This window comes from Motacilla alba, chromosome 2 (genome assembly GCF_015832195.1).
Source record: "Motacilla alba alba isolate MOTALB_02 chromosome 2, Motacilla_alba_V1.0_pri, whole genome shotgun sequence".
NCBI lineage: Eukaryota > Metazoa > Chordata > Aves > Passeriformes > Motacillidae > Motacilla > Motacilla alba.
In genome coordinates, this window is record NC_052017.1 from 128091689 (window position 1) to 128163777 (window position 72089).

At 42.1% G+C, this 72089-nt stretch overlaps 1 protein-coding gene across 1 annotated transcript; it reads right to left on the reverse strand.

Moving 5' to 3' along the window:
- Positions 1–32066: 32066 nt before the first annotated feature.
- CDH17 (cadherin 17) lies at positions 32067–57958 on the reverse strand. The gene is made up of 18 exons (XM_038130055.1): positions 57715–57958; positions 55014–55083; positions 52204–52302; positions 51385–51522; positions 49656–49794; positions 48266–48424; positions 47402–47601; positions 44921–45052; positions 44156–44306; positions 43233–43448; positions 41898–41974; positions 40421–40612; positions 38962–39206; positions 37066–37196; positions 35939–36175; positions 33916–34032; positions 33693–33809; positions 32067–32909 (listed from the first exon to the last, which is right to left on the reverse strand). The coding sequence occupies exons 2-18, from the start codon at positions 55056–55058 to the stop codon at positions 32803–32805; spliced, it is 2502 nt and encodes an 833-aa protein (XP_037985983.1). The 5' UTR covers positions 55059–55083; positions 57715–57958; the 3' UTR covers positions 32067–32802.
- Between the last annotated feature and the right edge of the window lie 14131 nt (positions 57959–72089).

Consider the following 72089-nt stretch of genomic DNA (forward strand, 5'->3'; position numbering starts at 1 on the left):
GACTGAGCTGACGCTCAGCTCCAGTAAGCCAAGGGCACATGAAATTCACATGTGGGTCGTATTGCTACAATCCTTGAGAGCCTGAGGAGAAGAAAGGGGGCGACTCAACCAGATCTCTGACAGGAGGTTTGTTCATTCCAGTTAGATTTAGTACTGATGTCTACCAGTGTTGTGGTTTCCATCTGTAAGTGTGTCCCAACCCTGGAATACATTTGGTATTGTCAAGTTTTAATGTCAAATTAACTTGCCTGAAGTTGAAGCCAGGCTCTTGTGGTATCTAAGCAACTGTTCCAAAACAGTGGTTAACAGGAGGCTGGGATGTGCAGAGCTGGAGGCAGGGAGCGCCGGCAGCTGCACAGCCACTGTCTCTCCCTGTTCAGAGCAAGGTCGTTCATACACGTGCACCTGAGGGGCTGTATGACCATCTTTGGGCTGGAGTCTGCATCCTGCTCACTGCGAGGCTTTTTTCTCCCAGCTTCCTGTAACAGCCTTTTCATGACAAAGCACGTTTGGAAAACGGTGCTTTCACATACGACAAGCCACCGAATGCAGGATCAGAAGCTATAAACCAGAGGCAAGTTTTTCCACCCACACACAATTCCTTTGCCCTTTTGCCTGGAACCTTTCCTGATCCTGTTTTCCCTTCAGTTGAACCAGAAGAGCCAGAAAATACCTATGAACTGTCTCTGACCTTGAAAAGTCCCCTTTTACCCTGTTGATTTGGCAGCAGACACAGGATGTTAATGGATGTTTCTGCTGTTCTTTTCAGGGGTGATCAGACTGCCTGTGTTTCAGTTTCCAACCAAGTCTCTGAAGAGTAGAGCTGTTTTAAGGGGAAACAAAAGCCCTTGATGACCAGTTAAAAGATAAAGATGAAATTTGCAGAGAGTAACGTGGGATGCCAAGGGCAGGTGACCTTCTCTGTACATATTACCTGTGTGGCAAACCCAGTGTGCAACATCCCTGTCAGTCACTTGGGTTTCCCCAGGTTGCAAATCCTCCCTCTTTTCCTGGCAGGTTCTCGCTCATGACTTACCTTGCTGACTCACCTTGAAAGCCTTCTTGCTCCCTAAAATGCATGCATGGATGTATTTTTTAATTTAATCTACACTACATTAAATTAGAAATGGGGCTCTGATGTGCAGGGAAGGGCAGAGGAAGCACCAGCTAGACCTCAGCTTGCAGCTGCAGGAGCTCAGAGTGGTTAGTTCAAGTAGTTTGCCTTCACAAATCATACGCAAAAGTGTATACAGTTGCAAAATGTCATGATATTGTTGAATGCATACCATGACACCTCATCTGGGTTCATAAGCAATTCAGACCTCACAATAAATGGAGGGAATGGCTTACATCAATAAAATCATTCAGGATCATTTAGGAAGAGAACAGCACTGAAAGCTACAGGCTATTTTGCTCTCTGCCTAGCCCACAGTGACTCTCAAATAAGAATATTGAACTGAACTAGATTGACTTGTGTCCTGTACTCTGCTCAGCAGACTGCTCTCCTGACTGGCATTTAAATGGAAATATCACTATCCTGCAGCATGGCACAAAGGCTAACACGGCCACGTGCCTGCCGACAGCTCAGTTCAGGTGACTCACCTGGATGATGTGTCAGTGAGCACCAAAATGCAGACACCCCCAGCAGTAATTCCCAAAGATGTGTTTCACTCAGGATTATCAGGGCCACAGAAAATGAACCATAAAGGATTCATAAGGGCCTCATGTTCAGGGAGGACAGTGCCTGCAGAGCCACGTGGCTGCCTCTCCATTGCAGGGTCAACAATCCTGCAGAACTGTCCCTGAAGAACAAATAGTTGAGGATAATGTGTTTCTCCAGTACACGCAGTCCCAGCATGGGGGCTGAGCACAAAAAGAGGAGGTAGTTGAAGGACACTACCACCCCAATCTGAAGAATTACTGTGCCTAACTACGTGACTAAGTACCACTTTTTCTTCCAGATACAAGAGATCAGATTTGGTTTTGGATCTGATTCATCCAAAATAGCTGACAAGGGCAGTAAATCCTGGATTTGTTTTTTTCTGATTTATTTCCAATGCTGCTGAGTAATTCCCTTTTATAGAGCTGTGTTGTTGAGATACATGTCTCACTCTTAATTTCCACTTCCTTTTACTTCTCTAACTATTTTCTTGCAGAAGATATAAGTGGAAAAGTAAAGTAGATGGGGACATGGCACACAGGCAGAGGTTCACTACAAAACCCTCCCCTACTTGCTGTAACTGAAGATATATGAAAGAAAAGACAGATACAAAGCTGGGTTTTACACAGTGTTCTCAAGTGTTGTTGAACTCCCACTTGTTACAGTTTTGACTGCATTCTTTCTCCTGCTCTGAGTTTAAACAATTTTCGGTGGGAGTCCTTCACAGTGGATACTTCTAAGCTGGCACTGATTTTGCATCTCTTATATTCTAGTCTCCTATTCATGGGAAAAAAACATGTCCTCAAAGAGATGTTTGGGCTGATCTGGAAATCTCTAATTTTAACATAAATTAGTATCATATTTACATCTCCTCTTCTGTATTCTTTTCAGGATTTTTTGTCTGGGGTGTGAGTCTTTTCAGCCCCAACCTATGCAGGCCTGAAGTGAGAGGCTAGCTCCAGGGAAATGCTAATGCTTGCAACCCTCAGCCCTTGCTTTTAAAACTGAAACTTTGATAATCAGCTTTAAGTGATCTTTCTGCATGTCAGTCTCTTAAGACATTTGCTTTGGTGATCTTGGTTATTACTTTCGGGGCTGTAGCATTATTGTAACTTGGTTTATCTGAAATTGGCATGACACAAGCCAGCCTGACAGCCTGACATTGCCAGTGGGACAGGGATTGCAACTCAGCCACCAGAAAGCAAAGTTCTGTTGCCTGAGGCTGTCTGTAATATGATAATTGCATTACCACATGTTGGTGACTAAAAATCAAGAAGAGAACGATGGGGCAATGCAAACCCCTGCATTTGGGAGGGTCTCTGTGTCCAGCCTCTTCCCAAACCCCCAGATCACTGGCAATGTTTTTTTTCACAGTGTAAATGCCCTGAGGCCATTTTTCAAATGATTCTATAGTTCCAAATGGAATGGTGATATTTTGGGAGCTGAACCCCCATGAAAACACTCAGGAAAGTATCTTTAATCCATTAGTTACTACTTTTTTGTTAGTGCCAGTGTCATCCTTAATTATCCTGAACTTCTACTTTTGGTGCCTCTTTAGTTTTGCCCTGTCAAATAATCAGATATACATGGTCTATAGCTCTGAGCACTGAAATAATTAATAACTGATAATTTTCATCCTTTCCTTAGAGAACAAAGTGTTGTGCTAAGAACAATAACTTAAGACAGTAACCAAAACTTCATAGAAAACGTGGGACACGAGAGAAAAAAGCAAAAACCTACCAAGCACTGAGACTGAGCCCATGCTTGCTGAGGATGGGTGCCTCCCAGAAATATAAACCCCCATACCTCCCCACCCAGTCTTTTCACATGATGTTAGAAAAGGTCTAATAAAACATTCCTGTTGTAGTTAATCATTCCTTCAAGCTCTCCCAGCCAAGCTGAGTTGCACTTCATGAGGTCAGCACACTCCTTGTACTCACAGCCAACGTTCCCTTTTTTTATTGGTACATCAACAGCACAGTTTACTCCAGTAACACAGCAGCGTCAGGGCCTCATTTTCCATGGCATGAAACTGCTCCCACTTCACCTGCTAGCAAACACAGCCCTGGCTTTTTTTGAAGTAGACAGGCTGTTCCTATCTTGTATGCCTTGACTTTGTCTTAAAAGTTTCTCCTGACAAAATACAGGCCAATTTGTGAGTTATTACCCAGTCCCCCAAAGTAGCTTAATGTCTTTCCCACGGTGAAGAAGGTAATTTAGAAAAAATGTTCTCAAAGCCAGCTCGGTTGCAACTGAGTTATTATCTACAGCCCTTATTACTGGCTTGTCGTATGTGGGCACTGTAAAGCTAACAGCAAACTGGGAGGCATGAGTTTAAAATATGTCAGTATTGTCAGTGTCTTACGAGTTCTAAAATATCAGGAGGCTTTTGAAGGTTTTGGGACTTTCTCAGGCTGTCAGAAATACGCTAATTAAGAAATCCAAAGGAATTGCAGAATCAGAGAAGCCCCCAAGGTGAGGGGGGCAATCCTCTCTTTCCAGCTGTCTGTGATGGGAAGAAACCAAAAGCAAGAAAGTGTATGAAGGCTGAAAAAAAATAAATAGGCAGAACAGTTCCACATTTAACAGGCATAAAAAAAGCTGTGGGCTCTAAATGGCCCTGGAAATCTTAGGAGATAGGAGAGATTTGATCCTGGTCTCTGCAAAGCCCCAGATCAGCTAAGGAGGAGCCTTGCTAATAACTAGGGTCTGTAAATGCATTTCCCTGTTTAATGTGCTTCTTTTGCAACAGTGCTTGCAATTGCAATGACTAAAACATCATTCTTAGCCTGTTGATGTACAGTAAGAAGTGCTAATTTCTTCTGATTTTCATCCAGCATTAAAAGCACTTCCAAAGAAATGTGACACACAGTAATATTCCTGGAGATGATGTACCCCAAATGCCATTTTTAGTATCAGTCGCAAAGACAGACACATTTGGGGCTCCCCTGCGAGATGCTTTCACCTAAAACTGTGCTTGTGAACTGAATAATCAGGTGCTTAGTGAAGGAGGGAAGAGAAATCTTCCTCACTGGTCATCACCATTCCTTCTTCTGCTACTAGGGAAAGGCAGCTGCACAGCAACCAAAAACTTTGCAAAGATGATAAAAGCATTGGCCAATAAAGGTGACCAAATTATTGACAATTAAAAAGTAGGATCTGTGGGGAAATCTGAAATCAAAGAGATTCCTAATCAGGCAGAAGACTGCCTGAGAGAGACTCAGAGATGATTTATCTCCCCCAAAAGAGAAAGATTTTCTGTTTCTATGGGGCAAATCAGGATGGATTTAAGAGCATGGAAAGTATGCAGGTCCTGCAAAAAGGCAAGGAAAGTTACCTTGGTGCAGCCTTGCTTTCATGTCTTCCTCCAAACTTAGCAATGGAATACCAGAAGCCAATAAATATTTGAAGGTCAAAGCAAGTACTCTTTCATTTCCAGAAAACATAGAATTAACAAGAACATCACAGCAACTTTTTTCCTAAACTAAGCAAGCAGTGTTGAGTGTTTTTCACGTGTTAGATAATGAATCTTGAAATAAAGGATAATTCACAGACTACTTTTCTGAGAAACCAGTGGGAGGATGGTTGGTTGTTTATTTTAAAATTCTTTGTATGGGTTACATATATCTCCCTCAGTTTCTGCCTGGAGGGAAGCTGAGAGCAGAATATTCTATTGCAAATTCTTCTGGAACTGTATTTTCAGCATTAGCTGTTTAAGGGAAAATACTGCAAAATGGAGGCAAAATATAGCAATATGTTAAATCAGTGGTTACATAATTTTTTTAGCTGTCTTTTTATCCCAACATGCAAGACAACATGTCAGGAATTCTTCTAGCTTGAAAGGGCTTAGGCTGAATCTTATAATTTTAGGCTGAGAGCGTCTCACTGGTAAGCATAGAAGTCCCCTGGGTCTTCCCAAGGTGTGTGAAGTGCAGTTAAATTTACATTTCCTAGGGTGCTTGAAGTGGAGAAAGAAAAAAGTGGTGATCAGTTTTGAGGGGGAGAGCAGCCAGACACAGGGGTGGCTCTGGGAGGAGCTGATCCTGTTCTGGCATGGTTGATAAAGAGCTGGGGCTGAAGGGCATTGAGGAGCTGGGCCCTGCCTAGCTGAGTGGCTGCAGGTATTGGGTGCATCATCTCCAGGAATATTACTGTGTGTCACATTTCTTTGGAAGTGCTTTTAATGCTGGATGAAAATCAGAAGAAATTAGCACTTCTTACTGTACATCAACAGGCTAAGAATGATGTTTTAGTCATTGCAATTGCAAGCACTGTTGCAAAAGAAAAATACCAAGTAAGAAAACGCAAAGGACACATTCTCAGACTGCTTTCCTGTACTCACCCAGAGTGTTTTCCCTCTCTGCTACCATCTCCTTTTCTCCCCTGTGGGATTCACATTCTCTGAACCTGAGAGAAGCAGAGAAAAAAATGACCAAAACAATTCTTATCTCAGTTGCTGTGCCTGTGTTGTGCCAAAGTGGAATGCATTGTGGAAGATTGTTTACCTGAAGGGAATTGGTAATTGGATTCTGGTGTGAGTGTTTTGATTCACTGACCAGTTGAATCCCTGTGTGTGTGTCAGGACTGTCAGCTGACAGTCACGAGATGCTGTGCAGTTGAGTTGAGTTGAGTGCTTGTGCAGATTCAGTTTGGACGTAGTGTAATATAGTATAGAATAATATAGTATAACAAAGCAATTAATTAGCCTTCTGATAAGATGGTGTCCTCCTCATCATTCCTCTCCCTTGTCAGGGTTGCCCTGCTTTTGCTATCTTCCCCTGCATCCAGTTTGCCTGTCCCTGGGAGCAGACCCTAACCACACCATCTCCCAGTGTCCCTGGTGGGGATTCCAGGGTGCAGGGCATGCACCCAGCTGTACAACAGCTCGGCACAACCTGGTCCTGACCAATCTACGTGTCTAGCCAGAGCCAACATCTCAGCCAATGACAGATGGAAAATAGCATGAGCTGGACAGAGAGCTGTGCTTTAAAGTGGTGTTAAATAAATGTCCAAAGTGGTGCCTGCATGACTGCCCCCTTCAAGCTCCGTTCAAATTGGTTGTGTGTTGACAGTGGCGGGTCACTAGTTTCCATTGAGATTTCATTGTTGATCAGTGAATGTACAGACTAGCCTCAGGGTAATTTCTTCTCCTTATTTAATCAAATGGAAACTTTCAATCCATTTTTGTGTTCACAGAACAGCCACTGCAGTTTATTTAAGTAGGTTAAATATAAACCAACACCAAAAAACAGCCCAGCAGCATAACAATGCACTCCCTTTTATTTCTTGATAATGATTTGATATAATTTCCAATAATTTATATTATCTTCATTTTCCTTGGTCTTGTGACTTCTCAGAAGCAGTTCCTATAGTGCCCATTGGCATGTGGTTGTGTGCACAAAGCTCTCTGATTTACAGGCTTTGACTTGGTGCTGGGGCTTCAAGGGCAGCAGCTCAGCAATTGCAGCTCCAGCCCAGGAAGAAAAAAGTGACACTATCCTCTCCATGTTAAAATCAGGAGTAAAGCTCTCCATGGATTTAAATGGAGCACAATGTGGACAGTTTTATTTTTTCACTAAATATAGGCAGCACATTCTGTCCTCCAGATGTACAGAAATAGGAAAGAAGAAGATGTAGGTTTTATACAGTGGGATTCACTTGAACACAGTGTGATGGAAGGAGGGTGGAGGTGGCTTTTCCAAAGGCACTGGGGAGCTCCATGTGGGTCACAGCTGTAGTGAGCATCCCATAGGAGCACGGGTCAGGGACACCATGATGGCATAAGGCATTTACAGAAATTGACTGGCTGGTGCTGTGGATGATACTGGGATGCAGGTCCAGCAGGGTCAGGCAGATCTGCACTACATGCAGCTGGAAGGTTGGAAAAATTCCTCTTCACAGGAGAAGTTTGGGTTGGGGATTTTGTTTTGATTTGTTGTTTTCTCATTTTCACATTCCTTGTAACAGCTATACACATGGAAAATCAAAAGTAGGAAGTGAGGGAGCAGGAGGGATGTCATTTACTTGAGGAGGTCTGGAGAAGATTCCTGTCAGCACCTGACATGGCTTGGCTCCTTGAGTTCTGTAAAACAGAAGAGATGGGGGTAAACTCTTCCCAGCTAGTGAACACTGAGCCATTGCAGAATTAAAAGAAAGTCAAACAGCTCTCAGGAAGATGTGATTGTTTGATAAACAAGAACATTTTATGGTAATCTCTGTGTTTACAAACACAAGGATGGATCAAATGTCTGCTCTTGGAAATTTTTTTAGCAGAAATTTCCTTTAAAGCCTAGCAGTTAGAAAATGCTGGTGCTAAAAATAACTTATAAAAGGGCTATATCCATCCATGATCTTTCTCTCACAAAATTTAGTACTTTGCAAATATTGCTGGTTTTTAGATCACTCTATTTTTGGCAAGGTAATCTAAATTCCTTCATATCAGATCATAGCACCTGTGAATTTCAAAAAACACTTAACTTCTGGCACATCTGGGAAAGATTCCAAATGTAATGTCTGATGCTGAAAACTCAAAGGTACCAAAACTGAAGAGGATGTCAAAGACATCTACTTCAGTGGCTTTGGTGACAATAGTGTACATACACAAATGGATATATGTTGACATTTATGACATTATCCTTGTAGACACCATTTTAATTAGCAAAATGTCAGTAACAAATGTAAGAAAAATTTACAAAGCCATCATTGAAATATATCGACAGAATTCGATGTTACATCTTTAATCTGTGATTATTTTCATATACTTTGCAGATCAAATTATAACCAAGAAGGTAGAATTTTAAAATCTATCCCGATTGCTTGGAAAAAGTATTTTTCCAAGTACATTTCAGACATCTTGGCTATGAGAGGTTGCATGCTGCTTAGTGTTTTTCATTATTTAAGAAAAATGCAGACAGATGAAAGACAGGACCAAAAGGCCAAGAAATATTCCTCTAACTACCATGGTCCACATCCCATAGTCTCATTTCACTGAAAATTCTCATTATCTTCAGTTCTGCAGTAGAAATTTTCATGGAATTCGAGGGAATTCTGCCTACTAGGACTATGTAAAAGCCAAGCCATCTCTGTAGTGCTTGCCTGCTTTGTTTGCATTATGTGTTTTGGAAAGTTATTGGTATTGATCTGAAAGACCTTTATGAAAGTTGCCACTGTAACCAGATATTGAGTCCAGCTCTGAATCTGTGGCGCACAACAGCGTATAACAATTAAAACTGAATATCCTCAAAGAATTAACAGATTTGTGTAGCACATTAGGAAAGTCCATTTATACAGAAAAACGCTGAACAAGACTAGACATACTGATCTTCTCAGATTTGACACAGCACTTTTTTTTTAGAAAAAAGCTATTTTGGATTACCCTGCCCTTCCACAATATTTTCTACTGCTAAGGTATTTGTTGTTAGTTCCAATGTTTTGCAATGAGGATTCTGTGTATACTTTTAACAGTTTTGTTGTTAATTTGCCATTGAAACAACAAATTATGTCATTAAACAACTACATCACAGTTTATAATATGCTAATTTTAATACCTAATGTAGGAACAAGTTTAGGAGTTAAGTCTAAGTCTTGCTAGAGAGCTCCAAAATAAGATTAATGGGATGAGTAAGATAAATGCTAATTCCAAAATTGCAAATTGCAAGCTTTGATGCAGCTGATGACTCAAGAACATTACCACTCATTTTAATGTTGCATGTCAGCAAAAATAATTACTTTTCCAAATATTGAAACCTCAGAAAAATACTGCCCATTTGAAAAAGGACCTACTATATCAGAAGACTGATATCTATGTTTCCTATCTATGTTTCCATGGTAACATTGCTACTGTGTAGAGACATGAGTATTCCCTGTTTGAGTAAGGTTGCCTGGTGTTAACAGTGAGCAGGTAACGTGCCATCACATGCTGTGTTCCTCTCCACACCAGATGTTCAATCACCATTATTTAAATAAGATTTTAATGATAAAAACAAAAAAAAAATATGATCTCTAAGCTACTTCTTATAACTGGTGTGGTGTTGGTGAGATGCTGATTTTAGGAAGATTGCAAAGACAAGGATGAGGTTGATGGCAACAAGATCCAGTCATCATTCTTTTTTGGCCCATCTGGGTACTGTTGTGCCTCCAACTTTGCCTGTACTGTAAATTACTTGAACAAGATTAATTTCTAAGGGTTGAAGAAAAACTGGTTTCCCATCCTTATTTATTCTTTGGTGTGTCTTTCTACAGGCATGCTGGTTTTGATGGCGGCAGGGATTTTCAGCTGTAGACATCTGTATTGTGAAGATGTAGATTCAAGATGCCACAGCTGAGCTCACTAATTCTTCTGCACAGTGATCAGAGGTCAACACCTTCTGTTCAACACCAGTCCCAGCTGTAGGAGAAGCAATGATAGGGCAAATGTGCTATTATTGTCACCAACATTCAGCTAACCATCACTTTCCTAAAATCATTTGAAACTTAGCCACAAATTGCTTGGATATGTACAACAGAGAAATATAGTGAAGAGGGTGAGAGAGAAACATACTGTTCTTCATCCTACTCACACAGCTTTCTCCACTTCCTTGCTACCTAATGTAGTAGGGAGAGCTCAGCATTTCATGGCTGCTCCTACCTCCTCCTCACAGCCCTCCAGACTCCTTAGCTCTTACAGCCTGAAAGCATGATGCTGACAGAGGTATACCTGCTCCTGCTTGTCATTTCTCTCTAGTGTAACCAAACTTTTTAAATGAGATTGGCTGATTGATAAAGTGAGGCACTATGAATTATGGTAGACACCACAAAAGCTAGTCAATAACATTCAACCAGTATGCCATTATATGTTGGTGTTTCCTTTATGACCAAGAAGATCTGAATGACAGAAAACTTCTCCTTTGAAGAAGCCATTGTTTCCTTATTGTCCTTTGTGAAAAGATGAGAAGAACACACTAGTTTGATTGGCAAAATAACAAAATCAGATGGAATGTACTTACCTGTGCCTGCTTTTTCAATAAACTTCTGGCTGTTGTTTTTTCCACACATTAGGTAGTATGGAGATGACTTTTCTTCCTGTGAGGTTCTTTTCTTCATGGGAGGTAGTGACCTCTTTTGCTGCTGTTCACCAAAGTATAGGTTTTGTGGGGTGTTTTTCAATGCCACAGCTCAACGTGTGTTTGATGGCCTTTAGTGACTTAAGAGAAAGGGTCTCTTTGCTCAACACATGGCCAAATCTGCATGGCTGAGCAATGTCAAAATCCAGAGCTTTGGATTCTGACCTGGCTCCGCTGTGCAGTTTCATTTACAGCAGTGTCCCTGAGCTGTAGGTGAGGAAACCCAGAACTGGAGTCTGTAGCTGTGTTTACCTCATCACAAGGAAAAATAAAGCAACATTACAAACAGATCTGTGATAAGTACATGTAGCAAAAACCCCCACCAAATCAGAAAATAAGTCTCCCTAGCAAAGAGCAATCTTATCTATGAAATGAAGCAACAGTCAAACACGTGCATGCATCGTGGCACAGAGTTAACTTGGTGAAGCTCCAAGAGTTTATGCACAAACACTTACAGTAATGTATTCCCAAAATGTTAACAAGGATTTTGTTTGCACTTTTCACCTCGGCCACTTTTCATCTTGGCCACAGCATGTCCCCAGGAGGAAGGGAGCATGGCCATGTGCCAGAGGCACTGGGGAGGCACTGAGAGCAGGCACGTGGGAGGGCAGCTGCTCAGAGAAGGGTGCTGGCCTGGGATCCCCTACCAGACCCTGAGAAAGGAGTTGGTAAATGAAGACACTACAATGGGGAGAAGCAAGCAAAGAGTCATTGCAAGAGTGTTTTTGCCACAGGCAGAAGCTTACGTCCTTTCCACTGACTCCTCTCCAGGATGGGAGCTCAGTGTGACCTGAGCTGGGCAGAGTAAAGGGGAGTGGTGGGAGAAGTCCCAGACATGAGGCACAAGGGAGTTGTGTATGATTTGCTGTGGGATGAGGCATGACTTGTGCCAAGAGGGCCCAGTGACACATGGGAATGGAGCACCCCCAGGAAAGAATCCTTCACACAGCAAACTGGCCATAGGGCTGAATGCATTTAGAGATTTCTTTCCTATAGTTTTGGGCTTTACAAGACTCCATAAACTAGTTCGTATTTCAGAGCCATGGTATTTGACTCTGAGATAGAAGATAAAGTCCTTCACTAGCCTGACTGCCCTACTGGTCTTTCCTTGGAGCACACAGTGGTACAAAGTCCTAAAGAGTGAAAAAGGTCATTATACTCTTTGACTTTTCTAGCTTGCCTTGGGATTGCTCAGGACTTCAACTCAAACAGAATGAAAGGTCTGGTATCTGGTTATGGGATTCAGCAGGATACACCAATTCCCACAACTAATATCTTCTGCTGTCTGAGACACAGAAAAGGAGGAGCTCTCTGCTTTCTACAGCCCTATCATGGTACCAGAGAGCCAGGGGAGCAAACTCCCTTGTTCCTCTTCCACCACAGTCTGGTACAGGGATAGGCATGACTTTCACCCATAATTAATAAAGCAGTGGCTGAACCATAAAATTTATCTCAACAACCTTAACTGCTCCTTCTGAAATAGATAGAATTATCAATCATGTTATGGTAAAACAGGTACAGCAGCACTCCCAGGCACATCTCGGGCAGCATTGCAACAGGCTCTGTAAAAACATGAAGAACTTAGGCATTGCCTGACCCACAAGCTCCTATTTTAAGTAGCCCTGAAGAGGTAGAAAGAAAAGCAGAGGGACACAGATGAAGGGATTTATTTTCCCTGGCTTGTAGTGATCTAAGGTTCAATGCCCTACTAACAGAGTTCCCCTTTTTAAATAATGACTGTCTCCATCTCTGTGGGTGCCCTCTCCCTCCTGGGAGCTCCCCCACCTCAGGGGGCCTCCTGCTCAGAGCCCCAGCAGGCGTGCCAAGGTTACATTCAAAGGGAGGGTGGAAACCTAAGGTAGATACATTAGCTGACCAATAAAGACACTTCAGGGATAGAAATTTAGGGAATGGACATTTGGGATAGCATATGGGGTAGCACTTGAGGGGCTGATCCCTGGCCTCTGACTAATCACTCGACGACCTGGACCGAAAGTTCTAGATAGAGAGGGTGGGATGCTGAGTGACTGACAGAGAGCCAGGGCGGGGATTTGGGGATGATCTCGACAAAGGAGAGGGAATACACAGGTAGAGGGAGGGGATACAATCTGTAGTAAACCATTTGGAAAAAATAAGGGGATACAAAACCAAAACTATTACAAAGTATTACAAAGTATAAAAATACACTACAACAAATGACTAACATGCAGGAAGATGCTTCTCACGTGTTTTTTCAAGCAACAAATCGCAACAAATTAAGCTTGACATGCTAGTATGTGCATGCAAAGCCTCAATTAAATTCCAAACCACATTTTGTTTACAATATTCTTTACATACACAATTTTCTTAGGGTTTTGGTTTTTTCTATTAAAAATCAGTCACACTCAAAATATTTATTTTCTCTTTAGTGGAAAATTGTGAAGTCACAACCCTGTGTGAAGATCAGCAAGCAAATCTCTCTAACCTGCCATGCCCTGTGAACAGAGGCCATGGTGCTGCCAGAAGGTTGCACTGTTATGCAGAAGATTTTGCAAGAAGAAAGGTCTCTGCATCAGTCCCAAGAAGCCCAGACCTGGTAGATGACGTAGGATGTTGCAGTCAGTGGAGAAGGAACTGGGAAATGCATTTTTTCACATGTATGTCACACTCACAGAAACCAGTACTCAACGTATACAGCTTCAATGTATATCCCTGATGGCTGGGGTAACTTAGGATGGCTGGTACAGCACAGCTCACAATGGGCCTTGCTGCCCTTTAATTCTTCTGAGAGACCCTATGGGCCAGAGGGAGGTAGATGTACTGTACCAACATATACAGCCATCTGTGTTATTCCCTGGGAGCAGAGCATTGACACAAATGCCCTTAGTGCCAATATCAGTGTCTGTATTTGGGCGTCAGTGAAGTTTTCTGTCCCACTGGCTATTTTCTATTTAGCTTTACAACATGACAGTTCTGGCCAGGCCCTTGTTCCCACTGTTATTTTTGCACCAGCTGCATGTTGAAAATTACTCCTTACTATTACACTGAGCCAAAGAAATTCACAGCTGATATAAGAAGTTCCATGAGTAAAAAACAAACTAGAAAGACAGTAGAAACTGTGGTGTGGTATCATAAAAGACTCACACCAGGGAATGAGTTTGTAATCCCAGCAGTAATTTCCCTTTGGAGCTCCTTTGGAGAGCATTTTCCACTGTACACACTGCACACACTGTGGACAGATACAATTTCAGCCTCATTGCAACTTCTGGGGAAGGTCCTTGATGATTTTGGTGACCCTCAGGTTCCTTGCTCCTTTTGGGCTTGGTATGGTTGGACAATGCATGGATACCTGCACGTGCTTTTCATTTCAGAGTGTCCCCTGGAGATTTTTGTATGGCGAATGCTTAGAGCACAGCGCCTCTGAGAGACAGCCAGCTCCTGATTTGAGGGCAGCTGCTGAACTGATGTACATTGCAGTGCAGCTTGGGGACAGAGTACCCAGGAGAAATCAACCAAAAAAAGGCCAGGAAACTTTAAACTTGACATTGGACAAACAGAAATTGGCCTGATAAACTTTTCACAGCTATCTCACTATTTCAGAAGGATGAAAAGCAAGTCAGTGATGACAGGACATGAGCTGGACAAATAAAAGAGGCCTGTTTCAGTGGAGCTCATGTATGAAATGCTGGCTGGTGTCCAGAAAGTGCTATGCTGGACACGGCCATGCTGGACACCTGATGCTGTCCCAAGCATAGATCAGTATTAGTGCTTTTCTGTGGGAATCACATTCTAAATATGAAAAGAAAATGAGGACAAGACAAAATATGAATTAATTTACTCCACTCAAGGCTGGATTTTTGTAATGACATGAGCAGGATGTTATAAACCAGAAATGATCTGACGATGCTCAGCAATGATTCATTTGTTCAGCAGAGATTACAAACAAAAGAGACCTTTGGCTTTGCTGCTGTTGCTGGCCAGTGCCAGGATAAACTGATGAGCATGTCCATTGACACAAAGAAAAGAAACAGGTCAAGAGAAGGATTTGCAGAACAGGCTGTTTGCCTTCCCCTACTGAATACTCCCCGCCAGCAGTTCTGGGTGCAAAAATCCCCTGTGAGCTTTACCTCTGTGCTGTACTGCTGCTGTGTCATTGCAACCCACACACTGTTCAGACTGGAAATCAGGTGCAGATACTAAAGCCCGGTTTTGTCTGCTGAGGGCTCCCTGTCAGTCTCTAAAACCTCAAGCTCTGTCTCCTCTGGCTCCCTGGTGTTGATGTTGTTCCTTGTATGGATGATGTTTATGCCCTATCTGGAGGTAGAGGAATGCCACCTCTGAAACAGCCCCCTTTTAAGTCCTAACAACTTCTCCTCCTTGCCCTGCTTTGGGGATAGTTAAGGAAAACTACTGACTCCTTCCCATTGTGCAGGTGCCCAGCTCTTCTTGGAGGTGGCCATCAGTGACAAAAAAAGACATTACTCATTCTAATTGGGTTGTAGCATCGCCAAGGCACAGACCAGGGACACATCCAGGGCATGTGACCCTGGGAGCTCTGGTAGGAATGGTATCTCTGGTGCTTGGAGAAGAGACAGCACTGACACAAAGGAGCGCCTGTGGTGTGACACTGATCCTTGAGTGGTGACACTGCTTGTCACGATATGGTGTTTTATGAAGCTTTGCTTTCTTCAGACAGGCTTTCTTCTTTTCCAGTGTGTCTTGGGTTTCTCTTCAAAACATGGACTCAAGGACAAATGCTACAATAAACATGCCAATTATAAGGGATAAATATTGAAAAGCTTTAAAGATTTCTTTTGGCAGAGAAAGCACCTGCTATATTTAAACTATTAGAGGGATAAGAGACCCTTCTGCTCACATTGTTAAATAGAACCACGAGTTGATTGCTGAACAGCTCTTTTGGTTTCAAGCAGCTACAGACCCATAAATATTTCTGCCAAGACTTGTCATCTCCACAGCAGTTCCCGCTGCTGTCCGGCCATACCAGCAGCAGTTCCACAAAGGTTTGCAAGGGCAGTGTTTGTGCCGTCCAGCCAAGCTCAGGCAAGGAGCTGCGTGGCAGCATTGTTCTTTCCACTCGGTGAGATTTGCAGAGCAGCCACTGCAGAGCAGCCGTCTTGTTGGGCCAGTCACCCATCATCCACCTCATGCTGGAGCTGGGGCAGTTCATGGGATGGCTCACTGGCTGAGCTGTGTCTGAGCTGGTGAGACATCCCACCCCAATCCTGACCTCCCTCTTAATGTCATCACAATCTGAAGCCAAATAGCAGCTGAGCTCCAAGTGTTGTTTAGCTGTGTTTAACTTTTCCACAACAGACAGTTTAAAACAAGCTTCTGCTTTCAATGCAGAGTTAAAGATCATTCAAGAGTCACATGGGGACACTCAGTGGGCATAGTGCCCCCCCCAACCCCTCAGCTCCTCGGGCTGAATGCAGTTCTGCACTATGGATGATTTTTCCACTGCATTTACTGGAATGACCCTGTCCTCCACCACTGCCCAAGCTCTCTGTTAATAAATCTTTCTAGACCCAGCACCAGTGCTGCCAGAGCTGTGAAGCCACCTGTCTTGGGATGATGTGAAATTAATGATGCACTTAGAGCACTAGAAACTTAGACCTACTCTGTGCAATTCCTCTTTTCCTGACCTACTGGTGTACACAGCTTACAACTACCCACCTTGGCTGTTCCTCCCCAGAAATCCTCCTCAGTGCAGAAGCCATTTAAAAAATTGCTCAACCCACCTTAGGCCTGCACTGCTAGTGTTGTTTGTATACAGTATTCCTTTGTCAATCAGCAATTGTTCAGAATTACTCAGCTCTGAGGCAGCTAAGGGAGGGAACAGGACAGTGAAGCACAACAAAGCATGCTGTGTTTATTGGGGACCAGAGCCTGCCTGCTCCAGCTGGGCTACTCCCACTGGCCACAGCGAGGGTGTGAGGATGGGGTCTCTGTTTGAGCCTGCCCCAGTGCACTAGTCCTGCAGAGAGAGAGGTGGCAGCTGCCCTGAAAACCTGCATGCTGCAGGGTCTGGTGGAGAAAGGGTTAATGTGAAAAAGCAGAGCAATGCACAAGCTCTAAATTCTTTCTGCTCCTTTTTCTAGTGGCAGAGCGTTTTTGGCAGGGGGGTAACTAATCAAGACTGGAAAAAGATATTGGGAATAAAGAAAAGGATGTGAATGGCCACATAAGAACTAGCAAATTTTTTGCCAATGGAAGACTGGTTTTTTCAGTTAAACAATATCATTCATGTTAAAACTGAAAGTTTCCATAGAAACATGAGTATGTTGGAAGCATTTTATTTTGGAAAAGGAAAACCTCCAGAAGCCTCTCAGGAAGATGAAATATTTCAATTGGTTTTGTTTTTTGGTTTTTGGGGTTTTTGTATTTTTTTCTTTTGATTTTTTTGGCTAGTTTCGTTTCGTTGTTTTTTGTTTGTTTTTTTTTAATTCAACAGTCAATTTTAAAAATGCAGTGTTTTCTGCAATGCTACTTCAGGATAATATTTTTCAAAATATTTGAGGTTTTTCTTAGTAAAAATGAAAAAGTCAATGTGAAATATTCTTATGGACAGAAAATGGTGGGTTTTCAGGATTTTAATTCACTTTGTGAGAATTTCATGGTGCTCTGTTTCAATTAGCTAAAGAAATTCCCCAAAACAAATATTCTGAATATGTTCTTAATCTGACTCCTGCTTCAGGATGGGATCAAAAAAGAAATTTGGTTTGTGTTTAATTTTAACCTGTGTTCCAGCAATGTGTCCAGGTGGCAAAGAAGGCCAATGGCATCCTGGCCTGTGTCAGCAATAGTGTGGCCAGCAGGACCAGGGCAGGGATTGTCCCCCTGTACTGGGCACTGGTGAGGCCACACCTCGAGTGCTGTGTCCAGTTCTGATCCCTCAGTTCAGGAAGGACACTGAGGGGCTGAAGTGTGTCCAGAGAAAGGAAACAGAGCTGGGGAAGGGTCTCGGACACAAGTCCTGTGAGGAATGGCTGAGGGAGCTGGGGGTGTTTAGCCTGGAGGACAAGAGGCTCAGGGGTGACCATATTGATTGCTCTCCACAACTACCTGAGAGGAGATTGTAGCCAGGTGGGGTTGGCATCTTCTCCCAGGTAACAAGTGACAGGACAAGGGGAAATGGCCTCAAGTTGTGCCAGGGGAGGTTTAGATGGGATATTATGAAACATTTTTCACAGAAAGGTTATTAAGCATCAGAACAGGCTACCCAGGGAAGCGGTGGAGTCACCATCCTGAAGGTATTTGAAAGACATGGGAATGTGGCATTTAGGAACATGGTTTAGTGGTGGTCTTGGCAGTGCAAGGTTAACAGTTGGACTCAATGATATTAAGGGTCTTTTCCAACCTATATTATACCAATTATCCCATTATTCTATGATTCCATGCTCCTGAATGCACCTAGGTGTGTTTTAAGTTTAGCACCTGCTTTGTATGGTTAGTAAACTCTGAAATCTTCTGTAATTTTGTGCCTTCTGTTTCTCCTCTCATCCAGCTCCTGGATGGGTGCTGGCTGGGTACTTCATGTCTTTCTCACTCAGCTTTCTCATTTCTTTTCTCTCCTTTTCTTTTTCCTTTAGTTGCCATCCAAGATTTCTAGCAAGATTTCCAGGAAGATTCCCCTGCTTCTCCTTATGTCCTATATTCTCTGCCACAAGTATTGGTTTCTCTTCTTGTTTTCCTAAATTCTGGGCCCAGTGAATCTCAAATTATTGACACACTTGCAGTTAATGTGAAACATGAGTATCTGACTTTTACGGTCCTGTGCTCTGGAGTGGGCACTAGAGCAAACCCGAGGCTCTTGGGCACCTCCATTGCTGTGCAAGATGAGGAATACACAGCTGCCTGGTTCCCATCAGCCCTGAAGTATATTTATTTGCTTTAAAAGGCACAAACTCTTGGGGAGCTGAAATGGAAGAACAGCAGTGACATATAAAGAAAGAAAAATATTTGCTTCCTGTGCAGATTAGCTTCATCCAAGCTTAGACTTCAAAAAGATTTTGTAACTTTTAAACAAAGCAGTTCTCCTAATCACATGTCTATGATAAAATGATGGTAGCACTTAATCCACTGTAGACACTAACTTTAGACTGGTTTTGGCATAATTCACTCACTGTACTACTGAAGACATTTACTGTTACAAGGAAAATACATCGTAAAATTATGCACAGCTTGTAGCTTTATTATATAATGCATGGCCTGGGCAACTATGGTTTTTCTGTAACTTTTTCTGTAACAGATAACCTTCCACTGCAAGAAGGTGGTACTCTGTAGTCTTTAAGGGAATACCTGTTTCTGGCAGCCAAGAGACCTGGCAGCCCCAAAAAAGGGAGCACAGTATGCATTCCCTCACTGTGGAATGGTGTCAGTGGTGCATGTCCTGCAGTAATATAGTATAATCACACAAGACATAATAACAGTGCATGACGCTTAGCAGCCAGGTTGACATGGAGAGCTACTCAGTCCAATGGCAGGAATTAATTGCACTGGAACAGGAGTGAGGGGCACTGCTGGCTGCAGAAGGTGAGCACCTTTGGATTTCCATGCATACATCATTTAATTCAAGATCTAGGGAGAGCTGCAGAGCTCCAAGTTAAACCAGGCTGACTGTTCACATGTAGGGATTCTTGTGGTGCTCATGCCACCAGCAACAGGGGCCTGCCTCCTCCTCTGGGAGCACACAGCACCACAAAGCACAGCATCCCGCTTCTCAGGCAACCCTGTTGGGTGCAGGGATCCCTTCTTTGCGGAACCCTGCTGCACGTATACCAGGCAAATTTCTTGTTCCAGCGCTACTGCTGGGATGACGTGCCAGTCTTGGTCTTCTGAGTCATGAAAGCCAAATTCTATCATCTACATTAATGTTGTTTGTAACTAGTTTAGATTTCCATCTTATGCCACTTTCCCTTATATAGATATTTTCTTCTCCCGGTGTTTACTCTTTCTTGATGTATTTTTAGAAACCTTTTGTATTCCTTTTCTCTTCCCTGCTAAGCAGGCGCCAGTCCCTCCTGTAGGATAGTCCCCATTAGTCTGACCATTGTCTCCTCTGCTCCTGTTTCAATTAATCCTTCTTGACAGGGATGGCCAGGAATGTCCACAGTGTTTCAGATTGGACCTCACTGTGTGAGACACCAATATTCATAATTTGCTGGCTTCACATATTTGCTTTTCTCATGGCTGCGTGGCAACAGTGGTTCACACTCATCTAACATCATACCACTACAGTAGGCTTCCCCTTAAGCCATTTCCTTCTGCTGTTTTAGAATCAGCAAAAATCATTTTTGATCCCCAAATGATAGTGCCCTTCACAGTATTAATGTTCAGCATATTCTTACTACCTATTTCTCAAGGTCACCTTTTATTCCTTAGTGATACTCTAGTTCTGCATTGTGCTGACAATCACAGACTACTTGTGTCTCTAGAAAAGGCCATTGGAAAAGTACAGTATTTGCTGAAGTCTCAGAGGAAAATATTTAGTTAGATTAAACCAAGTCTGATTTTTTATAAACCCTAACAAGGTACTTCAGCCCAGTAATTTCCTTTTCAATATGAACTGCTTTACCTTCTTGCTGTGAAAGCCTGGTATATTTTTTGATCCCATTTCTATCCTTTGCCTTTCTGAGTTATATTAAGCTGAGTTATATTTCCCATTTGACAGTGTATCAAAGTACCAGCTGACGCTCAGTGGAATTCAATCAGTTGGGTTCTGGTTTTTGGGTGGTTTTGGTTGTTGGTGGTTTTTCAGTTTTTGCCCCAGCACACTACTTTTTCCTTCCTGAAAAATCATATTTGCTATTCTCTACTCATAATTGCAACATTTTTAACTTGATATGAAAACTGTGGCTACAAAAATTGTGATTCACTGTAACTACTTCTTCTAGAATTTAGGAGACAGAAGTCCATTATTAGAGTACCTGAAGTTTTGTTTACACCTCAAAGGCTATAATTTTCTTGAATTTCCTTGCTGGTTTCCATACTTTATTTCATTTTTCTAATTGCAAACTAAGTCAATGTATGAATTGAATTTTTAAGCTATTTAGTCCTTGCTCTTTTGTAGCTCCACTTCATCTTTCCTTGTTATTTTTCCTTATTATACTACTGAAAAAATGTTTTCTTTTTCATTTTCATTGCAACATCTAAAGCTATTCTGGTTTTTGGCTTATTCTTACTTTACATCTCCACATCCTGATGTACAAAGCTTGGTTTTATTTGCTCCTAAGAATTTGTTTGTGCTCTTTAAGGACCACAGCTTTATATGCTCATAAGTATTTGTGTTCTGAAAGGACTATTCCTACTGTCTTGTTTGAGAGGATACTCAGTTAATTAAGTCTGGAGTGCTTCTCTGTATCTCTAAGTTTGTCTCTCCCTACAAGTAGTTTTTGTATCTTTGACTTAAAGAAGTACCAAGATTAATCCTCATTCAGGTCTCTGAGTTCTCCAGTTCAGTCAGCTTCACCGTTTTTCTTTTTTTTAACCAAAGCGCATGATTTAGGACTTGTAATTTTTGTTTATTGACCTATATTTGGCAGTCTTTCCAGAAAATATGACTGTTTATTATTAAAGCTAAAGTTCTATTATATAATCAGGCCTTTTATAATTTCCTCCCCCTTACTGAAGTCAAGTCTAAAATAGTATTGCTTTTGTGTATTGCTTTTGTTTGTTCAGCAGCTTTTTGAAAGTATCTCCTGGCTAGTATATCTAGGAGCAGCTAAGATCCAGTTCCTCAAGCTGAACTTGGGCAGTTCATGATTAGACCACTTTGAGTCACTGCATCCTAAACTCCGGTTCAGTCTGATGACTGAGATACACACTGATGGCCTGCTACCTGTTCCCAGCTCAGTTTCTGGAGATAGTATCCTTTCTGTCTTACTCTATTTTTGGTAAATGAAATTGCTCTTCTGTTTTTCAGTGTAACCATATCCTCTTCATTGCTTTATTTCTGCTTTGTACTCCTCTATAAACTTTTTCCTTTGCTCTCCCTTCCTCACTGTTTGTTTTCTTCTCTTGATACCACACTTCTCCTGCTCCCTTTCTCACACAACTATGTGTGTCCTGTCCTTATTCAGTGCCACTACTTGCCTGCAGGTGCTCTTGCCATCAGCCACATCAGGTGGGGCTTCATGCATAAACAGTTGTTGTCAGGTAACTCATCTTGGAGCTTATGTCATTTTTGTCATCACATCCATTCCTGGCAATATCTCTACTCCTGCCCTAAAAAAAAAAAAAATTAAATTGCCATCATAGAATTTTTTTTATCCCTTACATTTTTTTTTTCACAGCTGTTGCAGGGAAGTCTAAATACCCATTTTATAGCCTTCATTCTTTGTTTTCCACTTGTTTGGCCCAGTCTGGTCAGCCAAAGAAAATCCTTTCCACTCCCTGTGTACTTCAGCCAAGTGGCACGATCTTAGAGCTCCTCTCAGTGCCCTCACATGTCCCACAGGTAGTGACAAATCCTGACATGTGAGGAGTTTCCTCCTTGCAGCCTCTCCTGATTCCAATGCAGCTGTTGTTGTTTAATGCCATACCACATTACCACAGTGAAGACACTTGACACCATGCCCAGGCTCGAATGCTCCTGGGCCTGGGTTTAGAAAGCTAGAAACACAAATCAAAACATTATTTTGGGGGATGGGGAGACATTGCAGTTATTCTGCCAAATCTTGGAGTAGCTGATGCATTACTGTGAATAATATCATGTGGTTCTATTGAGTTAACAACATTAAAGGTGTATTTTTCCTACTCTATGAACAAGAAAATACCATTTCTTGCTGGTGCACTCAGGGATGTTCTGAAGTTTGCTAGTGAAAGGCGAAATTCATACTAAGGGCAAATTCATTGATGTAAACAATGAGATTCTGCAGTCTTCTGCAGAAATAAAGTATTTCAAAGATGGCAGAAAGTAGTACAATTTAAATCAGCTTTCAGGGAACACACCTGCATTTATCAGAGCAATTAATGGAAGACCATATTCTACAATTCATACACGAATTTTGGTATCTTTAAATACGCAAGTGTCTTGGAATGCTTCAAGTATGTTTCAAGTATTTTCCATAATAATAATGTAATGCTTTAAGTAATGTTTCAAGTAATTTCCATAGTGTTTTAGCATTACATTGCTGTATAGCGACATAATACAATAATAATCTATTTATTTTCTTTAAAAAATAGAGTAATCTTTGTATTCCCTTTGCCCTGGGACTTTTCAATGATCTTTTTCAATGTATTCTGTCTATCTAATCCAAAATAAGCGACAGAATAGTGGCATAAGTGGTATTTCTGCATAATGCCTTCCAAAAGACCATAGACATTCTTCTTCTGGATCATTGTTTTGATATTGGGAGCTTAGATGCTCCTCCAGTCAAGAAAAAAATACACTCTGCCTCTTTGATGTGTGCTACCAGTTCATCAAAGGCTTTTCAAGTGAGTACCCCCTCTAGCTGTAGTCTCCCAAATGGAGATTCAATGTTTTGGGGAAGTCCATTTTGCCATGGAGCAGCCCAAGCAGATGATCCCTTCGCCCCTACATGTACACATTGAAACCCATCAGAACTCTTCTTGTGGGAACAGATTCCTCTAATGCTGCAGTTAAATCTGGGATATCAAAGCAACAGGAGGGATGGTCCTTGTCCTCCTCAGTGTTTAGATTTCTTTAACTTATCAGGCAAGTAATCACAACATCAAGACAGATGCTGAATAAAAGGGAAAATGCAAGTTACACTATTCCGAGATCTCCCAGTTCCAACAGTGAAAAAATGTACAATTTACCGAGGTCCTTCTGCTGGAATTATCCTAGTAAGAGAGTTCCAGTAAAACTCCTAGTAGAGATCTGCCCCATCTTGGCAGACTAAAACAGCTACCTGTCATTAAAAGAAAGACTTGAAATCAGTTCTGTTATAATAAGATGAGTTTTAATCCTGGATGTACAAATTGCATTAGAAATCCTGGAACAGGGATAATTTCTGGTAGCCAGACATATGAACCAGAAATCTGAATATCTATTGATTCATGTAATACCTGAGATCAGACCAACCCACAAAGGCTTGCAGCACTCCATTCCATCCAGACATCAGTCTCCCTGTTTTCAGAAATCATCTTTGAGCTGCCTTCCTCACAAGATCATACCTGATGACACAATCCTTGGAAATGGATGGCTGCATGCAAAGATTCCCCACTGCCCTTTACGGTATCTGGCTCCCTGGTCAGAATAATTTCAGGCTGATTTCTTCTAGCTGGTGGTAAATCCTTATTCTTCTGAATGTCATCTGCAAATCTCTCTAAATTGTTCTGTCAGCTAGTCCCCTGTGTTGGAAATCAGTGTTAGGTGACAGCACTGTCTTCTGAAAGTTCATCAGTGTGATATGCTGCATACCTAACCCTCGGCCAGGCTTGCTCAGGACAATGCTTCCATGTCTTCATTTTCCAAGGTGCTTCTTTGTCAGCTTGAGATTTTCCCTACTTCCACTCTGAACTTACTGGCTGCATCTGAATCCCCAACAAAGCACAGCTGATCTGCCACCATGTCAAGGAAGTTTGTCAAGAACATTTGCATTTTTTCTCTTTTAAAGCTCTTAATTTTTCAGCTGACATCTGAGTGTTGGAAGTCCTCAAAAAGCAGAACAACTTCTCACTGTTATCTGAACCTGTTTTCAGCTCAAGAACTGATGCATGCTGTGTTTTCTTGCCTGGCAATACAAGGAGAAACTGTCCCATTACTGCTGAACCCTTTGCTGCTTGCTCTCATCTCCTCGTTTTCCTCTCCCATTACTCATGGTCATGACTCTCTTTATATGACACATCCCATGGTCATGATGGCTTTATAGTTACACACATCTTGAAGCCCAGAGGGTATTGCCACCAGCTCCCACATCCACTGTGGGAGGCTGGGAAGGGTCTGCCCAGGCTTTGCAGGTTTTGCAGGCATGACCCAGGAGCTGCTGGAGCCCTGCCCTGTCGTGGCCGAGCACTGTAGGCCAGCAGGACAACCGAGTGCTCCTCAGAGCAGGCTCAGCACTAGGCTTAGGGCTCACAGGCACAGGTGAGTGCCCCAACCAGCCTGTTTTCCCTGCTCCAAACACTCTCTTCCCTACCCTCCTGCTTTTAAGATTTCCTGATGTTTTTGTTCCTCCAGACTGCTCTCCTGCTTTCCCATTGGATGCACCGTGCTCAAGGCCCACTGAGGTTTTGAATCATGACCTGACCTTCAAACGTGGACCTGCTTTGTCCACGATTCCACCCTGACTTTGATCCCAGCTTGTTCTGCTGCAAGCCCTGTCTACTTCCGTTATTTCTGCTTTCCTCCAGTTTCAACTGGTCCGCTATACATTCTTGGTAGCAGATATAAATTGCAACTTGCTTGCCTGTCTTTTTATGCCACCAACCTCTGAAAGCATAGTGGTGCACCCTGAGAAACAGCAATGCCCCTGGCAGGCTGGTTATAGTCATTCTGCTGTAAGCATTATGTGATGACAAAAAATGGCACAAGAACTGGCATGGGAAACAGCATGATGACAGAGAGCTACTTTGTCTCCCTTAAATGTTAGTTTTTACAGGGATGTTTCTTGTGAAAGTGTTTTATGAAAACACTTATTTGTTAAGACTACCTCCAGCTAATATTTCCACATAAATATCTGCACATTTTAAGAGCACCTTTAGAATATATTTGAGTTCTACCTCTTTCTAGTGTTAGAAAATGGGGCTTCACAGTGGGTGTTGGCAAGAAGTCAATTTTCAGATGAAAATTTTGTGTAGCTGCAGTGACAATGGGGACTAATTTCTGAAAATAAGCCATAGGTCTTACTGTGAGAATTTTTAACTCTCTGCACCATGGTAAAACACCGGTATGCAGTGCAGCAGAGAGCTAGCAGAGTTTGTTTAAGGCTCTCAGTAATATGAAAACTGGTTTAAAACACTGGTTTAATAGCCACAGGCCTGTCTGAGGGGCTGAGAGATTTCCTAGCAGCAATGAAACACTGGAAAAGGAAATGAATGTGCTTTGTGCGTATGCAGGAATGCACATCAAAGGCAGACCAAGGCTGGGTGATAGGCCCTTGCAAATCAAACAGGCTCTGGAGATTGCTAGTATCAATAACATTAAATATCCAGGGTATCTTTCCCTCCCAATATTCTGGGAAAATGGCTATCATCACAGCTCTGCTGCGATAATGCCTCCCTGAGTTTCTGGGAAAACAGCTCTTTCCTCTTCCCTGGAATCTCAATATCCTTTACGTGGCACCCACTGAGTCACTTGGCATTTCAGTGTCTCTGGCCAAGCTCAGCCTCTCCCTCCCTACCTCACTCCCTGGCATTAATGTTTTCCCACACAGGGCTCTTGTCACTCCAGGGTGCTCTGCTGGGGCACCTTGGGCCACCACTGCACTGCCACTGTTCCTCATTGCTGCTGATGGCAGGCATTTGCTCAGTCTGTACAGAGCTGTCTTTGTCACCAGAGCTGGGGACATCATCCACACAAACAGCCTGGAAGGAGCTGGGTGGTGGATGAGCTGCTGGCAGGCTCTGCCTGAGCCAACAGCCCAGTGAGGGCTCTCCAGGGCATGTCCACAGCCCCATGCAGGTGATGGAATTCCATGAGTTGACTTGAAAGGCATTTTTCTTGTCAGGTTTGGCTTTTGCCAGAGAAGGCAGAGAAGGCACCTGCTTCCAGCTTCCAGGAGCTAGGCCTTAAAAATGGCACTCACACGTGGGCTGATGACTGCAAAGCTAAGAAATGACCAGTCCAAGGTGACGACATAATAGCATGCCCCAGCTTGGGGTATTCACCTGCTGCCCCTGGGGCCATCCTCTCCTGCACCATCACAGAGCTCTGGAAAGGCAAGAGGCGTTAGCAAGTGACAAACTTATAAGCCCAGCATCAGGTTGTTCCTAAAATACAAGGTATTTGTGATTAAATTGCATGCTCATACAAAATGGTTTATTGATGCTCAAACCCACATAGCCAGAAGAAATGAGTAAAAACAGTCACTGCCTAGGGCTTCACATGTGTCCCCTTCTCTTTTCCTTCTTATTTTAACTAATTAGTTAAAACAATTCATTTAGCTTTCTTTTGGCCTCAGGCCCCTGATGTAAGCACACAGGAATATGCCCTGTGTCTTACACATTTATCCAGTCTGCCAGCCCACATTGACAGTGTGACTTACACAGAAATAATAAACCCCTCTTAGCTGTGCCTCACTTGAAAGAAGTGTACTGTGCATCATGGAAAAAAAACAGGAGCCCAGCAAAACATTTAACAACTGGGACCTAAGACAATAAACGTAAGGCTCCAAAAATTAGACTTGGCAAAAGTCTAATGCAGATAAAATCAATAAGGAAAGGATAAGAATATATTAACACAAAATATTTCCTGGGGAAATGGAAAAAGTTTCATAAGAGTAGATCTTAACATCAACAGAGTTATCCAAAGGGCAAGAAAAAAATCTGTAGCCTTTCAGATGTTGGCCAAAAATGAAAGAAAAACAGGCGCCTTCTCAGTCAGGTCTGGCAGCAGCAGCCACTAGAAAAAGGAGCTCAAGAGAGGTGGCAGCTGGAAATCACTTGGCTTCAAAATCTTCTTGAGTTCTAACTAAGGTAAATCCAGTCAGTAAGTCATTACTGGCATCACTCTGGTACTACTAGTCCTCCACTGCTTTTCCACAATGGCCTTTTGGTGCTGAGTGAGAACAGACTTGTCACTTTGCTGGGAAGAGACAAGCAGCACAGGTGAGCTCAACTGCACTGCACAGAGGGATGGGATGAACCCTCTGTGAACCTCACATGAGCAAATGTCTTGTGGATACAGCTGTTGCATCACTTCAGCTTTGCCAAACAATGGAAATAATTCAAATGTAGGCATGTAGTTCTGCAATGAAGGCCTCAGGGTGTGAAATCTTCAAAGAGGCTGTTCCTGGCAGGTGGAGAAACAACAGGAGGTGTGTTCCTATGCTGGCTGCCAGCACTGGACCGCAGCTCTTTTCACTTGGTGATGGATTAATGCACCAGAGGGATCACCCCTGGTCTCCATATTCCACCTTCTTTTTGGTCACTTCTGAGAGCCAGGAATCATATGCTAGATCTACACCTCCCTTGGAGGATTTTCATGTTAATGTTAGTCCTGAGGAATAGTGAACTTGAAAATGAGGCTGTAGAAACACATTTCTTGACCATATTCAGCATTATGGAATGATTCAGGAATGGTGAGATGGTGCTTGCTTAACCCCCACTTTTAACACTGATGTCATAACCAGACGTAAGTGGGCAATAAAAGTTGTCATCTTCTTAGCTGCAAACACAAGACACTTCTTCCCCTTGAGCTCATCTGTGGCAGAATATCTTTTTGCAGCTGTACCCATCGCCAGTCTCTGGCCCTGAAGCTGTAAACAGAACAGGCTCAACAGTTTGTCTCCTTGTGCAGTACAGTCTTTCACTATCAGTGAAGGAACATGCTGTCCAGCAAGGAGTTCAAAGAGCTGCTGCTGGTTTGCCTCTAATCTTCTGTTTTTCTTTTGGAATATGCAATCAAAAAACTGGAAGCATTTTTCCTGGCTTAGGGTCCTTAGCATGATCATGCTGTCCATCTTGCTGAATGTTTCTGTGGTATTTTACTGCACTAATGGATGCTCATTATTGTAGCCCTATAGTACATTATTGTAGCTCTTTGGTCACAGCCTGTGGTGCTTTATTTTTCTGAGCTCCATAGAGGATCACCGAATCACAGAATATTTTAAGCTGAAAGGATGGTCCCTTGCTGTGGCACAGACTTGTAGCTCTGGGACTTCGTCTGGCAATTGACGTGGCAAATTTCTGAGTTCTTGACCTAAAGTCAATCAAGAGGGAAGGAGAACTTCTCTGAATGGGTGAATGGCATTGGAATCCCATTTAAAGACTGAGTGCAAGATCTCTGGTGTCTCAAAGCAGTGGTAACTCTGTGGATTACATCGGCTCCTTGCCCTAGTTTGTATAAGCAGTTAGCTAATTTCAGCTCCCAGTTCTGGCAAATCTGTGGAAAATAACACTATGAATAAACGTGTTTATTTATTTTAAAATAAAGTCTTCTCAAACTCTTAGAGAGGTGCATTTAGGATTAGCTGCTACACAGAGGGATTGGAAGAGGACCCATCTGCTTTCAGCCAAAACCAGTTGCTCTTTATCAGCCAGTTTCCTGATCCCACCTCAGTTCCCTCTCTGCTCCTCCCCATGGTGCTTGCCTACCCCAACAGCACAGCTCACTGCAGAGCCATTTTTTGGGTGAAACACACTCCTCTCTGCATTCCCCAGATCTGGGGGGAGTCTGTCCCCCAGACATGGGGGGGACATGCCGGTGGCTCCAGCCAGCTGCATGGCACAGCCACCCCAGCCGTGCTGCTGGCACACAGCCCTGCCCACCCATGCCCATGCCCATGCCCATGCCCGCAGCAGCTGCCTCACCCTTATCCCCACTAACAGGCACAGCAGGAGCTGCATGGGGTGGTACAGCCTCGGACGTTTGATCGTGTGAGGGCTCATGAACTCTCCTGAAAAACGTGGAATCAGGACACGTTCCCCACCCCCCAAAGCTGCTGTCCTGTGGCATTTGTTCTATAAACACAGATAAAAATCTTGTTCTTGCTTTTCAAATTTATATTTACAAAGGGTGGAAAAAGAGGGATAATGACAGTTTAATTAATGTACGCCATTAATCCTGGAGATAATCAAAAGCCTGATAAGTCTCTAATCTTGTAAAAAAGAATTAGAAAGCACTGAAACATCTTTTACGATCTGTAAACCTTTTAATGAGATGCTGCGTGCTTGGAGGAGGAGCCATGGAAAGGAGCAGTGCCAGAGGACATATTCTCAGCAGATTTCATCACTGGACTTCTTGGGTGATATTATTTTTGGCAAAACTGGAGTCCAAAGTCATCAATGTTGTTTTTAAAATTTGTCCTCCTATCAATGTATAAAGCTATTCTAAGAATTTGTGGATATAAATCAGGAGAGCTTTCGCATGTCTACCCTTTTCTTGTAAGTATCATATTTTTAAAACACTGCTTCAGCTTTTACTAATTACTTCCTAGTTATTCCTGCAGGTGTGAAAGTCATGCCAGTATACAATATCTATTATTCAAGCAGAAAAAAAAAAAGAATTAATAGAAGGCAATATTTCCAAGGTGTTAAAAAAGTAATAATGTGCCCAACTTCAGAGAATTTTTTTTAAAATCTGTGAAAAATTCTTGTTTCAATGCTGTCCATAGCTTTGCACTTTTATATGTAAAGTGCAGTTTATGTTGTCATTTATTACCAGTAAGTGTCAATGAAACAACTTTGGAGCATGCAGTGACTAACAGACATTGTCCAGATTTTGAGGAGCTCAGAAAGAAGTGCTCATCCTTGAACTTGGAGCAAAAGTGTAACGTACAAGGGCAAAATGTCCTAATGTCTGCCACTCCTGCAGGGACCTGGGAACCAGCTGGAGCTGGTGGGAAGCGTGGTGGGAAGGAATAATAATAAGTATTGCTTCTCTTCCTCTCCAGAGACCCAAAGAAAACTGAATTTGTCCTCTGGAATGGAGGCCAGGGGCAGCAGTCTGCTGCAGGGGGAGAGTTAAGGCTGGGTGAGAACTTTTGTCTGGCTCCCAAAAAAGACTGAACCAATCAAGAAGCCAGAGTAAGACTGGGTTAAATAAACCCTGGAGGGTTGGAGGAGAAGTTGTGGCAGGCAGGCAGAAGGAGGGTGAAAAAAATGAGAATATTTGTGTCAGGGTTGGAAATGACAGGGTTTTTTTTTTTTCTTAATTTAAGTTTGAACTGTACGAACAACGCTGAGAAGCAGTGGTTGCCCAGGCACAGGTCAGCCAGCAGCTGAACTGCTTGGATATGCCCCTGCAAGCATGAACATCCCAAATCCCTTGAGCACAAGGCGCTTTTGGCAAGTGGGCTGGGGAAGGGGGCAGAGGTGGGGTGAGGCAGTCAGGGTGCTGCAGGCCCTGCCTGTGCCCTGGGGCAGGCAGAGGTGTGGGCTGTCAAGGGGCCATTGCAGCAGCAAGTGCGCTCAGCCCTAGGGATGTCACCCCAGGGCAGATGCCAGAGAAGGAACACCCCAAGGGGGTTTCCTTCAGACTCTCCTACCACATGTGAACAACGTTTAGTAAATACCTGCAGGAGGGCTGATTCCCAATGCACTGAGACTGGAAGTCTTCAAGACTGAAAATGTGTTTAAGACCCTGAGGAACTTTTTTGCTGGTCTGAGGAGCTCTGCTTTCCACCAGTCTGTGGGCAAGCAGGAGAGGGTGCACTGAGTTACCCCACAAGACACAAGAAACAGAGGAGCTGTTAGGCTGGGGACAGGGACAAGGTCCTGCCGCCAAACCAGTCCTGAATGTAGGTAAATGAGGAAAAGAAATTTTTTGACCCTTTTCCAGAAAAGAAATTGTTCAAAATAGGAGATGCACTTGAGTAAACGTAGCAAACACAAAGAGAGGTCAGGGAGATAGAGCAAAGGGGAACTTCTGCACATTTTCCCCATCTTCAGATAAAGCCGTGTTGGTATACACAAGTACAACGGCTGCTGATCTTTGGCTCCTTTATTTATAAAACAATATACTAATCTTAATCCCTGGACACACTGACGTAACTGAATGTCATACTTTCCAAATATAATGGATTACATTCCCACCATAAAATAAATACATTCCAGCAGTGAGCCCCCCAGCAAATAACAGAGCTCCAACAGCTGGGGAGGCTGGGGCAAGAGGTACAACAATTGGGTTGTGTTGCTGAAGCCCAAAAGCAAAGTTTTTGCTGGCAGCATTCTAGGAAAACCTATTATAAATGCAATGCTACCAAAAAAGTGCTCTTTTCTTTCTAGTTCTGTGCTGTATGCAAAAGCCATTAAAAAAATCCTGGGTAAACAAATATGCTCTTTTCCATACGACCTTTACTTTAATGTTTTCAAAAGTATATTGTCTTTCAGTTTAACACAATATTTGCCAGCTTTTATTTATAGCTTAAAAGAAAAGCCTTCCTCAAACTGTCACCAAAAATGCCCTTCTATAGGCATGCTGTCAGGAGAAAGGCTTTTTTCTCTGAGTGTAACCCTGGGTTCAAATAAATTTCACTGTAACTGGGAGAGACGTGGCTCCAGCAATCATTGCATCTGGAATCAGCTGGACACATATCACTCTGGCCTAAGAGCCATTTTTAATCTGTATTAGGTGAAAGTAAGGGTTAAATACAATAGAGAACCGAGCAGCAATGATTTGCTCTCATGCACTCTCTCATTTTTTATTTATTTTATAAAATAAGCAGGGACTAAAATATTTAAAGAACATTTTTATTCTTATCTTATGTGTAGGGGGCAAGAGCAATATTTGCAGCAGTGTGATGAAACAGCATATTACCTACATGACTCGGCATAGAGTTTTTTTGACTTGGAAACTGTAATGAAAGACCATGATGCTTCACAAACTGGTTTTACTCTATGGGATATCAAAAACAAAAAGTTGAAATGCCACATTGATAGTACAAATTCAGTGCAATGTAAGTAGGCACGGCCCATGGCAGATTACAGAGTGCAATAAGTTTCGGATCTCCTTTTTGCTGAGAGTCAGAGAGATTCCTACAACTTCATGGGGTATCTTCAAATGTAGCACAGGACTATTCCCCAGTCTCCTGTTCAGTGACTTACTGAGTTGGAAAAAGACAAATATGTGCAGGTCAACAAAATGTAGTCCTCTGTAAAGTCCATATTTACTTCAGCTGTCAGATGAAGGAGAATGGTCCCATGTATAGATCCCTGAAGGAGCTCAACATTTGGTGTTGTCATGAGTTAACACTTTAGTCAAAGCTGATAAGCTTACCAATGGCTGCTGCTAAAGGTTACATATGTTTTATGTTTGTGACTAAATAGTATTATGTACAAAAGTGAGGCCAAACCCCTGGGAGTATACTTTTGCATGTTTTTATCGTGTTTGTGACAGTACATCTCTGGGCTTTGGAAGCTTCACAGTTCACTCATTCACAACCCAAAGGGCAGTTTTGTCTCTTGATGAAACAGCCATTAAGTCAGTCTGTTGAGTTCAGCATTATCTTTTGCATCCTTGGGATCGCTCTTCTTATTTTTCTCTTTGTATCTCATGTGGCAAAACACACCCGCTAAAATGGCACCTGAAAAACAGAGAGTGTTTGTCTGTAAAGGGAAGAGTAAACTTTCTGAAAAGATGTTCCAGCAAGGGCCATGACACTGCCCTGTAATATCCACAGTGCTTTACCTCTTGAAGAGAAGCAGCTTTGAGGAAGGACCGTGCAGCATAGGACCAAGAGCATCAACCCAAGGCAGTGCTGGGCAGGATCAGATGCCTTGGGGCTCAGAGGCCTTCCCCCAAAGGAAAACTTTTCCTCTAGGATCTGACCTAGAGCAAAGTGTCTATTTTAGGCCCCCCTCCCTCTGAGCAGGAGTTTGTCATGTTTGTCCTGAGATGCAGTCCCTCTTAAATATACATATATATATATATATAATGTATATATACATATATATATATGTAATGTATCATCTTTCAAAATCATGATGAGCTCATTACACTGTATATAAATTTATTTCCTCTTTATCAGTGTTAGAATGAATATGAAAGATGTAAACCTGCAAAGCTGAAATAGGAGAATAAAATGATGACTATAAGCTACAGGTACGGATACCATAAGTAGGAAGCTTCACTATTTTCACTATAATCTGGATGCCCAAGACAAAACTCAAAACCCCACCCTGACAGGCAAAGGGCAGTAAGTAGCAGCCATCATGACACACAATCATGGGATCTTCCCTCTTTCACTCATTCTGCAACATGCATGACAAATCTTCACCCAACGAGTGAATTCATGTCAGAAATGCAGCAGCAGCACCATGATATCTCAGAGGTCTGGCTTCAAATCAGCCAGAAAGAAGTGACTTACCAATGATGATCAGGACCGCAAGTAGAATCCCAATTGCCTGCCCGACAGTTGGCCAGGAGTGCTCACGGTCTATTTCGATAAAACATGAATTTTCAATGGAGCATTTGCAGATGCTTACTGCAAAAGGAAACGCCATGAGGTTAATGAGAAGTTTAGTAGTCACATTTGGTTATTTATAAATGTAACTGCTGTCTTGAAGGTAATAGTTGTGTGCATAGAATACCTTTATGATTCACTTTGTTTTCCAAAGGCGGTTTTCCATTGTCATTAAGTATTATTGGAACATCATACACCTTCTCTTCAAAGTTAGCATGTTTTGGGGACAGGTAAGCATGAGTAGCTGTAAGTAGGAAATGGGACATTCATGTCAGCACAAGAAAGAAAGTTAGTTCAACATTCATACCACTAGAAGTGGTTTTTGTTTTTTTTTTTTTAAGGCTGCTTTGCACATGATAGTAATTCCTATTTTCCTCAATGTCTTCCAGGATCTCATTGGTTTGCAGATATTAGGTAAAAAGGGAATATCTAGAAGCCTAGTCTGGCCTTCAGCATAATATGACTATAAAACTTCCTTCCTAATTTCTACACCAGGCCAAATCTGGTCTTGGGAAGTGCTACACTGATAGCATCCCATCTAAACCTGGAGTAGTCCCCTATACTCATAGAGACCACAACCAGCTTAAATTGTTCCCAGGAAATGTAGGACAGACCGTCCTTCTAGTGAACTTACACTGTCACAGCTAAGACTCTTTAAAACTGGAAAAAGTAAAACCAGCCATTGGGATCAGATCAAAGGTCTGTTGATGTAAGTATCTTGTCTCCAGAGTAAATGGAGATGATGATGAAAAAGCAAGCGTGTATTTTATTTACTCCTCCCTCTCACCCTTTAAACATTTTCAGCTCAAGGACTTCTTGAGCAAGATGTAATTTCTTGCTTTGAACTTGTAGAAAATTTCTGCACAGACAACACCCTGAGACAGCAAGTCCCCAAGTCAGCTACCTCCTCATTTTATCTGTACTGTAAATAATTCCCCAAGCTTCACTTGAGGGTCCCAGGTTTGTGCACTGGAAGAGAGAGCAAAGGATGAACCCTTGGCTACCCTGACCATAGCATTCATCATTTTATATCTCTCTATTGCATTCTTTCCCTACTGTCTTCCATGATTAAAAGTAGTAGCTTACTTTGCTGGTCCTATACACTTCCTCATACCAGGCCATTTTATAACTCTATTATCCTTGTCACCCTATCTAAACCTGTTTCCAGTTATACTGCATTTTTACGATAGAGCTAGAGAGACTGGAGTTCAAAGCTTGAAGAAATTATGGATTTATACAGAGACATAATGATGTCCTCAGGTTTCTTCTCTGGTTGTTTCCTGGTAATCCTCAATATTTGACCTGTTTATTTGAATTCTGCTGATCTCACATTTTCATGGAAATGCCTACAGTTCTCCTGCCTGATTCATAATGGCCAGCTCAGCACCCATGATTTCGAAAGTGAATTTGGGAGTCCAGGGTTCACTAGCACCTGTGAAATTTATTGTTCAACCAACTCAGTCTTGGAAGAATGTTCTGAAATTCTTCACAGTTGGTTCCTACTCAAATAACTTTGTATAATGAGTAAACTTTGCCTCCTCAATGCACATCCATATGTATTGAGTTATGCTGATCCCAGCAAAAAAACCTCTGGAAAACCACACATGAACTCCCTTCACTGCAAGAGCTGACTGTTTACTCCAAATCCTGAATTTTAAATTATTATTTATTCTTTCATAATTTTAAATTTGTGGCAACCCAGCTTTCTCGAGTGGGACAATTCATCAAACATGTTTTATTAATTCAGACAGGCTCTATCAGCCAAGCACTTATTCATGTGTTTACTGCCCCTTCAAAAAGCTACATTCACTTTGTGAGGCAGGACTTCCTTCTGCATGAAATGTCAGAAATGTACAGTTTGCAAACTGTTCTATTTCTTTTTCAGTAGTTAATTGTGTTCATTAAACACACATGTATTTCATACCTACATGCTCCTTCTATCAAAAATACTCATGAAATTATAGCTTGCAACATACTGGGTTTTACCTCTTGTTAAAAAGAATTAAGGACTTTGGTGTTCTCAACAACCCATTTTTTTTCCTACACAGAACACTGGTTATGCAATAATGAGAGTGAAAAGGAATTCTATAATTCTTCATATTCACCAGCGTGAGCCCCATATCATTGTAAGAACAGCTGAATTAGCTTACCATTGAATTTTGAGATTTCCCAATTATTTCTTGCATTCATCTCATCCGCAAGGGAAAAAGTAAATTTTGAATAAAATAATTGTTCATCAGCATCAGTAGCTTGAATGAGAGTTCTCTCTCCTCCCCTGACCGGGTAGCAGAAGAAAGTAGGATAATCCTTAGCTATTTCTGGGTAGTTGTCATTCACATCACGTAAGTGTAGAACCAGGAACGCTTTGGATTTCTGAGCTGCATTATCTGTCGAGTTTAACAGAATGCAAAGTTACATGCACACATTGGATTTACACTCTGGGCTGTTGCATTTGCAGCTATCACAGAGGCACGCCATCAGATAGGCAGTGAAAGGTGGTGTTCTGTCAAAAGGTGGCAGAAACAAGGTCTCAGGAGGTCCTGAGGGATTTGTGGTAGCTGCCACTATTTTTTAACGAGAATTGTTTATTTACCACCAGCTCTTGCTAGCTACAGAATGCTCGCAAGGGAAAGGAGGCAGATCATATCTAGTAATCTGTCATATCCATCATGTCTGGCAAGCAGTCACATCCAAAGTGACCAGTACTCTTTGCAACACTCTTAAGCATGAAATGCCTTGAGTTTCCCACTCCTCTTCTATATACAGAAAATGCAAGACAGAATTGAAAGATTTAATGGCTGGAACTAGAAGTCCTAATATATTTCAGACCTGACAGAGTATTTGCTTTAATTATAATAAAATGAAATTCTGTAGAAGGTTACAAATTGCTCTCTGGGTATGTTTTCAGGAAACCTAACCGTACCTAGGAGAAAGACTAAAATCTTCATAGCTGTAGAGAAAAAAGCAGCAGAAAATATTGATGCTGAAAACAGTGAAAAAATTGAATCTTCTCTATATGTCGTGTGGTCCAAGCAAATATAAGACTATACCAAACTTCATGAAAGCTATTTTAATCCTTGTTAATCCACAGCATCAAGATTTCTTCAACAAATTTAAATTCTTAAGAAATACATACTTCTAAGGATACACCACAGGATGTATATCCGAGATTACATGTTCCAGTACTTTTCATGGGTTTAGTCATGGTAGGTATGATAATTCCTCATAAAAGAATAAGGACAGGGGATTGTGTATATTTAGTTGTTTCATCACTTACTTTGCTCTGATACAACAACCTCTATTGAGTATATTTCTTCAGTTTCTCGATCCAAAGGGGAAGCAGTGTATACCTGCCCAGTGCCTGAATCAATTCTCAGCCATTTTCTCACATCACCTTCCAAGGAGTATCTTTGGAAAGAAATAGGGGGAAAAAATCATATATACCGTTCCAAATTGGGAAAAAATTCCAACAAAGCAAATGTTGCAAAGCAAAGCAACTTCTTTGTTGACTTTATGTAAGAAGCTTGATTACAATAGTACTCAAAGAGAGGATTCTTGGAAGAGTCACAGTACTACAATACTACAGACTAGCAGGAGACACAGACAGAGGAAGAGAGGCCAAAATCATCCAGAATAAAAGTGAGAGCAGAACTACAGAAATGCCATCTCTACTGTAGCCTATGTGCTTGCAATTCCACTTTCCTTCTAAATGGGGAACCTGGGATGGCGCTGAGCTTTTAGTCCAGAAGTGTGTTTTGTCCAAATCCCATGTCTATCTTACCCTATCACATCTCCCACATCTTGGTTTTGATGGGGGCACAAGCCAAGGGCTAGGGGACAGAGGGGCCAGTGCATCCAGGAGCCCTACTGTGGACTGAGAAGGGACCAGTCCCAAGGTGGACTATGATGATTATCCTCTGCCAGTCTGGAGCAGCCTGTTACTACCATTGGGGCAGCCTTGGAACAGAGTGTGCTTTAAGTATGACCACATAATTTGGTTTATATCATTGTTTAAAAAATCACCAAGGTCCCAGGGTATTTACTTACACAAATTTAACCATGAACATATGACCCAGTTAAAGCACAGACATTTGCTTGAGTAGAAGTGACCAGACCTTCTCATTCAATGTTTTTGTTCTTTCAGTACCCTTTACACTAGAAACAGTATGCTTGTACATCTTCTACTTTTCATACTTTTTATTTTATGCCCTTTGACCTATTCTTAGCAGAAATGTGGTTTATGTATAGCTAAATTCCTGTCATGTGTCTCTGTCATCATCCCCCAGAGCTTCTGGACTATGTGGCTCACTTTCAAACTAGCTTGACAGAAGGCCAAACATGATAAGTTCCCAAAAGTTTGGGACAAGTAGAAAGCCAGATGAGAAATCTCTGGGAATAAGAACCCACAGGAGGCCTAAGAGTCACATTGTGCAACTCCATTAACCACTTGGTGTTTTGCTGAATTTTAGTTAAATTTCAAGAACTGTTTATTTTGGGTTGATCCGTTCAGCATTCCAGCTGGGAATTGTACAGCAAAAGTCACAAATAACTCCTCTATCTGACTCTGCTGTGTAAGGTACATTTACAACATGCAACACAGCACAGGAGTTGTCTTGCACAGAGCTTTGCATCCACCATAGAAAGAGATGTGTCATCTCTGACAGCTAGGAAAGAAAATGAATTATTTTTCAGTTGTAGACTTGAGGATGTGTATTTTGGTGGAGAAAAAGTTGAGGTTGTGCATTTTGGTTGTTTCCTGTGTGTCATGAAAAGCAGCTACTCTCTTACTGGTTCAGGGGTACACAGTATATGCCTTATTTTTTTGATAAAGGCATTATGAACCTTGTTATTCTCAGTCCGGCTCTACCTTTTTCCTGGAGATATAAATTAGCCTGCTTCCCTTGTGGTTTCCTGTTTCAAGGCTGATATTTGTCACAGTACAGAGAGAAATCTGGTCAGAAAAATACTGTCCAGCTGCAGGTGGGTCGCTGGCCCCTACCCCACCACACATCCACCTTCTACTAGGAGATAAGACTTCTGTAAAAACAGTATTTTTCCACATGCCAGGTATTGGGCATATTTTCCTTGCATTCCTTGCATTTCCTTGCATTTCCTTTAGAACAATTTTTGAAACCCTAAACTCAATTAATTAATCATAGTCACTCTTTTTTACCGTACAGAATCCCCTTCAGGATCATAGGCCTCCACCGTCATGACCAAGGTATTGACAGGAATGTCTTCAGACACTTCTGTTTTGTAAACTGGCTTCTGGAAAACAGGTGGCTCATCCACATTTGTCACAAAAACTTTCAACACGGTAAAAGAGCTTGAGTTGTACTGCACACCTTCCACCAGCGGTTCGGGGTTTGTGGCATTGATCACCAGGTTGTACACAGGCATTGTTTCAAAATCAAGAGCCTGGATGAATTAGGAAAAAAAAAAAAAAAGGTTGTTGAAGCAATGGCTCTGCTGCTGTGGGGAGCTCCAATAAGAAACTAAAAAGTCCCCCTCTTCTCAAGGAGGAGATTGCATCCCAAACACAGGCAAAATAAGGGAGAGCTGTCAGGAGAAAATGACACGGAATGGTCCATTTAAATGAAACCATATGCCTGTTTAGAGCCTTCCTCAGCAACTGCATTTTCTAATAATGTTGCCACCTGCCTGACTGAGTTTAATAACAATATCCTGTTTACAGAAATAGTATTTATAGCTCTGTATGAGAAGGCCTCAAACGACCTTTGGGTGCCAAAAGTCAAACAAGGGTTGTTACACTACAGAGTTTCTCACAACTGCCTCCTTGGGAAAAAATGAGGCTGAGGCTGATGCTGCAGACGGTTCACCAAACGCTGCCTCTGCCTGCACTTGGCCTGGTGACAGCACACGAGCTGGAGGCACACAATATGGCACCCCTTGGGAAATGAGTGATAAGTTTTCTGGATCCATAGTCCAAGCACCTTTGAGAAGGCTAATTTCAAAGGGAGAGCAATTTTGTTATTGAAATTCATGGATGCCAAAAAAAGTGCTCCTTATATTCCTGTCTCCAGCATTCAGCATATGGGCTGTATCGCCTACGGCAGCACAACCTGTCCTTGGCTTGGTCACAGTTAATGTTCCCCTCATCAGGAACAAACTGCATCTCCATGCTGACATTGAGACATGCTGGCTACACTTGCACCTTGCTTTGCAAAGGCCACTAATGGCCAGAGCATCTGCAGGGAGGAGAATCTGCCCCATCACAGCCCACCACTACCACCACACCCCATGGAAGCATTAGCTGGCTTTCTCTTGTCCAGAAATGCTGCTGCAAAATCACTCAAATAACATAAATTTTTTGTCATTATGGTGCATAAAGACCTACGTCATTGGCTCTTCTGGAGAAGCAGCCAGCAGCAGAGCCAGTGGAGGGAGCTGCTGCTGGTGGTGAGGGCACAGCAAAGGCAGGAGGATAGGTGTGTATGAGCACTGCACAGGCACAGAGCCTGAGTCCAAAAGTGGAGCCTCCTGCAGCCTGCACCATGCTTAGGGTGTCCCAACCCCACCAGCAGTTAAACCCTCATCACAAATCATTACCAGGGCAGTGTGTATGACAAATAAGTAACACTAAAGGAGAAGAATAAAATCCATCTATTTACCTCTTTAATCTTGATGAACCCTCGGTTTGTTTCAGCGTCTGTCTCTATGGTGAACGTGTTGTTTGGATCACCTTCCTTCACTTGGTAGATGATGAGGGAGCTCCCTGTGGCAGGCTCATCTCCATCAGTTGCTTCGATTTCTAATATCATACTTCCTATTGGGATATCTTCTGCCACAGTCACACTACCATACTGAAGAGAGAAAGATGTCATTGAAACATGACATACCATTTGTGGATAAGAACTTCAGCACAACCATTTGTGGATAAGAATTTCAGCACAACCACAAGCTAGTGACCCACATGTGTGGATGTATTTTAACCCGCAGCAGCCACACAAAGGAGGGAAGATTTTTAGCCACACACTTATCGTAAGTGATGGGATCGATGTCAGTGCCACTAGTACAGCACCAGTCCCAAATTTTCAGCTCCTCTGTGAAAACCAGCCCATGATCATGCAGAAGGCATAGTCCAGCTTCTCTGTACCCTGTGAGCACCCTGGCCGCTCATTGTTAAATATTTGATTGCTTCATGCACCATAGGTTGTTGCCACATTGGCATCCCAGCTCTTCTGACTCTTTCATGTGTGCCCCTGCCCAGAAGCCTCACCTTGAGACCAGGTCCTAGACCAAGACCTTGAGGTGAGATGGTGTAAAACCTGCTCTGCAGGCACCTTGTCTGCATGAGACTGTGCTGACCTTGCCATCAACTGAGATGGGCAATGCAGTCTGCAAGGCCCAAAAACTGACATAGATTCCCTGAAAGGACAACTACGCCTGACAGGCCAGACAGCTCTCCAGAGCCCACCACCTACATGGCCTGCAGGAGTGGTGGGAGCTGGGACACCTCTGTGTAAGTACTTCAGCCACTCCAGTGTCTTCCAGGAGGCTTGGGCCATCAGGCAGAAGTCATGAAATGTCTGCAGGCTCTGCCAGATGTCAGCACCTCCACCAGAGAAAAGGCAAGAGCCTCACATCCATCCTAGAATCAGGTTTGGGCACGGATCACTGGACCACTGTTTCTGGCCAAGCCACATAGGGCTTTTGATTCCCATTCACCTTCTGGCTGTTTTGGGTACGCTAGTGCTGTGTTTGGAAAGGTACTTGGGAGATGCCAGCTTTTTTTCTGTTTAGCTGTCTGATTAATTTTAAAGCCTTTTCTTCCCCCTTTCCCTTCAGAACTTGCATTTCTGGAATAAACTGCTTTAATAGAAAAACTTCTTTCTGTACACAGTTTTCCACTGAGCAAATAACCTTAAATTTCATAATTAGCTGTTAGTCTGTCCCATTGCTCACTATCTAGATAGAGCTTATATGCAGACTTGCAGTAATATTTTACCTTTATTTTTACTAGTAGTTACTTTGTTACTTGTTCTGTAAATAGCTAGCTTCCTGCTGACATCCTATAGACATTGAAGGTATGCTCAAACACTTGTCAGAAGTTATTGGAACATCCAAAATGGTGTTAAAAATACTCACATCTGAATTTTTAAAGATGGGAATTTGATCATTGATGTCGATGACATGTACTTCCACATTACAGATTGTTTCGAATGCTGCATGGAAAGAGACAAACAACGTCACACCAGCCTTTCTGCCAAAAATAACTCTCCTCCAGAAGAGTTCACTGTGAGCAAAAGTGAGCATTGTCAGATTGCCCAGCCTAAGCACTAAGTTGAGAGAAGCACTTATCTCAGATATCTCTTAGTCAATGACAACCTCACTCTCCATCTTACCATTGATCTTCCCAATTTCTCCAGCGCTGTCCCATCCTGTTTCATTTCCCTCACTTTTTAAAACCATATCTGTTTACCAGGATGATGATAACTATAAATTGTGTTAGCTGTCTCATTATCACTTTTCCATATCAAAAAGTAACCCCTGGGTTGTTAACACTCCCTTGTCCTCTTGGCCATAAGGCAGCACCCCCAGTTTTGTTACAGGCAGACTTCAGATTCATGTAAATCTAACCACTACCTGAGCAGAGGCACCCACAGCAATGGCAGGTTGTGATTTTAGAAGCATAATATATCCATATATAGATGGATTTAGTGTTTTACGAACATGCCTCATGAGCTGAAAGTTAAGGAAAATTCTAAGCAACATTGTTTGGATGGAACTCAAATAAGCATCCAAGACAAATCACCAGCTTCCTCCCTCTGGAAAGTTTTCCATCATCTGCCAAAATGATACAGACATCTTTCATGATACAGACATTCATTTACAGACATCTTTCCATGCCAGTTCCTTCATGCACAAATTTTGCCTGACTGTAGGGATTTCAGCACAAAGCTTTAAGCTTTGGTATGAAGTTTGATTTCCTTTCCATTCAATGAATCACAAAGGACTCATGACAATTTACATAAGGGAAAAGATCATTTTTGAAGTATAATTTCAGCTTAATATTCTCTTAATGTTCTAAAATATTATCTAAACTGTCTGAGCAGCTGTGTTTAATTTCTTGATTTTTTTTTCAGTTAAGTCCCTTTGAAAGATCTGGGGGAAAACCACAATCGTGATGTCTTCATTTTTTCCCCCGCGGAAGGAAATCTCTTTCTGAAGTACTTGTTAACAAGCTTCCCAATTTAGTCACACTCTGTCCTAGAGCTGGTTCCCTTCCATGCTTGCATTACGAATCATGATTAATCTCCCTGCATCTCAAGAACAGGACAAGTACCATGCCAGAGCAAGACAGCTCTCAGTGCTGCCTATTCAGCAAATCCTCCTTGTCTCCCCATATCCCTTAGATACTGAACACAAGTCATGCCAGTGTGGACAGAGTTATTCCAATGTGTAACAGCAGGCATTACTTACCTGAATCTGTCACCAGGACCTTCAAGAAATACTTGGCTGAATCACGCTTGCTTAAGGAAGGGCCAGTTAATTGCAAAGTCCCGGTGTCTTGCTGAATATAGAAGAGATTCCTTGAGGGAAATTGAGGTTCCTGACTTTGGATTTGGAAATGCAGACGAGAGTAAAGGGTGTCCTTCTTATCCATGTCCGTAGCCAACACAGAGCCAATGTTACTCCCTGTAGCAGAGCAGAGATGGGAGTCAGACAGAATGCAGTGGTCCCGTTTCTCCACAGAAGTGCACAGTGACAACAGTGATACCAGTGCAAAGGATGGAGGGGCAATAAAAACAAAGCTGTATGGAAAACACTTCAATGGACGTACAATCTTTTCAATGCTGGGAGTTTTTGCTTTAGCATCCCAACATACTGGTTTGGGGTCAGGGCAGTCCAAAAGACTGTAACAGCAGACTTTTCAGTCCTGAAATCAAATAACTGATGTCAAGACATTGGAAGATTTTGGTAATGGTCCATTGAAGTCAGAGGCATTATGCTGGAGTTGCAGCTGGATGAGGGAAAATGGGCTCATGCCACTTTAAGAACAGTATTTCTTGTATTGGTAATAAAAGAGGTGTTTATCTAACAGTGTTAGAGGTTTTTAACTAAGCAGGTATCCAAATCTGTGGTTGTGGAAAAAAGCAGTTTTACATTTTAAATAGAACAGCATTTTTAAAGTGGGTGTTTTGGATCTGTCCTTCTCAGGTTCTTGAAATCCTTTCTCAGGAATTATTGAAGGGAAAACAGGAGGGCTATTTGCACAGGAAAATATTTCCCTGGGACAGCCATGTTTTAATCTTTGGGATCAGAATTTCTAGCTTCATTCACACACAGCTAGGAACAACAGGAATACAGTGAAGTGTATAAATTAACAGAATTTCTTTTCTTACCTCCCTTTTCATTTTCTTGAACTTCAATTATGGTGAGGTCCTGCTGACACACAGGGGGATTGTCATTGATGTCTTCCACAATAACATGAATTTGCAAAGGCTTGTCCACCAGCTCTCCCGTGTTATCTTTCGACACCACAAAGAATGTATACTGCAACAAGAATATAACAATTAGATGGTTTGAATGTCCACGGTGACAATATTTTGCATTTTTGTATGTAACTACGGGAATACGAAATATCCTCTCATGAGTTTGCTCAGTATTTTCTCTCTGTTTAAATAAGAACTCTTCCATCACCCCTTAGCTTCCGAGGCCTGAGTTCTCAAAGGATTTTAAAATCTGTGGTCCCCAAGGTCTGAAGTAGATCTGAAACCTCCAGATACCCTTCACTCCACACTTCCCACCACCTACCTCTTACTTGTGCACCTACAACCCTGCCATAGCTGGTCCATGCTGCACATTGTATATATGCTGCACATTGTACATATGCTGCACATTGTACATATGCTGTAGGCAGAGATTGCTACTGCCAGACCCCCTCTAGGGTAAGAACCTGGAGCCTGTTTACAGTATAATAGGTGGATGAACTTTCACATATATCACATCATTTCCAAACAGAAGTGACAAGAAACAAAACTTTTATCTATTCTCCCTTTCCCTGTCCCCCTTCCTTTCTGTTGAGCTTTCTCATATTTACTCCCACACCAATAATCAGCTTCCTGCTGTGCTCTCTGCCATCAGTGAAGTTTTCTGTGTTTACTTACAGTATCCTTTTCTTCCCTGTCCAATGGTTGGGTCACATAAATATCCCCATTCTCACTGATGGAAAATGGGAGCCTTGGCAGCTTTTCTTTTTCAAAAATGCCATAAATTACACCTGGTTCATTTGACTGCACCTAAAAAAAAAAAAAAAAACCAAAAAATAAGTCCCGATAGGAAGTCACAAGTGTAGAGTGAGATTTAACAGGGATTATTTCTGGATCACAAACAGAAACAATTGCATTCCTGTTAGCTTCATAAAATAGAAAATTAACAGTTTGGTGGGCTCTTGGGATGAACTACAGAAAGTCAGACTGATAATCCATCTCTGCTCTCTGAATTGTGTGCTGAAGCCACTTTACCACAATTTCTCTGTCTGTCCAGATGGGATACAACACACCCCTTTTTATAAAAGGATTTGGTGATATGGAGATAAATTGTGATTATGAGAAAAAAAAGCATTATTTTCATTTGAATATCTTAATACTAATGATTTCCTCTCCTAACACTCTCTATTCCTGCCTGTTGTTTTGTTCTCTTTAATTCAGAAAAGTGGAACAACGAAACAGCACCAAATTAGAAGGAGCTGACAACTCCCTCCAGGAGAGAGAGACTCTGCAGAAAGACCTTGATAAATTATAGAGACAGGCAATCACCAAGTGTATGAAGTGTAACAAAGTGACAGATTCTGCACCTGGGATGGAGCCACCCTGGTTGTATGTATAGGCTGGGGAACAAGAGGCTGAAGAGCAGCTCCACAGAAAGGACCTGGAGCTCCTGGTCAGTGGCAAGTTGAATATGAGCCAGCAGTGTCCTGGCAGCCAGGAGGGCCAACCCTGTCCTGGAGGGGCACAGCATCAGCAGCAGGGCAAGGGAGGGGATTGTCCTGCTCTGCTCTGCACTGGGGTGGCCTCACCTTGAGTATTGTGTGAAGTTTTGGGCACAACATTATAAAAAAGACATTAAGCTTTTAGAGAGTGTCCAAAGGTAGGGCCATGAGGATGGTGAAGGGTTTGGAGGAGAAGTCTTAATAGGAGCAGTTGAGGACACTTGATTTGTTCAGCCTGGAGGAGATTGAGGGGAGACCTTAACATCCTCGTGAGGGGAGGCAGAGGGGTGGGACTGGTCTCTTCACTTTCTTGACCAAGGGCAGGACTTGAAGAAGCTCAGCTGGGGGAGGTCTGGGTTAGATATCAGGAAAAGGTTTTTCACCCAGAGGGTTGCTGGGCACTGGAACAGGCTCCCCATGGAAGTGGTCACAGCACCAAGCCTTCATTAGTTCAAGAAGCATTTGGACAATGCTCTCAGGCACATGGTGTGACTCTTGGGGTGTCCTGTGCAGGGCCAGGAGTTGGACTCGATGATCCTGATGGGTCTCTTCCAATACAGCATATTCTATGATTCTGTGACTCTGTGAAAACAAATACCTGGTACCTATCTGTAAATAGGTGCATGCTTTACATTCATCAAGGCTTATGAAGAAGGCTCCTTCTGGGGCGCCCCACATTTAAAATGAAATAAAACACACAGACTGCTAAGTTAGCGGAGTCAGTATGAACAATTATGTTCTATATAGCAGCAACTACATTTCATTTTCCCGTAGGCAGAATCAACATGACATTGGCTACCACATGAAATGCATATACAAGAGACCTCAAAATGGGTGCACCCTTACATGTTAGTCTTCTTTCTACCTGTTTTCATTTTCATTCTGAATTTCCTGGGGCTGTCACTGAGAATAGCACCAAGCCAGTTACTCTTGCGAACAGGATCCATGGAATCCTGCCACATTCAAGGGATGACAGCATTGGGGGTGTCATTGCCAAGGCATTTTTCAAAGTCAAATATTTCTGAAAGGCTGTTGGCCTGGTAGTTAATATGTACTGGTACATACACTGCTATTGGTCTCCAGTTATCAGCAAAATATTTTGTGCTTGAACTGTGAAAAGAGGAATATTGGGAGAGCAGGATGTGAAGGAGAGTATTTCAGTTCTTTCAAGGTACTTATGATGTAGCAGTTGTGCTGCATGATACAAAACTGGTCACAGCAGGTGCCCCTGAGTGTGAGGGACTGCCCGCAGCAGGGCTGTTGTGGAGCTGGTCCTCTGCCCTGCTCTTCTGCAGGTGGAAGAAGCTAACCATAAAATAAGCTCCAGAAAACTCTTGGTTTGCACAAAACCTGGAGGACCCATGACTGGATTTTGGTCCCAAACTGAAAGGCAAAGTTCAGTCACTCTAGTGTTTGTATTGACTGTATCTCAGTCATCTTCAAACTATTAACTTTTGTGCTAACAAAAAATCAATGAGACCTCCACTAACAATCATTTCCAAAGGATGCCGTATTAAAAAAAAAAATGACTGGGAGGTGTCAAAGTCCTTCTGAAGAACCTGGTGTTGGATACAGTGGGGACACTTTCACAGTTAGTTGTGAGGAAAAACCTGTGTGGTACAAGGAGAAGTTCAAGGAGTGTGGTCAAGGACCCTACCTTGCTGATGTTGACAGGGTGGGCTTGGGTTGAGTTTTCTTTGATGTAGATGATGGGGGGAGCTTTCCACAGGCTCTCCTTCACAGTGATGATCACATCAACACTGCTGGTGAAAGCATTCGGTGTCGTCCCTGCCATATCCCTCACGGAGACAACAAGTATGAAGGTGTCCTGCTTTTGAGGATCCAAGTAATAAGAGCCTAGAGACAGAGCAAAGAGTCAAGAGAAATGACACGGGGGCTGTGGAGGCTGTTCATCTGCCCATTGCCTCCTACATGCACTATGGTTCTTTAACTGCTTCAGGCTTACTCCTTAGATGGTCCTTTGGGACAAACCTCAGCAAGCCACTTCCTCTGAGTTCTCTAAATGAAGCAGCATAGCCTCATGTGCATGGAATCATATGAGGCCTCTGTGCTGTGGTCTCATTTTGCACAGAGGCATCACTGAACAGCCCTCACCCCAGTTAGGCACTTGTTCAGCCCAGAAGAATAGATGGGTGTTTCTAATGATTGCAATTTAGTTGGGATCACATGTCCAGCTGAGTTTTCTCTGCATTTTTCATGTTACTGCTTTTGGGTTTCTAGATTTCATGGCAGAGAATTAATTCCAAGAAATGACACGGTGTAGTCCTAAAGGCCAGAGGATCTTCTCAGTGTACTTTTAGATCTCAATCTCCATTTCTGCTAGCTTCCCTTGGATTTGATGGGACAAAAAACAAGTTCCCCAAAACTAGGGCTTTAATGGAGTCTGTCCCACTGGCTACATTTATTCAGAATGTAGCATCAGACCTGTGTTGTTGTTTTGCTCCTATGCATATCCCAGAACTCAAGCTTGCTCTTTCCAACCAAGAATCCTTTTACGTACCTTTCCTGCTTGGTGAGATTGCTCCAGTTGCATTATCAATCTGGAAAAGCATTTCCTCATAAGGGTTGGGAAAATGATGGAGAATGCTATAGGACAGCTGTGCATGGAGAGTTGTAGGATCATCACGGTCAGTGGCATGGACATACATGAAGGGCTTGCCTGTTTGGATTGGAGAAGAAACAGTGGTAAGAGAAGAGACTGAACCTTAACACATAATCCATTCGAGCAGAGCTCTCAAACCAGGAAAGCAACTTATGGGGAGCTCCCATTGTTCCATAATGCATCTCTCATGGGAAGCCATGTGCAGAGGCTACACTGCTGTATGCCATCCCACAGATCAACCTTCCACAGCTCTACTTAATAGGATCACAACAGGTGTGGTGACCAGTTGGTGAAGAAGGTGACAGAGTTAAATCAGCAGAGAGCTATCTACCACACAAGAGTGCCTGAACCCAGAGTTCAGCTCACTGGGATCTCTCCTTAAGGCCACTGTGCAGTTCTTACACAAATCAGTTAAACCCAAAGCACCTTGATAAAAGTGGTGCATGACCTGCAACACAGATACAATAAAAGAACAATCATACAGTGAGAAAAAATATGGAAATACCCAGTAATGTAAGTCAACTTTTACCTTTTGCGCACCAGTGCAGCATTCAAAATCTTTTTGACTTGGATGCACTGAAGAATACAGTAATATGTTTCAGAATAATTTTCTGAGCCCATGGAGGTTTATATGCATATTATTTAGCAAAAGTTTCTTCTTGAGTCCATAGCCACAGCAATAACAGCTGTATGAGTCCTTTGTTTTGTTTCCAAGATGTAAGTCTCAACTTACTGCTCTTTGATACTTGCATGACTTTTGGACTGGATCACTGCAATTCATAATCTAAGACTCTCTTCTAAATGTTAAGGTTTATCCCATGTTCTGAGAAGCATAACTCATGATAAGCACTTACCCCATATCTAACCTGGCACTTTCTTTCACTGATATGTAAAGACTCAGATAGTCTTAGCATTCTCCTTCTGTATAGTCTTTGGTAGCCTTTAAATTTTAAACCCCTTCTAGCATAAGGTTTTGTTGGTTTTTTGTTTTGTTTTGTTGTTTGTTTTTTTCCCAGAGCAATGGAGAGAGCAGCAATATTTGTCTGCTAAGTGACACTTGCAAAAGAATAAGCAATAAAAAATATTTCTGATTACACTCATCCCTTTACACCATATAGTGGTCACCTCTTTGCCCTTTCATTATATTAGAGGCTTTCATCCTTATTTTGTACAGTCCTGTGGGAAGAAAAACTGGTCTTTTTCCAGCTTGTATAGCAACCACTTTACCTTCCTGCTTAATTTACCTACCTTCCTATTAATGATAATATTTAATTGTGGTGGCAATTACCTGGACGAGAGTTCTGCCTCACTACTCCGTAGTACTTTGTCTGGTTAAATTCTGGTGGGTTGTCATTGATGTCCTCCACATATATTGTAACATTATATGGACCTTTAACTCTCTTTCCACTCTCATCTAGACTTTCCACCTGATTTGATAAAAGAAGGAACAGCAAGTAAATATTTTCATGCCAATAGGTTAAAAGGCATACATTAATATCAGGGTGTCAGATGCCAGGCCACTCTTACTGTCATGCAAATCTGGTGAGAGCCACCACTGGGCAGGTCCACACACAAGGAAAAGTTTCCCATTGTAGCTCCCTGACAAGAATTTGTCACAGTATATAATGCCAACAAAACAAAATAACCCACTCCTGCTTCTGATGACACCTTCCAGAGGACAATTTCCCACTTCCAGTTTCAGCAGAAAATCCAACATGATATAGCATTTATAACTAATTGCAATTATAAATATATATCAGAAAAACAGTCTGATATAAGGGTTAGTAAAGAAAAATTACTTCTAAATTCCAATGACTTTTTTCATGCAATTTGACTTATTTTTCAGCCTTCTTTAACTTTAAATCACCAAGTATACAATATATCTGTCACACTTCATTTTGTTTGCACATAATAGATAAAAATCATGATTATTTATGCCTAACCAAGCATAACTTTTTCATTCTGTCATCACTTTTTGTCTATAAATGATTCACATGCTTAGGGTTATTAACTTCTGGGGCTAGGAAATTGTCCTCTCTAATTCCAATCCAAGGGTGCTTTAGAGCTGAGAATGTGAAACCATGAAACCTGAAGTGATAGACTTTAGAAAGACTGCTAAGGCTGGCTGAAAAATCATCATGTACTTTGTCTGTTCAGATACTGATCCTCTCATGATCATCTCTTGCTCAGCTGCTTGTGCCTCAGAGAAAGACAGCACCATTTTTGACAGAGTTAAGGAGGACAAGGCTGTACTGAGACCCAAAGACTGCTCCATTCTCAACAGTGCTTACACTAGTGAGATCCTCATGAAAAGGATATAATAGCAGGACAAGCACACAAAGCTTTTTTCTCTCTTAGAGTCCAACATCTGCCCAACAGCTTTCTGCTGTTATCTGACAGAGGTTAGATCTGTGCCTCTCTGCCTAAATGTCTTTCACTCACACTGTTTCACAGAGTCACAGAATATTCCGAGTTGGAAGCGACCCACAAGGATCATCAAGTCCAACCCTGAAGTGAATGGCCCATACAAGGATCAAACCTTGGCATTATTAGCACCATGCTCTAACCAACTGAGCTAATCTCAGTTTGTCACCATGTATATTATAAGCTTTCTAAATTATTACAATAGTTCATTTTTCCATTCCAGAAATGGAATTCACCCTATCAGCCTTCAGGGATAACAAAAAAAAAAAAAAAAGCTCATTCATGAGGCTAGATTTTACTTCCAGTCAAGTATTCCCCTCATATTAGGAGAGTTAAAGGGTTGTGTTGGCATTACAATTTTTGTTTTCTGAACATAGCCTTCCTCTGCGAAGGAGCATTTTCCTGTTCAGATTTTGAGAGCTACAAAACTGTGTGTCTTCCAGCAAATCTTGATATTAAAAATGAAAATCCTGCCTGTAATCATAGGCAAAATAAAGGACTCAAAATTCCAACAGATTTCTCTTACTATCAGGTATACCCAAAGAGGATGAATGTGAATACTTCTCCCTTCCTATTTTTCATTGAGTTTTTACCTGCAGCTTGTGCACTTTTTGGGTCTCCCAGTCCAGAGACCCATTGATGTACAGGATTCCTGTCCTCGGCTCAATGTCAATAATTCCAGCTTTTTCACCAGACATGTTGAAACTCACAGCAGGTGGCTCAAGTTTGAACTACAACGGGAAAAGAAAAAAAAAACAACAAAACACAACCAAAAATAGAGGGAAAAATTATCATTTTTTCAGCATTTTCACCATAATAAAAATAATTTCATGCTTTTGTGACTTTTAAAATCTATTGCTAACAGTGTGTTTGGCTGGGAGAACGATATTCCAAGAGTCTGGTCAAACAAGTCTGCTCTTTTCTGATCCTCAGCAGAGGAGTTTTCACATTATTTCCTGAATGCTGCAAGAAATCCCGACTGCAGTTTGTTTCCAAAGCAAACGTCTGCTTAGGACAGGCTTTGTCTGAGCATGGGAATGGAAAAAAATGACACACATCCTCCATTTGCCTGGGAGCTGGATCTGTCCTTCTGTGGTTATGGCTTTGGGAGGAAAACCTCAGAGTCAAAGGAAAATGATGACACAAGTTACATGGAAAGAAATTCTCCAGGAATGTTGATTTTATTAATCCCTGTCTTAGGATATCCTCTTAAATATGTGTTTGAGAGGGGGTTGTCTCCTGCTCTTTGCATGTAGATTCTTGAATTCCCAGAGAGAGGAATTAAAAATTAATTTTGGATCCTCTTGAGGGACTGTTCTTCCCACCAGCACAGAGACAGCACTTCGTATGTGGTCTCTGTGTGCAGGCCATGGGGTTCTTGACCAGAGTGCATAACACGAGACATTGATTACCTGGTGAAGGATGCGTGGACCCCCTCCTTCTTGAACAGAGAAGTCCATGTCCTTCAGAGGCCCACTTACTCTCAGGCCCTCCAGACTGAGCCACATAGCCTGTGAGAGAGAGAGGGAGAGAGAGGGATGGAGGAAAGCAGCTGAGGGATGTCTGCTGCCACCACACACAAACAGCAGCTCCCCACCCCTGGGCCTCCTGCAAGCTATTTTGCTGTAGTATAATGGCAGAGACCCTTCCAGGCTTGCACTGAACATCTCCAGGCTCTTTAGTGTACATAATTTTTTTAAAGCAGGGAGACTTATTAATTAATTAGAGAACAAAGGCTTGTGCCCTGCCCTTTTCTGACCACTACATAATTAAATGAGATTGGATCTACCTTCAAGAGCAAAGAGAAGAATAAAACAGATGAATGTAAACTAAGAGCAAAAGAGAATTCATAAAATCATTGCTGGATCTCCTCTTGTCCCCATCGGGACCTATCCAAGAGCCACAAAGCCCAGTGAAAACAAGCGTGTCTGGAAATCAAACATCACACCTGGGGATGAGGAGGAGCTGTGGCTGCACCCTTTGTGATTTCCTCAGTAAATCAAATCTTTTTTGTAAGGGATTGAGCTGGCCCTCCCTGGGTTCCTACAGCACCCCCCTCAGTGCCGCAGCCATCTGGGCAAACCACCTGAGCCCTGCGCCTTCACATCGATTGCATGCGAATGCAAACCACAGAGGGAGTAAACATGTCCTTCAGATCTTTGGGTTTTACCTGATGGCAAAAATGTCACACAAATCTGTCTCGGCCTCTGTTTTCTTTCTAATGGCTAGCAATGTCCTAGCATCATGGGCTTTTTCTGCCAAATTTTTATGAGGTTTTTAAACCCCACAGTCCCCAGTGCCCAAAGACCTCCACACTCCTGCCCTAACATTTTAGGGCTGTTCTTGCTTCCAAACAAAGAAAAAACCAAAAACCAAAACAAAACAAAACAAAACAAAAAAAAGAAGAGCCTTTCAGGGCAGGCCTTGCACACAAGACAATTCACTCTATGGGTCAGATAATCAACCTGTTTCTTCAAAGGAAAGACCAAGATTCCCCAAATTCCCTGTCTTCACCACCTATCTTTCAACATCAAGGATCTGCCTGTCAGAATAAGGACTCCATTATTTAGCTGCACAGGTAAAGTTTCTTTTCTTCCATAGTAAAAATTTATTTATTTTGCTTTACAGATTTACAGTGCCATTGCCACCCTGTCCATCACAGCACAGGGTTGAGTGTGTGTTCTCTGCTGCATGACTTTTCCTCTGGATTTGATCCTATTGCTGCTGGGACAGCTATTCAATTTCTCACAGAAAAGTACAGTCTGCATATCACCAAGGGAAAGCTTAATTCTGCCTATGACAAAAACATAGCTAAGTTCAGCACAATTCACCCTAAAGCACTGCTCTGTGAGTGTGTGTCACTAGTTGTGTTCCAATAATTCCATATTGTTCTTAATAATAGCCAGAGATGCTGTCCCGCTCGCCTACAAGGCTTTGCGACTCCTTTTGAAAAGGGGAAAAGAAGAGAGCTGGGGAAGGAGAGGGAGGGAAGTTAGTGAACACTAGTGTCAGCAGAAGAATATCAACAAATGCAATCTGATAGTTATGCATCCAGGAAAATGCACTTTGCAGCTACTCTTTAATATTTTTGCAAAATGCTGACTGCTGGCCTCGCTAGGGATCAGATATCAGGACCCTGAATCTGACCTGCTACAGCTATTCCTATGTCACACAGGTTGGCACAGCCTGGCTCCTGGAGGCCTTTCCTGGGGCCCTTTTATGGACAGATTTTGCTTTATCATGTTTCCTGCCATGGAGGAACAAAGGCTGATGCTATAAAAACCAGCAAGTTCAAAGTGCAGCCTGTGAAACAAGTAAGAGATATCACTTCTGTTGATTAAAATTACTTTATGTGGACCATAAATATTTCCAAACATATTTCTACCACATGAATCACTGTTCAGGAGCTTGAAAGGGAAAGAGGCTTTACCTCTTGGTCCATATCCATTGGTATATCTTCTGAAGATGGCCATAATGCTTGCAGAGTGGCTTCATTGGGGGCCCAGCACTGCCACAAGCAGCAGCTTGTGAAAAGGGAAGGGAAAAGGAGGTGCTCACTGTGGCACCCCTCAAGGTCTCCATATTCTGAGGCATTTTCTTACTGAACTTAAATTTAATGCATTTTTCAATCTTTTCTGGTAATTTCAATTGTGAAGTAGAAGTCACCACTGCTGTAGCCTTTACAAACATCAGTAAATCTATTGCATTTAATACATAAGGTCCATAAAGAGCATTATGAACACATTTCAGTTCCAGAAAACCCTCTGAAGAGGAATTCACAGGAATCAAATAATGAGGATACATAATTAATATGCCTAGTTTAAACTATGAGTCATTATATGTCTTAGAATACATTTAATATGTCAGCACATGGATTATAATGCAGATTTCATGATATTGATGTTTGCACTCTCTGGTGATTTGTTGCAGTATGTTTAAATCTTTTCTAGTATGAAATTCACATATTGTAAACAGTGGAAGAGGAGGTAGAAGAGGGAAAACAAGTAAATTGGTGCCTTCTAGGCTTTTTGAAGGTTTTTTTTCCCTAATGACTGAGCTGTCTTCTTAACTTGCTGTGGGGGTCACACACAAGTGCTGGGGACACACCCAGAGTTACAGCCACTCTGCTGGCACCAGGACCTGCGGGCTGGCACACCCCATGGATTACAGCTCAACCTTTGCCGTTTGCTCACAGATAAACAAAGGAAAACCTGAAACTCACCAAGTGAATGAGAAGCAGAAATTGAAGTCCACACAGCTTAAGCATACTGGAATATGCTTTGCTTCAGCTCCTGCAAAGAGATGACAGTCACTTTAGCCCCATAGAGTTGGCCCAGTCTATTTGCACACCAAGGCAACAGCTGAGTTTTCCTGAAGCTGCAGGGAGAGAGCTGAGGAGTCGGTCCCGAAGGAGCAGCTGCAGATCTGCTCAAGAGAGACAAGACCACTGGTAGCCCTGGGCTGCCAAGGAAGGCTGTGCCTATCAGGTTTTGCCTAATGGTATAAGAGATGCAACATGTGAGACGGCCGAAGAGCTCTCAAAGAGTGAACCCCACACAAAAAAAGCCGTGCAACCGCATTGTTACAATGATTCTGTACTGCAAAGCCATTTTCATTTCTGCTTTACTGAAAGCAATGAGATGTTCACAGGAAATCCTATTAATCACAGGACAGAGGTCTTGCAGAGACTATCCTGAGGTGTCTGTCTTCTGGTTCCAAAAATCCAACTGTTTCCTGCAGATTGCAGAGGCAAAGGAAGCCTAAGGCATCTGCACTCCCTAAAACAACATAGCTACTGGAAACAAAATTTCCAAGTCCAAGGAGCACTCTCTGCCTCAAATTTCAAAGAAATATTGAGCACACACTTCCACGGTTTATGTTCCGTCCTCCTGAAAACTAGATGGCTTTTGCAAAATGCTATCCTACTTCCTCACTGCCTCCAGATTTTTACAAAGAGGATAGGGCCGGTTCTGGAAGGAGGTGAAGCTGGCATATTGTGCTGCCATCTTCAGTGGTGCTTCATGTTATATGGCCCACACCTACAGGAATCCTTCCACAGATCTGTCCCAAGGAGGCCCCCAATGGGGAGAACACAGTGTGGAGGCACAGCTCCCTCCAGATGCTTTCCTGCTTGTGCCCCTCCCCCTTCTTTTCTTTCCTCAACGACTGAACAAAAAGGGGACCTGTGAATATAGAAACTGCTACCCACACTGCTGTTCTCTAAAGCACTCATTCTAGGACATGCCAAAGGAGTTAATCTTCCAAATCCCATTCTGAGCTACGTTATACTGTGTGTGAAATTACACCCTTTGAAATACTGGGCTCTTTCCTTGGGCTGGAGGGAACTGTGTGGGTACTGGAAGAAAATAATACAACACGCTTTTGAAACCAGAAGTGATCAGAAAACTCATGAAATTTGTCAGGAGGCAAGGGCTGAAATGAAGCCCCCTGTAGATGCTTGGCTGTGATTCCTCCTTAGTGGGTCCTTCACAGACCTCCTGGAACCAGAGGAGGTGGCACAGACAGGGCAGAGAGAAGGAGAAGACACTTTGAACCTCCTGGAAGGACACTTCAAACCAAAACTGTTGCTGATATTCTGGTTACACAGTCAATGAAAATTCTTTCTGTTCCTCTGCCTATACAACCTCTCCCCTCCCCTCCTGTCCTGCCACTCTCCTCTGAATATATTGGCCTGTTCCTGCTGCACTTAGTAGCCATGTGGGAACCTCAAAAAACGAATTCCTTATTAATCTGCGGCAGAAGGTGGGACAGAGTGCCCAAGGTGCTCCCTCTCCATCCTGTAAGGCAGCAAGCAGTCTGTGCCCAGGGGCTCCCTGCAGGGTTTTGTCTGTCCCGCTGGAGAAGGCATGGCTGGAGGTGCCTCTTTGCCAGCCAGCAGCGGAGGAACACCAAGGAGCTAAAAGTACGGGGGGAGGCCATCAAAAGGGAGGAAAAACCCTATGGGGTGGTCTGGGGCACCGTGGTCTGGATTCAGGGCAAAAAGAAGGAGCAAGACCTACCGGGGGAGGAGAAAGTTTTAGGGGAAATCCCACCTTACTTTTGGGGACAGAAAATGCTGGCAAATTAATTGCTAAATGTGGCTGTGTCATGGCCGGGTTCTCCTGTCCAGATCCAACTACCAAATGCAGCAGTGGAAATTCAGCCATTTCACAGTTTGCATGACAAGTGTCTTTGATGTTTCCTTCTCTTTGAACATAACTATCATTTCCTTATGTCATGTCATTTATGCTGCCCATTGCAAGTTTTGATCAGTCCTTGAACATTTATTTTTGGGTGGAAACTGTTACCAAGTCTCACGAACCATCTCACTGCCAAGGACAGAAACCCCAAAATCCATACTCCTCTGTCACTCAGAACAGAATTCCAGTATATATAGATTCATATAAAAGTTTTCAGTTAACAGCAGTTGCAGGATTAGAATAGCATCAGCTTAACTAAAAGCAGCTTGAGATCTGGGTTGAGGACTGGAGCCATGTTTTCTCCTTCATTTCTTAGCTTCATCTCAGTGCTATATCCCTAATAATCCCTCACGCTTCCCATGACTGAAGAGAAATCTCTAGGATAACCATCCTACAAATATTCCAGTGACTTTCAATAATAAACATTCAGAGAACAAAGAATATTCCCGGAGATTAAAGTTCAGTAAAAATCACAAGTATTTGGTTCCATGGAAAAAAAAAATTATTTTCTTTAGTTGATTGATTTCAGATGTTCAAATTCAGCAAAGAGAAAACAGAGGAAATTGATCCAAATCAAATATAAACCAGACTAAGCCTTAGCACAGCAGTCATCCATTTTACAGGGACAGCAGAGTTCCTAACATTGCCTGAAAATCCTTTAGCAAAACCCCTGCTTCAGCTTTTAAAATCTTTCTGTGAAATGTCAGTTAGATCATCCCTTACCTGTAACATGAAAAGCTTATTTTGCTGCAAAAATGCTTCTTTCTTTCAGCTGTGGGAATCACCTTTGCACAGCTTGCTGATGTCTGTCTGTGCTTATCCAGTTTATAGTTCCTCAGACTTGCCCTCAGAGATTCAGCAGCTCAAACATTAACTGCAGGACAATTATTGATTCTAATGACTAGGTGTGGTACGAAACAGCAGCCCTGTAAGGAAGCAAGGTAGCTCCACGGTAATTCACAGTCTTTGATACTTTTACAGCCATTATGCTTTTCTTTCTGATTTAATTTTTTTTTAGTTGGGCTGTGAGAAAAGAACCGGCAGGGCATGGGTTGGAGTCACGGGGAAAGACAGCCTTTCTGCAGGTGGAGAGGAGAGGACGTGGGCCTTGAGTGGAGAGCTGTTTGCTACTTGCTAAGTCACAGGAATAATTCGCATTCAGAAGACAAGAATTTGGACATAAATGTGGCTTGTTTTCACAGCAGATCCTTTCATGGGAAGGACCCAGACGAGTTAAGAAAATAATTCATCAGTCCTCGTATTGGAAAGTTCAAATTCTGTCTGAGCTCTGCTAAAAATTTACTTTGGGTAACTTTGGGCAAATCAGTCTGTCTGCCCTTTTCCAGATACTTATCTCATAATGGATGCAATAATTCCTTTCCCTTTTGTGCCATCTTTCACATCTGTTTTATGTTTGCAGCCTTTCAAGGGAACTAGTCCCCACTAGTCTCTGCATTATGACACCTGCAGTAAAGGGAATTGAAATCAATTGGGCTGTAAAGGACAATGGTAAAACTAATAATAAATAAAACATATTTGAAAAAAAAACCTACTTTTTTTTAAATTGTAGTTCTTAAAATGTTATGCTTTTTGTATTTCACTTTTTAATATAGTGCTTATTTCAGAAGTTTTGGACAGGCTTATTTTATTGTCTTGAGAAATGTTACTTTTCATCCAGGTTCTAACTTCTGCTTTCAATTTCCTCAGTCTGTCAGATTGCTCTTGAACACTGTTAAATTATTTGTGCAGTACATTATTTTCTGAATTATGTATCTAAAGAAAGAAGTGTTTAGAATTGATTTCAGCTCTAAAATGTACACTTCTGGGAAAAGTCAGGCTTTCTATTTGTGTTTCAGATCTTTTCCCTCGAAATCGGTGTTTGTTTCTCCAGGAAAAAACCTCTAGGCTATGCTTTCAGCATGCTTTAAAACACAAGTGTTCTCCATTCACTCATGCACTCAGAATGATTCAGACTTTCTCAAAGCTGTCTGCTAGCAGGGAGTTATCTTTAGAGCACAGCTCAAAACCAGTTTCGAATAAAGCATTAAAACTCATTGCTGTTGATTTCTAAATAAATATAATAAGGAGAAGGAAATTAACTTTCTCAGAAATATGTTGATTTTAAGTGACCTACATGCAGATTAACTGTGTACTAGTTGGATATGAATGAGCAGTACTTTCAACAAGAAATACTAATTTTAAAACAGCGAGACTTCACATGGCAGAACCAAATTCACATCTACAAATTCCTAATGACATTTTTAGTCCTCTTTCACATGACAAGTGCAGAGTAACTCAAGTCATGATGTGCAATCCGTATAAACAAGTCAAGCATTTGTTTTCAAGTGCTAGTGTCTCTGCTTGGAAGTTCAATTACTAGGAAGTGCAGCGTATTACTTGAAGTACAAATACACAGCCGTAAGGTACCTAGTATGCCTAATTGAATGTCCCCATTATTTAAAGTCAGAGGTGAGCCTGCCATACCCAGTATCTTCCTCTGGCTGAAACAGTTTCCCAAGCACAGAGCAACTGCTTACAGGTTGCAACTGCACAGGAGAAAAAAAAAAGTCTCCCATGTCAAATGCATTACAAAGTCCAGAAGCACTTACGGCTTTACAACAGTCATAACATGGTGCCACAGATAAAATCACAAGAAGAAACTCAGCAGTGAGACTGGGTCCCTGAGCCAGCTGTTTCTCTAGTAAATCGAACAAAAAAAGGCAAACGTCCAGGTGTTTATTGTGTGAATCATTGTTCAACGAGTCAGTTTTTCCAGAAACAACTCTTCTCATATCATTAGTCACATCCTTTTCACCCTTCCCATTTATCAACTTTCTCATTTCCCCCTTGCTCCTTTTTCATTTTCTCTTTTTGTCTTTTTTCTTTTACTCCTGGTTTCAACTCAGCTGACATCTCTCCATGTACCTCTTCCACTTCACAAACCAGCTAGACCTGCCTGACCTCAGCTTCTTTCTGTTTTTTTAGAAAATATTTCTTTTATGGATCTATTAGGGTATGATAATTTCACAATGTAATTAATGTGTGTCAACATGAGATAGTACCACTGGAGGAAAAAGAAGCATAGAAAAGTAATGCTGAAAACAAATTTAAGTTTCTATTGACCCAGTTCTTTCACTTCTCATGTGGCAGAATCGCCCATACCTGCAACCTCTCTGACTGTAGAAAATGCAAATAATGACCAGTCTTAGTTTCCATAGTTAATGCACTGTGGGACTTTCAGCATCTGCTCATTCACATGGATGCCCTCTGTACAATGCTCAGTCACTCCACCCTTGCTGATGACCTCTGCCCCCATATTCTCCAAGATGAGACTTTACAACACTGCTGAGGAAAGGTTCCTACAGAAAGTATCTCCCAAACAATGTACCTCTTACCAACGCACTTATAGTGTATTTTCATGTTATCTTCATTGCTCTGATAGTTGCACTGACATAATTATGGTTTTGTCTGTATTTGCCGACTCTATATACTCAGTTTAGTGATGTTACGTACTTATAATTGTCTGAGCTTCTTTGTGAACCTGAGAACACTGATGAGCTCTGATTTAGTTTATTTTTACTAACCTTCCTAATACTACTTTTGTTTTGGGACATATGACATTCACTCCATTTATAGAGAGACCTAGTCATTCCTTTAATGCTTTTCTTTGGTTTATTTCTTATGAAATTCTTCTTATCACTAATCTTATTTTATAGAAATCTGCTTTTTCCATGTTCACTGTAATTTTTCTACTTTTCCCTCTTTTTCTTTGTGAGGACTGTGGATTCTCATCATAGTATAATTACCAACACTGATATCATTGCTCTCTCTTGTACCCTGCACTTCAAAATAAGTACATGCATCCCCATCAACATTTCACTTTTTCCTGACAGTTCTATTTTCCCGACAATTCTTTCTGAAACACTTTACCCTTCTACACAAATAATTCAGTCTTAAATTATTCAACCAAATCTCTGTAGTTCTCATAATCTTGATAATATATTGATTGTTAAAGGACCACATATTCCTTCCATTTAAAGTATTCTTCAAATCTTCCTTTAACATCTCTCACTCTCTTTTGGTAGCTTTGCCCTTTCTATTGTTTATACCCCAGTTCACGTTGAGATAATTTGTCTTTATACAATGGTGTGAGAATTGTGCTGAGGAGAGGGTACCTAGACAAAAAAGCACAAACCAAGAAAATCAGATGAACATGTTCATGTGAGCAATCATCCAAAACAAGAGACACCATGATAAAGGGCATAAGGGGGAGAGGTAAACCATGTAGGCATGTGTTGGGACAGGACCAAAGCAAGGCACTGACTGTTTAGCAAGCTCTGCACAAAAGAGGGAAGGCTGAGGTATCCAGTAGCTCACAGTACTAATGCCTGCTGGCCAGAGTGAGTGAAGCTACACCATTTGTGTGATCCTGTTCTCCTGTCCAGGAGCTATGGCTCTTTGACTGGTCTATGTGTGCTGTGCCTTGGATGATGAAAACCTTGCCTCTATCATCCCTGTCCCCAGAACATGCTCTTCACTTTCGACCTGCTAATCTTAATTCTCACTTGGATCAGTCCTCCCATGTGAGGTAGCAGGAAACAGATGACAGGAACTCAGGAGGGGTACCTGAAGGTTCTCCCACACTGTCTTAGAAGCAGAGACACTTCCAGCTTGAGTCCGTCCTCGCAGCAGTCATTATGGATTGCCCATCTTCTGGAAGACATGGGCTCTGCTCTTTCTCAGGGAAGTTCACATACAATTTTAACCCCACTGAGGGGCACTGTTGGTATCCGGTCTCTGTTGGTATCTGATGTCCCTGTTGGTATCTGATGTCCCTGTTGGTGCTGCCATGTATCTCCAGCTTCTGTGTTTGGCTGTCCTCAGAGTACTCCATGTCCATTCTACTGGTGTAATTCTCCTAGCCTCTGCTGTGTCTCAGCCTAGCCACCACCCCTAGCAGCCCTTTACCCACATGGTACCTCATTTTTGGCTTGCAGTGACAGTGACGCCACCTCTTATCTTGCCAGAGGTCTCCTAAGCTGGTTTCATTTGTTGGTAGGTGTGGCTGCTCTCAAAGCAGGAAGAAGCCGAATCAGCAGCACACCTGACTAATGAATAGGACATGCCCACCTTCACTCTCAGAGGATCTCCCTGAAGGGCTTGGTCAGCCCCACCCCTGCAGAAGGTGCCCCACACATGTGGCACTCTTGGGCTCTGTCCCCAGGCGTGGCAGTGTGACCTCTCCCGCTGCACACAGGCAGACCTCCCTGTCCTGCCTTCTGCACCACTGGCACAAGAGGCCTGCTGAGAAGTTCCCCAATTTGCTGCTGCCAGGCCCTGGCCCCTGTTAGCCACTGAGCTAATGCTGTTGAGCTCCTCAGCTATTAAACTTGCACAGGTCAAGATGATAGATTTTAGTTTTCCTTTTTCTTCTTGCAAGCAATGACATAATGGAACCAAGTGGCTCTTCTGGAATAAACAATGCATATTCTAGAGATTACTTGTGTTTACTCTACATGCAAGACCTCCAAAGAAGATTAAAACTTGAGCTGCATACTGTAGCATGGAGATATTCCCTTTCTTTCAGGATGCTGGTGTCCTGTAACATGATGTCTTAAGGTGGCATACGCTTTAAGACTTATAAACTGCATATTTCAAAATTACTTTTTTCCTCATAAATGCAGAAGAAACAACTTTTTTACCTCTTGCATCCATAACTCAATACCTATATAGACATGTCCAAATTTGCACAGCTCAAAATATATAACACTGTGTAAAATATAAAAAGAAAACTCAAATCTTTCCTCATCTATAGTCTTTTTACAAGGCTTGAGAGTATTATGACATGAAATAACCATCAAGCTGGCAGACTGATGCTTCTTTTTTTTATTCATACACATAAGTAAATGCAGAAGGTCTGAGAGGAGCCGATCATCTGGGTGTATGTGCCCACCTGTAGGACACTGAAATAGGGATGATAAAACAAAGTAGTCTCTAGGGCTTTGTTTATCACTGTGATCACAGACTCTGCTGTCTGAACTATTACATATAGCAATCACTGCATAAAAATCAGAAATAAGCTCAGGAGCAGAGCCCAGACACGAAGATTCTCCTTCAAACTGAAACAGGATTTAGGTGCTCTTCATTCTCTTTCTCTTATCAAAAATCACAGCCAGGCAATCCTCTCAGATCTTGGGCAGGATCTGCAGCTCTGGCTCCCAGGTGTAGGGACAAACACTTTTCCTGCAGATATCCAAGCCCCAGAGCTGGGGCAGGTGCTCAAAGTCAGCCCTGTGCTTAGCCTTCCCTTGAAGGGAAGTCCCCACTGCTGCAGCTCACTGCTTCACCTCCTCACCTTCTGGGTTTGCCCTCCTGAGGTTTTTTGCTGGCCCTGTTAGCTGAGTCAGGAATAAAGGCTTAGGGCTTTAAGAATGAATTTTGCTCTGTGCTTGAGAAAAAAAAGCCCGGCAGTGTTTCAACTTTTTATTATATCTTGTTCTTAATTTCTTAATTAGAAATTAGTATTATAACACCCATTTTGTGTATATTATATATAACATATGTTTATGGTGACTGACTTAACTGAAATTCAGTGGACCATATAGACAAATCTGCAGTGCCTGGGCAGTCCATATCCTTCAGCTCAGAACCTGGAAAACTGGCCTTTGAATGAAAACACATTTCAAAACCCAGCACAAATGACTGGAAACTGGTGCTCTCTGTGTCCCTCCCTCCCAGCCTCCCAGCTGTGAATACAGAATGAGTTTCTGCTGCTCAGAGTCAGGCTTACCTGACTCTCCCTTTGCCATGGCTGTGTAAAACCAGCAACATGAAGGAATATCACTCCAAGACCCTCATCTCAGCTCTGATGACTCCTCCAAAGGGCAGGATTTATTGTTGCCATACTAGTAAAAACCTCAGAAATGCAGAGCTTGACCACTGAAGACAAAACTGGTCAAGGTTTATAGTTTATAACCAACCAGCTTGTTGACCTGGGATAGGTTAAAAAAAGATACTCTTAGCCTGAGCACAGACAAGTCAGACATGGCTCATTTCCCCCTTGGTTTTAGCTCTTCTCTTCCCCATCCAGACAGTATTCATAGTGACACTGCTTTACATCACAGGGTGGAACTTTCAAAGCTGATAAGATACCAAGTGTTTTCTTAAGCACAGGACTTCTTATACGGACTTGTACCAGCAACCATAATAGCGAGAAGAGCAGCAAATTTCAGCTCATCAGGAATTCTTACAGGTAATTGAATTCCCAGAGTATGTTTCCCTAAATGATATCTGCATTTCTGACACTGAATTAGCTTCCATGAAACCTTTGACTAGGGCAGGAAAGATAGCAAGGGACTGAATATTCCCATTGATTTGAACATGCAATCAAAGTATACTTCCCATCCAAATATCAAACTTGGGGGTCATTTTAGCACACATTCTTTTCAGAGGAGCTTCCAGGTGGCCCTAAATGTGATTTCTGCTGGAAAAGTTGGCACAAATCAGTTGTGTTACCACTCATCTCAGCAGGACCATGAGGTCTGATTGCATCTGTGCCCTCCACTAAAAGTATTACAAACTTCCAAAGAAGTGACAAAATGGGAGTCAAACCTTCTAGGGTCTTGGCAATTTCACTTCAGAGTCAAATTACCTGATAAACCTGAATCGATGCTGAGACTGACCTTTAGCTGTTGGAAGCAATTCTACATTCATCAGAGGCCAAGCCAAGCATAAATAATCACACTAATTTCAATTACCTACTTTGGTAATCAGACCTAGTCATATGGGCGAGCCATTAGAGGATGAGGCCTATGGTCTGCAAGAGAGGAGGGTGCACATTATGTGTTGCCACCACCTACAGTGAACACTATTTAAAGAACTAATTCCTGTACTCAGAATAGAAAATGTCAAAAATACCACATAATTTTAACTTCTGCCAGCTATGGATGACCAGCTTTTGTTGGCACACCATACACAAGCTAGGACCTCAAGGGACTTTCTGTGGGACTTTGATTTCTGTGATTAAATAACTGTGGTATTGGGCTATCGGTGTATGTACTTCGTGTTCACTTCTGTACTTCCAAAGATTACAGTGCAACCATTTTAGCTCTTTTTTCTGTCTCCTTTGTGACTTATATGGAAATGCCTCCCTGGACATACACCTCTGCTTGACATTTTTGGAAACTCCATGACTTAATGCCCTCCATCATCTCCCATCTTAAAGCCTCAAGTGTGCATCTGTCTCATTACTTTTCAAGTTATAAGGACAGTCAGCAGGGTAAATTCACCAGTTCAGATATATCTCTGCCTTTTTGCATCTCAAGGTCAGTGCAGCCAGAGACTGAACCAGTGCCTTTAACAGTGCCCATGAGAAGAGGTGCTGACCTTGGCTGCTGGCACCAATATCCGTCCTAGACCTCAATGATCCAAGCCCAGCAAAGCTTAAACTAAATGCTGTGCATTCAGGGATTAGTTTCATGTTCAAAGACAACAGGACAGACTTCCTCTTGAGGAGCCCAGACACGAGGTCAAAGGTTTCACTTAGAGACAGACGCACAAAGCCACTTCCTTTTCCCCTTGACTCCAAGCAAGGTCTTGTGATTGACTGGGCTTGGGTCAGGGCAGCACCTCATGTCTGCTCTCAGGCTTACATTTCCCTCCTCTAGGTAGAGCCCAGACCATATCACCAGCACAGGTACAGCAGGGCAGGGCTGAGCAAACAAGAGTCCTGGCTCCCAGCAGCCTCTGTGCCCTGGGTTGGGTTCTCCTCCCAGTCCAAAGGGAGACCAACACACTTAGGAGCACATCTATTAAACCAAAACCAGCCTGATGAAGAATACTTTGCCTGAACTTCTTGGTCTTAACGTGTCTTGTCTAAGTGCTGAGTGAACACAGCAGTTCATGGGATATTGAATGAGTTGCATCAATTACGGGTAAATAAATACATTCATATAATGCATTATAAGAGTTCCAAGTATTTTGTAGACTTGGATTAATCAAATTCTGCAGGATCTATCAGAAAAACCATCTCCTTTCCACAAAAGTGGTGCTATCATCAATTCCTGGAATACAAAAACAGTAATTCAGGCCTCAAAATACTATGGTGGTCTTAAAAAGCTCTGAATAAGAGCAACAATGTCAATGAATGAATGAATGAATGAATGAATGAATGAATGAATGAACAAAATATTTTTATTCACCTTTTGCTGTGTGACCCTTAATGTTTCATTGCAATTATGGAGATTAGAGGGAGTTTTTTGAATAACAGAAATGTTCTCACATACTCATAAATTTGTAGAACCTATCAAACAAAAATAAGACTGTTTCAACACAGTGTGATTAGAAAATGAAAATATAACTTTGTCTGAACTTCCTATGTAATTTTCAATTGAATTACTGAGCTATTTGGAACTACAGAGATCTTTATCTCCTATCTCTAACTAATCTAGAGCATAAAGAGCTTGTTATCAGGCTTTGAGTTATGTTCATGAAACAGTGGTTCTGGTAGTAAGTTTTCATGAATTACTTGCTGGTATGTTAAGCAGGACAACGAGCAGCTAATGCAGAAAGAGAAGCAATACATTTCCAATGTCATTGCTATTCATGCAACCTACTGTAACTAGATCACAGAGAGGAGAGATGGGATAAGGATGGGATGTTGCTCTTTGTGGTACCTGTCCACATTCTTTTAATAAAACCGGAGAGGTTTTTGTCCTTTGTTGCCCAAAATATGTTTACCTACATTCTTATATATTTTTAAAACATTTTTCCTTTTACTTCAGTCCCAAGATTTCTGTGATCTATAGCTCTTTGCTGATTTTCCCTTAGAATCACAGAACTGGTAATGCTGGAAGGGACAGGACCACAGTGGGTATCTGGTCCAACCTCCCTGCTCACCTACAGTGAGGGAGACTCCACAACTTGTCTCTGGGCAATCTGTTTCAGTGCACGGTCACTCACACAGTAAAGTTCTTCCTCATATTCAGGTGGAACTTCTGTTCATGAGTTCCTGCCCACTGCCTCTTGTTTTATTTCTTGGCAGCACCGTGAAGAGCCTGGCTCCATCCTCTTGTCACTCTTCTTTCAGAGACTGATAGACATTGGTGAGGTCCCCTCTCAGTTGTCTCTTCTTCAGGCTGAACAGGCCCAACTCTGTTAAGAGTTTTAAGAAAGATGCTCCAGTCCCTTAACCATCTTTGCAGTCCTCAGATAGACCCAGAGTCTTAACCTATTTGCATCCTTTGATTATGGTGCTTCACTACTTATAAAAAAGCGTCTAATTTTTAAAAATTATATCCAGTATTTGAGAGGTGTGTCCATCACTTTTGCCCTTGGGGTGGTGGTGTAAAGGGACAGACATTCCCAGCCTGGTCCACTGCACAGGCACTCCCAGGTGGATGCTGATGTGCCCCCTGCTCACCCCAGCTAGCTTTGCTGGAGAGAGGTGCTCTCATTAAGACTCAGCTGCAATGGCATCAACTAACTGCAAGACCACCTTGGCCAGACATTGACTCTTTTATTCATTCTCTCTTTAACTGAAGTTTTGTTTTAAAAGTATCTTTTTTATTAAGAATTGGATTTTCTACACATAAATGCAAATTGCTTTAACTCAAAAATGAAGAGAGATGCACAAGCCTAATAATGCATTTGATATTCTGGTTGTTTCTAAAAGCAGCCTTGAGAGAAGCAGCAGGTTTTGACAATGGTACAGCATTTCAGGTAAAAATAAAAACTGAAATTGTGTATGTATAACTCTACTACCAAGGGATTTTTACAGTTAATTTCTACAAAGTACTAATTACTCTTGGAATTGGTTGCTTCATGTCTCCACAAGCTTTTGCTGAATTCACTTTCGTGAGAATGACAGGAACAAATTTATTTTCTTTACTTTTTCTGTTTATGGAGTGCTGTTATAAATATGTCACATTTGCAGACTTCCTGCTACTCTTTAAGAGTGAATGTCAGTTTTAATGGGTTAAGGTTTGTCTTTCTTTGCTTTTTGCTACTATGGAAGTTTGCTTTTTGCTACTATGGAAATTAAGTCCATATTTTTACGAAGACATGTTCTAGGTCACCTGCAGAAAGAAAAGCAATTTGTTGAGTAAGCACAAGGGAATGTTATATAAATTTTAAATAAATCCTGTTTAAATAGCGTATCTTTATTGTCTATTATAAACAATAAAGATTTTATTCATATAACATATAAATTCATATGTCCTTAATTAATTTTTAGGTATTTGCTCTTTATCTCATATGTGTAATGCAAACACTTCATATCTTTAGCACAATTCCATTATACCTGTATAACAGTACCTGTAGCACTGTTCTTTATTTTTGTTACTAATTTTTACCCAATCTGAAAAAAAAATCTTATATTTGTTCAAAGGTCTTCCAGAAATATATTTTCATGTCATTGGGGATCTCTGTAGGTGACTTTTGCTTCAGGGGTCAGCTTCTAGCTGAGCCTGTGGAGGAATACATTCAATGCAGGTGGCTCAGGCCAGGGCACCTGTGGCACCAGCCATGTGATCAGGCACTCAGAGAGGCTCAGAGACAGCAGCAGCTGGGGGCTCAGCAAGGAAGAACCCGGAGTAACACCCACATAGACTGCGAGGGCATGAAAGCCCAGGGTTTCCTTTGTTCAGGGTCCCTCTGAGCCTGATCAGCTCTGTTATTCTGTTGTTGTACCAATATTCAATCACTTACAGGAATCAGAGCTCTGAGATGCTGCTATGGGAGATCTGGAATCAAGCTGCTAAGGCAATCTGGTCTGGCTGCATGTGAGTGGGACGTGCAGGGGGTCAGAGGTGCACCTGTGGGTCACTGGGGCTGCCTGCTGCCAAGAGGGTCAGTCCCAGCACCAAAAGCCTGTGGGGGTGAGGGTGGGTGTGACTGCCAGAGGGGCATCCGAGGGTCTGACGGGAAAACTTCCTAACAGGCTGCTGGAGCCAGAGGGCTGCTGCCAGACCAGCTGATGGCAGCTGGGCAGCACCCACCCCTGGCTTCATGGGTTTGCTGAGAACTTTTGATGCATAGGATTGATGCAAAATAGCAAAGATTGCGATGGAGAGCAGTCCTGCTACACTGGAGCTACTGGCACAGCCCAGGGCGGCAGGACCTCAGCAGGCTGAGCAGGGCCACAGTGCTATGTGGTCTCCCAGGGGATGTTCAGAGGTGCTGTGCTGGGAGGCTTCTGCTACACCAAAATCCATGCAGGTCTGGGAATCTGCACAGTGGAAACACTGCAGTATTTTCTCATATAAAGTAGTTTAATTTTTTTACCTAGGCTGGTGTTCACCATAGATTTTGGCGTACGTGTAAACATTTGACCAAGGTTATTTTACTTCTCTAAATGTGGTTAATATTTCTGAAACTGCTTTACATACATGTTGGATATGGTATTTTATTTCTGTAAATGTGGTTAATACTTCTGAAACTGTTTTAAATATATACTGCATGCAGGCAACAATGTGACTTCTGAAGACAACTGTAATTTTTAATCTCACGTTTCAAGGTCAAAATCTCAACACTATATAACTCTATGTCTTACATGCATTCTCTTGCCATCATGCTAAATTAGTTTTTTAATTAAAGAGGGAAGAGTTTGTTCATTTACTTGTATTGTAGTAAATGTCAAAGATTTTGGCAAGGATAGAATCACTGCTGTAAATGCACAGTGGCAGAGCCTGCACATTGACTGAAGCTACAGCTCTTCAGAAGGGTTTCCTTTAGCATGTAGCATACATCACTCTGGAGTGTTGTAACCACCCACAGGTGGAACAGGAACAAGGATTTTCCCTCCAGAAACCAGAGTTATTACTGATAGCTTGTACTTCATCATTGCAGTAGGTGCCATCCACCAGGGATGCAGATGTTCTGCACAGTCCCTGTGGCGCTCATAGCAAATCCTGCTTTCCAGGGAAAAGTATTTAAATCTTTTTGTGGATCTGAAGCACTCCAGTCATTTGTCTCTCCTATTTAAACAGAAATTCTCAATCACACACTGGTGAAATACTGCAAGTAGAAACTATAAAAGTAGTGGCTTTCAGATGTGGAGCTGGACCATAAATAAGGTTTGTCTGGACCTCTCCCAGCAGCAGGTCTGTAAGCCCTCAGCCTTCTCATAGCAGAGCCCATGTTTCTTATCATCCTCATGTCCCTGCAGAGCAAATGCACCATGCTCCACATGTGTCTGGCAGGGCTGGAGGTCACCTACTTCTTCCTGAGGAACATGCTTCCCAAAACACAGCAGGCAGCATTGAGTCCTGCACTGGCACTCAAAATGACATCTTTCAACCACATATGGCAGAAAATAAGGCAGTACTGCTCTCAGCATGAGGAGAGCATGAAGAGATACAAGTTTGTTAAGCAGACTCTCTATAATTGGATCTGAAGTCAGCAAACTAACTACAATTAAAATTAAGACATCATCCTTAACACTGAAGTCGCTATAAACTCAGAGGGATCTCTTTCCAACAAAATTCTATTAATGAAATTACTTTTTCAGGGAAAATGGGAGTCAACTAGAGGACTACATGCTATCACATGGACTGTAGCTCTTTTTAATGACTTTTGGAAATATGGACGACAAGTTATTAAAGACACTGCCTTTACAAACTAAATGGAAAAATATACTTGTACAGAAATTTCATTTTCCTTCATCCAACATGCCTCCATTTCTAAGCAGTTTAGAGAAAAGTCTGTGCTTATTCTCAATACAGTCTTGTTTCTATGTGTGCCAAAGTACAGAGCACTTCCAGGCCCCCAGCCATGGGAGACAAGAGCACACCTCAAGGAAGTGGTCCAGGTGAAAGCATGACATACTTCCTTCTCATGCAGCAGAGTGATGTAACTTCTTACTCACAAACAAAACAACTGATCCTTTTTTGGCACCTAGTGCTTTCTTGATTCAATAAAAAGGACACTGTCTGGTCCTCAGAAGACCATTACTGTGAGTAACATCAGCCAGACTACTTGCTTGAGCAAAAATCTGCGTGCGTATTTGCTGCAGGCATCTGTCTTCCTCCTCATTGTATGATGCAATCCTAAACCCTGGCAGGGTGACAGAGCTGCCCTTTACAACCTGTCACTTCTTTCCAGGTTTCCATATAAGATACTTATCTACAAGGTCTTGATCTGATAATACTTATGAGGAAAAATCTTGTTGCACTCAGCATATAGAAGTTGTAACCTGTAATCAAATATATGCATTTAAATCCCTAATTAGGACAAAAGCTATGCATTACAAATTGGTAATTTTCAAAATATTGCACGGAAGAGATGCATTTGAATGGAACATAGTTAACATAAAAACTATTTTTTGATGATAAAGGATCTCATAAGACTGAGTGGGTAGAAAGATGGCAGGTGAGCAGTCACAGTTCACTGTGGTCTGAACATGGTGTGTCATGGCAGCCAAACATGTCAACAAACATGTCAACACACACGGGACATAGTCAAAAAGTGGACTGAAGGCATGAACGAAAATTACGTTTTGACACTCTAACAGGAAAAAAACCCTATATTGTATTTGCGGGGATCCCCATGGCAGGAAGGAATGATGAATCTGACTCCATGTTCTCAGAAGGCTAATTTATTATTTTATGATGATATATTATATTAAGGAATACTATACTATACTAAAGAATACAAAAAGGATATTTACAGAATGCTAAAAATAATGAAAACTCATGATTCTCTCCAGTATACTAAAGAATACAGAAAGGATATTTACAGAATGCTAAAAATAATGAAAACTCATGATTCTCTCCAGAGTCCAAACACAGCTTGGCACTGATTGGCCAATGAGTGGAAACAGCTAACCAGAATCCAATGAAACAATCTCCAAACACATTCCACATGAGCAAAACAGAGGAGAAGCAAATGAGACAAGAATTGTTTCCCTTTTCTCTGAGGCTTCTCAGCTTCCCAGGAGAAAAATCCTGGGTGAAGCGATTTTTCAGAGACTGTGAATGCCACAAACCTATATTTTGTCATTCTCTAAAATTTAGCATCTAGAGCATAATGAGCTGCAGCCTCTCTCTCTCTTTCTCTCTTGCAGAGCATTAAAGAAGGAACAGTGAAGGGCAACAAACACA

Coding starts and splice junctions, on each gene's coding strand:
- CDH17 (XM_038130055.1), bottom strand. CDS start 55,058: ATGCTTAAGCTGTGTGGACTTCAATTTCTGCTTCTCATTCACTTG. Junction 43,449..44,155: donor TCAAGAAAATGAAAAGGGAG/GTAAGAAAAGAA, acceptor GCTCTGCTACAG/GGAGTAACATTGGCTCTGTG. Junction 34,033..35,938: donor GGAAATCTCAAAATTCAATG/GTAAGCTAATTC, acceptor TCCTACTTACAG/CTACTCATGCTTACCTGTCC.